General features: G+C 38.2%; 1 protein-coding gene across 1 annotated transcript; it reads right to left on the reverse strand.

Annotated features, from left to right (window-relative positions):
* Positions 1-12,867: 12,867 nt before the first annotated feature.
* ZMAT1 (zinc finger matrin-type 1) lies at positions 12,868-53,419 on the reverse strand. Its single transcript, XM_032618728.1, has 7 exons — positions 53,375-53,419; positions 38,875-38,981; positions 34,855-34,956; positions 34,603-34,777; positions 32,708-32,992; positions 16,342-16,441; positions 12,868-15,091 (listed from the first exon to the last, which is right to left on the reverse strand). Exons 2-7 carry the CDS (start codon positions 38,977-38,979, stop codon positions 13,777-13,779), a joined length of 2,082 nt encoding a protein of 693 aa, XP_032474619.1. The 5' UTR covers positions 38,980-38,981; positions 53,375-53,419; the 3' UTR covers positions 12,868-13,776.
* Positions 53,420-72,089: the final 18,670 nt, after the last annotated feature.

Raw genomic sequence — 72,089 nt, forward strand, 5'->3', positions numbered from 1 at the left:
CAATGTGAAATCGATAATTTAAATAGCCATCTAACTATTGAGGCAATTTAACTTGTAATTTAACAACTCTCCCAAAAGATCCAGACCCACATGATACCACTGAAAAATTCAATGTTTAAAGAAAAATTAACATCAATTCTACAAATCTCTATCCAGAAAATAAAAGAGGAGGGAATACTCCCCAATTCATTGTGTGAAGCAAGTGACCATATTAACCTAATACGAAAACCAGACAAAGGAAAGAGAGAAAGAGAGAAAGGAAGGAAGGAAGGAAGGAAGGAAGGAAGGAAGGAAGGAAGGAAGGAAGGAAGGAAAGAAGGAAGGAAGGAAGGAAGGAAGGAAGGAAGGAAGGAAGGAAAGGAAGGGAGGGAGGTCCGTATGTAAAACATCTCACACCATAGATCTTCAGAAATGAGCAAGGAGCAGTATATTTGTGGGAGTGGGCTAATGGAAGGGTTGAGGAAGTGGTGATGAGGCTACTTTTTCCTTTAATTGATTAATTATCAGGCAATTATGAAAGTATCACTGTATATTCTGTAAAAGCTTAAATAACAGACAAGCATAAATCATGAAATGTGAAAATGTCTGTAGGTGAATCTTTAATATAGATACTAAATAAATCTCTTAAACTTTTAATAGGTTGTGGAAAGCTATAACCCAAAGTAGTGTTTAGACTATATTAATTGGCTCTCTTTCAACTGAAATTTTAAAAATACAGTAGCTGATGCCAGTGGCATTAGGAGAACATCTGGATTGCCTGATATACACAGGAGCTTTTAAAAGCTCTCATTTCCTCACATATCTGTTTGTCCCAACTTCATCCTTCCCGGGCTTTTCAGTCTGTCTATTCCTTGTCCTGACTGTTGCTCTTTTTTTCCAGGCTGCTGCAGTCAGTACTTTTACCTTTGAATGTTATATTATTTTGCTAGGACTTTCATAACAAAATACCACAGACTGGGTGGCTTAAAAAACAGGAATTATTTTTTTCACAGTTCTGGAAGCTAGAAGTCTAAGATCAAGGTGTCGGCAGGCTTGATTTCTCCTGAGGCCTCTCTTCTTGGCTTGCAGACGGCTGTCTCCTCACTCTGTCCTCACATGATCTTTACTCTGTGTGCACATATCTTTGGTGTCTCTTTGTGTGTCCAAATTTTCTCTTCTTATAATGACGCCAGTCAGATTGGTTTAGGGTCCATCCTAAATGCCACATTTTAACTTACTCACCTCTTTAAAGACCCTATTTCCAAATACAGTCACATTCCGAAGCAGGGGTTGTTAGGACTTTGAACATATGAATTTTGAGGTGACACAATTCAGTTCATAGCACTCCACCCTCTAGATACCCAAATTTCATGTCCTTCTCACATGCAAATTACATTTACCCCTATCTCAACAGACTAAAAGTCTTAATCCATCTCAGTTTCAACTCTAAGTCCCACATCTCATCTAAATATCATCTAAATCAAGTGTAGGGGAGACTCGAGAGATGATTGATCTTGAAGCAAAATTCCTTTCCAGCTGTGAAACTGTGAAACCAGATAAGTTATCTGCTTCCAAAATATAATAGTGAGATAGGCATAGGATAGACAGTCCCATTCCAAAAAGAAGAAATTTGAAAGAGAAAAGGGGTCATGGGTCATAAGCAAGTCTGAAACCTAGGCAGAAAATTCCATTAGATTTTAAGGGTCAAGAATAATCCTCTTTGGCTCAATGCTCTGTCCTCCAGGCTCATAGGGATGGAAGCTCTACTTTCTGGGCCCACTGGGGTAACAACCCCACTCCTGAGGCTCCAGGTCTGGCTTGCTGAAACCAAGGAGGAGACAGCCCCATCTTTGGGGTCATTTCTACCTTTTCTTGAAGGATAACACATGTTCACAGTTGAATATATCTGTTGGCCTGTCCTGTAGAATCCCAGAGGTCCAACAGTCTTCCTTCACTTTGTCCCATCTCTGTCTTCTTCAGTTGAAGCTGGCAGTGTTTCTGCTGGTATAATCCCATCTCTGTTCCAGGCTTCTGCTGAGATGGCTGATTAGACCATGAGTCATACCCATAATCTCTTTATGGAGTGACTGTCTAATCACATACTTGGTGTGCTCTCCAGAGCATGCTTTCTCAGTTTTTGCAATATGGATAGACTGAGAATTCCTCAAATCTTTAAGTTCTGATGCCTTTTTGCTTAATTTCTTCTTCAATTTTTCTCTCTCTCACACATTTTGCTATAAGCAGCAAAGAGAAACTGGGCAATGCCATCAATGTTTTGCTTAAAATCTCCTCTGCTAAATATCTAAATTTGTCACTTACAATTTCTACTTTCCACAAAACACTAGAACACAATTTGACCAAGTTCTTTGCCACTTTGTAACAAGAATCACCTTTCCTTCAGTTTCCTATAACATGTTCCTTTTTTCTTTCTAAGTTCTCATCAGAATCTCCTTTAATGTCCACTTTTCTACCAACAGTCTCTTCATGGCAAACTAGACTTTTTCTGACATACACTTCAAAACTCTTCCAGCCTCTATCCATTCTCAGATACAAAGCCACTTCCACATTTTCAGGCATTTGTTAAAGCAGTACCTCTCTTCTCAGTACCAAAATCCATATTAGTGTTCTCCAGAGAAACAGAACCAACAGGATGTTTATTTATTTTAAGGAACTGAGTCACACAATTGTGGAGGTTTGGCAAGTAAAAATATGGAAGGAATTCCCTGGCAGTCCAACGGTTAGGACTCTGAGCTTCCACTACAGGGGCCACGGGTTTGATCCCTGGTCAGGGAACTAAGATCCCACAAGCCAAGCAGCACGGCCAAAAAAAAAAAAAAAAAAAAAAAAAATCAAAGGAAGAGGTCAGTCAGTTCTTCAACTGATTGGATGAGGCCCACCCACATTATGGAGGGTTATGTGCCTTACTCAAAGTTCACTGATTTCAATGTCAAATTCATCCAAATGATGGAAGAAATTTTCACATACTGAGGTATGGGGAAGTCATTCTAGCTTATACATGGTATAACTTAAACTTTATGCTAACCAGAACAGCCTGTTTTGTGGCCTATTAAACATACATTGTAGGGACTTCCCTGATGGTCCAGTGGTTAAGATTTCACCTTCCCATGCAGGGGGTACAGCTTCGATCTCTGGTCAGGGAGCCAAGATCCCACATGCCTCATGGTCAAAAAAACAAAAACATAAAACAGAAGCAATATTGTAACAAATTCAATATAGTCTTTTAAATAAAATGGTCCGTGGACTTCCCTGGTGGTGCAGTGGTTAAGAATCCGCCTGCCAATGCAGGGGACACGGGTTCGATCCCTGGTCCAGGAAGATCCCACATGCCACGGAGCAACTAAGCCCATGCACCACAACTACTGAGCCTGCGCTCTAGCGCCCGTGAGCCACAACTACTGAGCCTGAGTGCCTGAACTACTGAAGCCTGTGCACCTAGAGCCTGTGCTCCGCAACAAGAGAAGCCACCACAGTGAGAAGCCCGTGCACCACGACAAAGACCCTGCTCACTACAACTAGAGAAAGCCCATGAGCAGCAACAAAGACCCAATGCAGCCAAAAAAAAAAAAAAGTTCACATCAAAAAATCTTTAAAAAAATACATTGTACATCTGCTTTAACCATTAAAGAAAAGGGTGTATTGTCCAGAAGTAAAGAATGCCCATTTGGAAGATAGAGATAAATGCTTCCTTTTCTGGGACATCAATGTTAGTATTCCTTCAATGATAAGGCTCCTTTCCCAGACACCAATGCCATACTGACTTACTGTGTATGTGCTCATCCGTCTTTTTTGTAATCTTGAAGAAATGTACCTCTGTCATGTTTGATGTTCTTTGTTCTGACAAGACATAAAACTGTGCTGAAAACCATGCTTCGCTGAAGCAGTTCCTCAGAGCTATCTGAGAGGCTGTCTCCTGGGCAATAGTCCTCAGTTTGGCTCGAATAAAACTCCCCTCTATTATTATAGTTTAGTTTATTGATTATTTCCATCAACACAAAAAACACCTTCATAGAAACATCCAGAGTAATGTTTGACCAAATGTCTTAGAACCATGGCCCAGCCAAGTTGACCCATAAAATAAACCGTCACGAATGCTGTCAGCAAATGCTGCCTGGGAAGTCACTTCAGCCCTGGGAACTCTCCAAGTCAAGAAAACAAAGGGAAGCCCCTGAGGTGGCCTGTCACAGAGCTGCCATACTAGTCAAAGCATACAACCACTATTCTTTGAGAATAAGGTCTGTACTATTTTCTCTGGCACTTAGCAACCTACACCAGGAATCTTCATGGCTGCTGCTGATCTGGGGAATAGGGATGGTAAGAGAATTATTTTAAATGCCATAGCTCTCTCTTACTAAAATGTCACAGCTTCTTTCTTCATTAAACTTTCTCCTGGTTGTAAGATTTTGACTAGATTCTAGAGTTCCGTGAAAGTTGAGTCTGACAGTCTTTGCCAGCTTAGTTGCTTTTGTAGATGAACAGGGCCCTGGAGTTTGCTACTGTACCATTTTGAGTGACATCACTCCCCTAAATTAAACCACTTTCATGGACCCCTGAAAGTATCATGGGACCTAGGCATTGTGACTACTGTGCTTAATTGATAAGATGGCCCTGGGCCTGCCCAGAATCTTGGTACCTAGAAGCCATTCTGAGACAGCCCTTCCCCAGGGATAGTGACCTTCCTAGCTCAGGTCAGCTTCAGTGGTCAGAAAAATGGGGATTCAATTCCCAGCCCTGCCACTAACTCTATGATCTTGGGTAATGGACTTAACTACTCTGAGATTCACTTTTCCTCTTTTTTTCCATTTGGTTCTCAGAATTAAAGTAATAACTCAAAGAGATAGCAAATCTGAAATTGTCTAGCCCAATACTGATACTCAAATCTAGTTCCAGTTCCCTCTCCTCACATTCAAATCTTCCATGAGCCGTCTATTTTCTCTCTTGCCATTTTTCCACAGGTGAAATTAATGACTGGGAATGGCTAAATAAATTTTAAAGAGTGTTTGCATTCTCATAAAGGACAATCTTCAGCCCATAGGATTTTTTTTTTTTCACGGGCCTCTCCCGTTGCAGAGCACAGGCTCCGGACGCACAGGCTCAGCGGCCATGGCTCACGGGCCCAGCCGCTCCGCAGCATGTGGGATCTTCCCGGACCGGGGCACAAACCCATGTCCCCTGCATCGGCAGGCGGATTCTCAATGACTGCACCACCAGGGAAGCCCGCAGCCCATAGGATTTAAACTTTTCTGATGGAATTAAAAGTCTCATTTCTTTTGGGGGAAGTACAGTTTAGGAAGAGGAACGAGTCCCCTTATCTTGGCATATACTTTGGGCGTTGGCATGTGATTTTGATAAGGGAAGACCTTTGGTAGATGATGACACTCCACTCTTGCAGAGGACATGATGCTTGATAAATTAGACACACTATGATGGATATGCAGATATTAACTACCTGCAGGTAGGGAGTTGTGCGATTTGGGGCACATCACGTGAATCCTTACTTTGCTCATCTGTGAACTGAGGATAATGAAGGTGACATGTGAAAATACTTTACAAACTCAAACTTAACCAATGTAAGGCAGTATAATTATTCATTTATACATCCACTGTTATAAAATCTTAGCTGATAGTAAAAAAATGCCTACCCACAAAGCAATAGCCTGAAAACGGTATCAATGCAAGGAGTTCGTGACACGTTTATTCCTTCAGCTTTCTTGAAGGCAGACCTTCCCGATCAAATCTCTCCTAGTACAAAAAATGAAACCACAGAATTTTTCATTACCAGGTCTAATTCCACATATAATTTTTGTGAAATTTATTTGTTTGTTTATATCAGGCTTCATTTCAAAAAAATGTCAAGGCAGCTCACAAAGACAGAGGCTTGATGGTAAAAAAAATGTAAGTGATGAAATTGTAGATAAAGAAAAGTAGAAAAACATGAGTGAAGTTATGAGTGAAAAATGAGGGTTAGGTTGGTATTGAACCCCATATTCAATGCTTCAGAGCACCCTGTAAAACCTAGCCTAATAATCGTCCAACCGTTGAACACTGCCAGTATTCAGTACTTCTTGAGATAACCTAGTTTACTTTTGAACAACTATGACCACTAGAAAGGGCTTTTTCTTAGGATCACCACCATGTAATTTAGCACTTAGTCATGGTCTCCCTAATACTCTCTACTTGATATTCTAATTTAATTAACATTTATTGCAAGTTCAATATGCATCAGAAATTGTATTGATACGTTATCTCATTTAATCTTTAAATAACCTTGTGAGGTGAGTTTTTTAAATCTTCATTTTACAGATGAGGAAAAGTAAGGTTTCAGAGGTTGAATGACCTGCTTCTAGTTACCTTAAAGCAAATGAGTGTTAGAATGGTCTTCCAAACATAGGTCTTCTGAATCTGAATCCAATGCCTGCACTACTCCATGTCATTTCCCCATAATGCATATGTTTATTTTATCCCCCTGTTGCACTATAAACTACCTGGGCACTTGGTAGGTTGCTACCAATTATTGAGTAACAAATATTACACTGAAGTGAATTCAGGGAAAGCCTCAGGAATCATCTCCTGACTTCACTGGATATAAGATATAAGATACAGATATAAGATACAGAAATATGTAAGGATAGGATTTTCTTCTTTTTTAGGATGGGAATGAGCCCTGCTCCACCCAACCTATTAAGGGCTCTGTCAGCGTTGGAAAAGAAAAACATGATGTGGAGTATATACAAGCCAAATTAATGATTACTTTCTTGGTTACTTTATGCCGTATTTCAGGATAAATGAGAGCTTGATACGCCATGACTCTCTTTCTTGCTCTCCCCATAGCTGCCCTGGTATTTATAGATTCATCCATTTTATGGTGGCTGAAAATTTGAGGAACCAAATAAAGCTCTTGCTTGCTTAGATTATTTCTTAAATGAAGGCAAAAGAGTACTGCACACTTCTTGTTTGTCCACCTCTTGCTGGGGGGGTGGGTACCAGCTACACTTCCTCTTTCTAACAAACCTCCCTCCTTGTATATGTATCAGATGAGGTAAAACTGCCATACATCTCATCTTTTGAAAAGAAATACAACACAGTTAGATTTTCCTGACACATTGTTCTACCCTCGGTGAGACAATTAAAGATTTTATGAATTCTCCCTCCTGTGTCTTGCCACAATATACCTAAAAAGTATATAAAAACAAATGGAAGAAAACATAAATGGAGCAAACCTCTAGTGAGGTTATGCTAATAATTTTATTTTGTTTATAGATCTGTGGGGAATCCTTTTCTATCTTTCCAGAGTATGATTTGTCATTGCTTCTCCCAAACATCTGTTTTCCAAGTTCCTGTCTTAAATTGAGGCGCAGAGTGAAACTTTACTGACTCCAAGTCTCATGGGTCAATTGTTATGTACTTAAAGTTTTTAATTCTCTTTGGACTTGATTAAAAGGTCCCAAGAAACTTGGGTCTGTAATTAAATTAAGCTTTCTTTTAATCTGAAGGCTACCTCTTTCCTTTAATGACATCATGATGCTTATTTGACTTTCTTGCTATCAGTCACTGTGAAATTAGCCTGTCTGCAGCTGGGCTTTGCTTTCCCACTTTCCTGCATCTGAACTCGTATATTTCTCAGACACCTATGACCTAGCCCTGGCATTTCAGAGTCTTGTCAAGAGAACTTCACAGTCTCTCTTCATCTGTCTCTTACTCCCAGTTTTCTCTGATACCACCCTGCCCCTGATATCACACAGATCCTGTATCTGGTCTCCTCCCCTGTTTACCTTTCCAGCTTCACACTAACACTCTTTTTTTTATGACCATATTAGATTCATTTAAGACCATCCAGTCTAAGTTCCTCTCATTTTCTTTTTCTGGTTAGAAACCTCAATGACCCCTTTTACCTAACAGTTAATGAATAAAACCCTCTCTGTCAAAGTCTTCCAGGTCTGACCCTACTCTTCCTGTGCATATTCTCTTATACATTCTCTGATGGGTTGCTCCCTCTATCTTTACTCTCTATCTGTAACCACCCCTGCACTATGGGGCTCTTGCTGGAAATCCCTAGCCCTCTTACAGTATGGCCACAAATTATGTGGCCTTTGAGCTCAAGCCCACCAAGCCTTCTCCTAGTTCTTTCCTTCCCTTAGAGTGTACCTAGGCCCTTTTTTACCTTATCAGACCAACACTTTTTAGGCCAGGTTGTGATTTGATCATAGTTATCAGTCTGGTAGCCAGCAGGAGTGATGGGGATAGATACTAGGGTAGGGGGCTTGTTGTTTTGCAAGGCAGAGGGCTAAATATCATCTGGAAGCAAGGTGGGAATGCTTGCTATTAATTGGGAGAAATGGATAGGGTTGCTGGATTTAACCAAAAATAAATACAAGGACATCCAGTTAAATTTGAATTTCAGATAAACAATGACATTTTGTTTTAGTGTGTGTTCCAAATATTTCACTGGACATATTTATACTGAAAATTAGCTTTTTTGAAATTCAAATTTAACTGAGCATTCTGTTTTATCTGGCAATCCTAGAATTGGTCTACCTTTTCAAGTTCAGAGGGTTCAGGGGGAGGTGGGATTTCAAGATGAAGAGATGGAAGTCCCTTTCTCTGCTACCCAGGATGCCTTCTGACTTTCACATTTTGCCTTAATTTGGTAATTAATTCTCTCAGTCTTTTGTTTTCTTTCTCCAATGCATCAATGTCACTCAACAAGTCAGCAGATTCCATATAATTCAATATATAATGGCTATTTCTCTGAATCCTCTTAACTGCTTGAGATATTACACTTGCACGTGCATTCCTTTCTATTATCACCTGTGAAAATTTTAAAAATTGTACTGCTACAGCATGCCAGGAACAACTTACTACCAGTATTTTGCCAACTACCAATAACAGAATCTCATAGCCTGTTCCAAAATGGAGTCTATTCCCTAGGACTACTCCCAGTACCTCCTGTCTCAGGTAAGTTTCTGGGGGAAAATGACAATAAGAGGGAGATTTGTTTGTAGGTAATTTACAGGGGTATGTTCAAAAGAACAACACTTGTGAAGGAAGCAGGAGATTAGTAGAGAAACTGAACTGTGATACAGTTCCAACAAAGGACTCAGCTGATCCCATGGTCTTTCAGAGTTGCCCAAAATTGAAACAGGCGGCCTGGTTTTTGTATACCTACATTATCCCATCAATGTGGGCTGCCCCCAGAAGGCATTACCTTAGGAGAGTCAGTTCCCTTCAGACAAGGCCAATTCCCCAGAAGGGGAAGTGAGTGCCTCTGTCCTGATAAGGCCATACTGTAAGAGGGCAGTTCTGGGGAGCACAACACAGCACCCATTACAACAATTTGTATCTCCATTGCTGTCTGTTACCTATTCTATCAATCTGTATAATTTTCAAAAATTTATCTTTTTTCTATTATTTTCCTTACTATCTTTACCATAGTCTCTTCTCTCTTGTATTCCTTCCAATTTAAGTTTACTTTGTTGTCGTAATACTTCCTGGGATCTGCTTTCTCTAGACTCTTCCTTCATCCACTGCTATCTGAACTTTTCCTTCCCCTTCCCCACAATGTTTCTGCCCTGTTGAATTTGATTTCTGACACTAGTGGTTTTCATTTTATATGTGGGTTTGTTCTTCTGGAGTAAACTATATGCTGGATAGTTCTGAAGTCCTCAAGGGCTTAGTTCACCTGAGCACTTTTTGATCTCTTGCTGATTCTGTGCATTTTTTTCCACTCACCTGTAATTCAGAGCCTGTAATGACTTCTTTCAATGTTTCAGTTGCTCACAAACCTATTTTCTCAGTTTGATCAAGAAATAATGATGTCCCAGATGAGACTGGTAACAGTGAAGATGAGAATTGGACATTACAAGAGATATTTTGGTGATATGATCAAGGGGAATTGCTTATGGTCTAATGCAGGAGTGAAGAGGTGCTCAAAAATGGTTTTTGGCTTGAGCAACTGAATGAAGGTTTTATAGAAATGGGGGAAACTGGGAGATGAATGATTGGTAATGGCAGAAGCAGGCACTCTATTTGGATAAATTAAGTTTGAAGTACCTGGTAGATAGCTAAGTGGGTATATCAAAGAAGTAAGTCTTTGAGAGGAAAAGGTCTGCTTAGATGTCATTTCCTTTGGGAAGCCTTTCCTGAATACCCACTTACCATCCCATTAAGCTTATTACCCTTGCTACCCACAGCATCCTTCATCACTCCTATTGTAGCTTTTATCAAATTTATATTGCAGTTTCCTATTTATTGGTCCATTTTCTCTGTTAGAATGTGAGCTGTTTGTGGAACAGAACTTATGTTCTTCATGTTTTTCTCAGATTCCTTCCTGGCTCAGTGCTAACAGTCACCTCTTATTATTTGTTCAATGCATGCATATAAACCAAGCAGCCAATTCCATTTTTCTCCATAGCTCCAATTACTGAAAATTATTTTCTAAATTCAGCCAAAATTTGCTTCCCTCTACCTTCTATTCAAATGAGGATATACCTATGAAGCTAAGTGCTATTAATTTACTTGTCTGAATACTGACCTCGATAACTTGCCTTAGATCTATGTGATTATATATATATATATGCCTATTAGTCTTTCAAAACAAGCATGTAATAAAAATCCCAACATTGTTTTCACATGTAGTATCTTTTTTTGCCCCCCCACCACGTAATATCTTAAAAATTATGTCTCCTCAAACATGTTTTTGTATTGTCTTCCATAGCCAAATGTGGATTTAATATTTACGCTCTTAAATTCATCTTGCTAGATTCAGTACTCAACTCCAGAAGTGGAAATCATTTTGGATCCCTGCATATATATATATATATATATATATATTTTTTTTTTTTTTTTTTTTTGCGGTATGCAGGCCTCTCACTGTTGTGGCCTCTCCCGTTGCGGAGCACAGGCTCCAGACGCGCAGGCTCAGCGGCCATGGCTCATGGGCCCAGCTGCTCCGCGGCATGTGGGATCTTCCCGGACTGGGCACGAACCCATTTCCGCTGCATCGGCAGGCGGACTCTCAACCACTGCGCCACCAGGGAAGCCCCTTGCATATATATTTAAATATCTTGACATACTCTGACCTTCAAGTGCTCAGAGGCAGAAGTTGGAAGCAAAGCAAATGTGCTAAAATTGGATCCAAGTCCTTGTCCCCAGATTCAAGCAGAAAATAATACTTTCTGGTTAACAGAAAATTTATTTTATGGTGGGGTTAAGATAAAGCCCATTTTTGGCAAAAAAAAGGGTTTTGTCCTAAAAATTTTTTAAACCATTTACTAGAGGTCACTGATAACTTCTCCAAGAATGCAGTCAACACCACACCCTTATCCCTCCCCCAACTTGCCACACCACCAATTTAAATGATTTACCCAGTATTGACTAAAATTTTAATTTTTGATGTGTGCAGCTAATTTTAATAAATAATTCATTTATTTATTTTGGAAAGATCATAGTAATTTGGTATCTTAGTGAATATTCTTACGATATATAGTTTGAATTCCTAAGCTCCAGCTTTAAACGCAAAATGGACTTCTGCAAAAGAATTTACCAATTCTAAAAATGCTTACAATTCAATTGAACTCATCTTGTACTTCCTGTGGAAAAAAATGCTACTTTTTTTTACATGTTCAGAAAAGAGAATTTGCCATTTTTGTGGCCAATTAACACTCTATTTGCTCTACTCTGGTTCTTCTTTCCCCTCTCCTTTCACCAGTACACCAGATGGGTTTTTTAACAAGAGGGGAAGTGATATTGTAACACCAATAATGTTATACCAACAGTATTCTGGAAGAAAAGTTAATTTGAGGACCATCGAACTCCCCTTTGGACTATTCATTCAACCAGGTATAAGCCCAACAATCGTATTATGCTTCAGTTAATATTTACCATTTTATTCAAATCTCAATAAAAAACAACCACTAAATGCCTTGCCTAAGTGCAGATAAATCACCGTCTAAATTTATTTGCTTTTTGATAGGATTAACACATCAAGGGAATACTATAGCCTATTTTTCCTATTCCTGATGACTCCATGTTTGGATTTTGATGGTATTTCTACAAGGTCACACAGCAACTTGATGGTACAACTGAGACCAGAATCCTGGGATTTAGATTCCCAGGCTATGACTCTTTATACTATACCATGATGATGCTCAAATGCTTACAGGAGGTGTTTATCATAAAACATAAAAAATAAGGAGCACCAGAGTAAAAAGCATAATCAAGATGAAACAAGTTAAAGGTAATGCCTGGGCTTCCCTAGCAGTACAGTGGTTAAGAATCTGCCTGCCAATGCAGGGGACATGGGTTCGAGCCCTGGTCCGGGAAGATCCCACATGCCGTGGAGCAACTAAGCCCATGCGCCACAACTACTGAGCCTGCACTCTAGAGCCCATGAGCCACAACTACTGAGCCCACATGCCACAACTACTGAAGCCCACAGGCTTAGAGCCCATGCTCTGCAACAAGAGAAGCCACCGCAAGGAGAAGCCTGCGCACTGCAACAAAGAGTAGCCCCCACTCGCCACAACTAGAGAAAGCTGCACGCAGCAACGAAGACCCAATGCAGTCAAAAATAAATAATAAATAAATAAATTTTAAATAAATAAAGGTAATGCCTCCTCCTCACAGTCCTCTCCCACTTATAAATTCTTCCTTTTTCAGTTTCAAGTATTTAGCTGGTCATATTTTTCTAACTTAAAACTGAGCTCAACTCTGAATATCAGCTTTTCCTAAGCTAGATATAGGATAAATGAAACTATTAAAACTTTATAGTGTGATCTCCCCAGAGGTGCAAACTGTTTAATTATTTCCCCTCTCACTCCCAAAGTAAGATAATATCCAGCTGGGAAATGATCATTTACATAAAACAATACGTAGAAATTAAAACACTTTAATATAATATAAACATTTCCAGAATATAGACTGATTTTTATCAGTACTTTTTTAGAGCTCTTTAAAACCATATATCATCTTAGTTTACTATAGACTGTTTCATTTTCCACTTTCAGAAATAGAAAATACAAAAATACGCTGCAAATTAGATTTAACAAACAAACAAAAAATCAGTCTAAATCGCTTCACACGTTTTCCTTGGAGAAAACCAAGAAACATAAACAAACACACAATAACAACAATAAAATACCACCAACACTAACACAAACCCAAAGAAGGGATGGATTCTGTAATGCCTGGTGATTCATTTAAAATAAATTATCTCCCACAGGTGAGTAATTCACTATCACAGCAATTTGAAGAATAGAAGCAGAGACAGCCTCATTAAGGGAAATTACTTTATACACAGGAAACATGTAATTTTTCTTTCAATAAATGAGGAAAAATAACTTAAGGAAAAGGCATATTGAATACTCTTATTTCACTTGGCTTTTGTTAGCAGTTAAAGTAACTGTCCACTTAGGACAATTCAATAACATGAATTTAACAAAACCAAACTCTTCAACTTATTTCTTCAATTCAACCTAATGAACAAAACTGAAAAGTTCAAAATTCAAGAGAAGACTCATCCTAAAGCACTGACACCTTTGTCTTTTCTTCAACAGGCTTCCTTTTCTCTTATGTTCTTAGGTTCTTCTTTCTCAGAGACTAGGTTTAGGCTTGTCTTTTCTTTCAATTCAATTTCAATTTTTACACACAAAAAACTAAGCTTTCCTGAACTGACTGACACTGACTGTGTTCACCTCTCCTTTTCTTCATTGGATGTTCCTGTCTTTGTCTAAATTCCCCTATTCTTAACCGATTTCTCATTGGGTAAACAAAGCTAAAAGTTCAAAATCCAAGAATAGACTCATCCCAAAGCATTTCCTCTTCCGTCTTTTCTTCAACAGATTTCTTTTTCTCTTTCTTGTGCTTATGTTCTTCCTTCTCAGAGGGAACACCATGTCTTTTTTTCTTTTTTCGATGCTTAAGCTTTCCTGAACTGACTTTATCTCCCTCTCTTTTCCTTTTCTGGATGCTCTTGTCCTTGTCTAGATCTGTATCCCCATAACCCTTTTTCCTTTTATGCTTCGACTGCTCCTTCTCTGGCTTTTCTTCACCTTCCTCCAGGTGCCTTCTCTTCTGATGTTTCCGTGTATGACTTGCTTCATGGTCACTGGTATTGTTTTCTGAGGAGAGGTGCTTGTAAACTTCAGATTCTACACTGTATGGGCCAGAATTATTTTCCTGTTGACTAAGGCTCAGGGGTACTGGTTTTTCTGGGAAATAGTCTCTGGTGGGTTGACAGTAGGTCATAGAGTCTAATCTCTGTTTGCTGTCATGAGTTGGTAAGCAATGAGGTAACTGCTTTTCCGCTGCCTGTGAAATACTATATGATACTGGGTAATTCTGGAAAGTCTCAAATGGGAGCCTCTGCTCAAACATTCTATATCTGGGTCTGGAATCAACCATTTCTCTGTATTTATGGGTTTCCACAGAGCTCTTGCTTACATCTCTGAAACAAGTCTTTGGCTCTAGTCCTCTGGCTTTCTGCACTTTGATATAATCCTCAAGTTCATCTTGGAAAGAGTCATATGACCTCTTTGAATGAGCTGGTAACGAGTGATGTAATTGGCTTCCCACTGGTGAAGTACCATATGGTCGCTGGGAGTTCTGAGAAGTCTCAAATGAAAATCTTTGCTCACACATTCTTGGTCTGGGTCCAGAATCAACTTCTCTGTACCCATGGGTTTCCACAGAGCTCCTGCTTATCTTTCTGAAACAAGTCTTTGGATCTAGTCCTCTGGCTTTCTGCACTTTGATATAATCTTCCAGTTCTTCTTGGAAAGAGTCATATGTGTTCTTTGAGTGAGCTGGTAAGCAATGAGGTAACTGGTTTTCCACTGTTTGTGAAATATTGTATGATCCTGGGTATGTCCAGAAAGTCTCACATGGGAGTATTTGTTCAAACATTCTATGTCTGGATCTGGAATCAACTGCTTCTCTGTACCTGCAGGCTTCCAAAGAAGTCTCTTGCATCTTTCTGAAATAAGTCTTTGGTTCTGGTCCTCTGGTTTTCTGTACTTTGATGTAATCTGTACTTTCATCTTGGTAAGAGTCTGGTGGCTTCTTCGGATTCTTCACTAGATTGGTAACAATGGATTCTCTGCAAATAAGACAGTAGAAAGTTCTTGTTACTAGATTATTTTATTTGGAATGTTTGCTTTGCTTTCAAAAATATTAGTTTGAAAAAACAAATACAACAGAGGCCCAAACAAAATTTTAAAACCTACCTCAATATAAAAGCTAAAAATTGTGACTTTTTGTATGTCAAAGAGAAGCAGCAGGGATAGTCAGATATCTCCTAAGCACCTCACAATGTTTTACACATAAAAAAATTTTCAGGCCTGGGATGAATGGAAATATGGGTACAAAGAAGCAGACATATTTGACACTGCTATAGTACTTAAAAATATAAAGCATGTTGGGATGTGTGGGAAAGGACCAATAATATTTAATGCCCTAAAGATGGTCTGATCTGAATGTCACATTGCTTTAAAAAACTTTTGATTATTAGTTCCCTGTACAGATCTATAAATGTGACAGCTATTTATTCTGGAACCCTGAGATTTTAAAAAAGAGTCTAAATGAAGGTTAATTTGGTCAGTGAGACAACTTAGCTACTTAGTATACAGACTCAATAATATAAATATTTTCCACTAAAATAATGTAACCGAAATAGTATGCTTTGATTTTAAAAGCAACAAAAAAAATATACAATAGTTAAGTGCCCCACTGTCCCACTACCTGACTTATCCGATCCCCAATTGTCCACTCAATCCTCTCCTCCTTAAAATAACAAAACAGACTGGAATAAATGTGTATTGAGCTCCTACTATGTGCCAGTCAGGCACCTTGCACATATTTTTATATTTCATTATAACCACTTTATGTCAGAGCTGTCCAAAGTTACATACTTGGCAGAAAGATAGATCTGGTATTCCAATTCAGTTCTGTCTAACAACAAGACCTTCTTTCTTAACCACTATACCTCATTGGAAGGATGATGACTGGATCACTGAATCTCTGGAACTAGCCAACCTTCCAGGGATTACAGGGATTATTTGAATTTATATGGTTAGCCTGAGAATGATCCTTTAGCATCTTTCCAAAGAAGGACAATGCTGTCTAGTCAGGAGGAGTGCCAGTTAGCCAGCTACGTCAGTTACTATCATGGCTAGAGAACTCCCTGGGAGATGGAACTAACATACAATATGTTACAAATATCACCAACCATACCCAGGATCAACTCTTAGGGAAATAAATGCCTAGAAAGTTTGTAAAGTACATGCAAAGGTACTTGACAGAAGCCCTGGTCTTTGGTATCACAGGAGCATTTTGGCAAGAAATACTTACTTAATTTGATGTTCACTTCCTTGCATATGGGACCGGAACATTTCTAAAGATGTAAAGGTGATATTACAAATATGACAAACATAGGTTTTCATACTAAATGCTGAAAAAACAGAGAGTTCAAGTTAATACGGTCAATAGGAATACACTTCGAATCACATAGCTAGACAGGAATTTACTAGAGATCATCTACTTGAGCCTTCCCAATTTAAAGCTAAGGCCCAGAGAGGTCAAATGACTTGGTCAAAGTCACACAGCATTAGTAACAAAGATAGCCTCTCAGAGCCCATGTCTCTTAATTTAAAGTCCAAAATTTTTCACACTACACCACACTGCCTCTCTAGCCTTGGTCTCTTTCCTAAGAAACTGCTATCTGCCTGTTTATTGTTGCTACATGAAAGTACAACAGACACTTCAAATCTAGCATGCCCAATCAATCTTTGCCTCTTAATCCCTCAACCAACCTCTTTTTTGTTTGCCCCTAATTCTCTTTCTACCCAACTAAAACTTGAAACATCCCAAAATATTAAAAACAAATAAAAGAAAATTCTTACTCTCTTACCTGAAATCACTGTAGTGCATTACTTTACCAAAAGTTATTTCTACAGACAGATTTTAGAAATGAGAGAGGTTCAGTGAGCCCCACTCTCAGGATAAATTCTGAAAGCAAAATTCTAAAACAAAACTGCTAGTTACCACTTCATAAGAGTCAAGAACTATAGAATAGATATACTAGCTACCTCTCTATTCTGATTCATAGGTAGAACAGGAAGCAGGTGACAGATTAAGTTTTATTTTCTTAATCTTATCACCTTCCACTTTCTCTTTGGTCTGAAGAAGCAAATTAATAAATTTCATAAGCTAAATATAAAAACAATCCCACCCTAAGGAAGAGGCAATAAACTGATGGCTGCAGAGATTTTTAGGGTCAGGGAAGACCATCTTCTTTTAAATCAAACAGCAACTTAATCATTTAAAGGCCACTAAATTAATTATTACTAAGTGTATTGGCCTTGTCTAAGCAAAGATTATTCACAGAAACAGGAGATTATTGTCAAGTAGAAAGAAGAATTTGACTTTGAAGAACATGAGGACTACATTCACTATTGACATATACTCTGGTGGGCCCAGGAGAGCTCAGCCAGTTATGTCAAAGTCTAAATAAATAATTCTTCAAAACTATCCTCTCTTCCTGTGCTCTGATTTTGTGCTTGCCAAGTCACTTCTGATTATAATTTGGTTTCCCATATTACTGATACAAAAAAGAGGATACCCTAGATGATAGGTATTTTTTTAAAAACCTCAGAACTGGAAATATATATTCCTCCTCCTACCATAAATCAAGACCAGAATGACAGTGTATAGAACTACAATGTTTCCCAGCCTTCTCTGGCAAGAATCACCTGGAGGTCTCGAGAGGAAGGCCTCCCACTAGCAGCCGTGAGGCTGTTCTTGAGGAAGGCTGATTCCAGCACAGTCATGGCTGCAGCTAGAAGGATTCCTGGACCAAGCCACCGTGGTGTAGCAGCATTCTTTGAAAAACAACGACTGAGCCAGTGACCGTGTGGATGAAAGGCTCTTGGTGCTGCAGCAAGGAGTCAGTGCTGTGCCTCTGAGGCGGGAGAGACAACTTCAGGAAACTGCTCAACAAGAGACCTCCCAGCTCCACATAATATTAAATGGCAAAAATCTCCCAGTGATCTCAATCTCAATGCCAGCACCCAGCTTCACTCAATGACAAGCAAGCTACAGTGCTGGACACACTATGCCAAACAACTAGCAAAACAGGAACATAACCCCACCCATTAGCAGAGAGGCTGCCTAAAATCATAAGTCCACAGACACCCCAAAACACACCACCAGACGTGGACCTGCCCACCAGAGAGACAAGATCCAGCCTCATCCACCACAACACAGGCACTAGTCCCCTCCACCAGGAAGCCAACACAACCCACTGAACCAACCTTAGCCACTGGGGACAGACACCAAAAACGATGGTAATTACGAACCTGCAGCCTGCAAAAAGGAGACCCAAAACACAGTAAGATAAGCAAAATGAAGGAGCAAGATAAAAACCCACCAGACCTAACAAATGAAGAGGAAATAGGCAGTCTACCTGAAAAAGAATTCAGAATAATGATAGTAAAGATGATCCAAAATCTTGGAAATAGAATAGACAAAATGCAAGAAACATTTAACAAGGACCTAGAAGAACTAAAGATGAAACAAACAACGATGAGCAACACAATAAATGAAATGAAAAATATGCTAGATGGGATCAATAGCAGAATAACTGAGGCAGAAGAACGGATAAGTGACCTGGAAGATAAAATACTGGAAATAACTACTGCAGAGCAGAATAAAGAAAAAAGAATGAAAAGAACTGAGGACAGTCTCAGAGACCTCTGGGACAACATTAAATGCACCAACATTCGAATTATAGGGGTTCCAGAAGAAGAATAGAAAAAGAAAGGGACTGAGAAAATATTTGAAGAGGTTATAGTTGAAAACTTCCCTAATAGGGGAAAGGAAATAGTTAATCAAGTCCAGGAAGCACAGAGAGTCCCATACAGGAAAAATCCAAGGAGAAATACACCAAGACACATATTAATCAAGCTGTCAAAAATTAAATACAAAGAAAGCATACTAAAAGCAGCAAGGGAAAAAACAATGAATAACACAGAAGGGAATCCCCATAAGGTTAACTGCTGAACTTTCAGCAGAAACTCTGCAAGTCAGAAGGGAGTGGCAGGACATACTTAAAGTGATGAAGGAGAAAAACCTGCAACCAAGATTACTCTACCCAGCAAGGATCTCATTCAGATTTGATGGAGAAATTAAAATCTTTACAGACAAGCAAAAGCTGAGAGAGTTCAGCACCACAAAACCAGCTTTACAAAAAATGCTAAAGGAACTTCTCTAGGCAAGAAACACAAGAGAAGGAAAAAACCTACAATAACGAACCCAAAACAATTTAGAAAATGGGAATAGGAACATACATATCGATAATTACCTTAAATGTAAATGGACAAAATACTCCCACCAAAAGACACAGATTGGCTGAAATGGATACAAAAACAAGACCCATACATATGCTGTCTACAAGAGACACACTTCAGACCCAGAGACACATACAGACTGAAAGTAAGGGGATGGAAAAAGATATTCCATGCAAATGGAAACCAAAAGAAAGCTGGAGTAGCAATTCTCATATCAGACAAAATAGACTTTAAAACAAAGACTATTACAAGAGACAAAGAAGGACACTACATTATGATCAATGGATCAAGCCAAGAAGAAGATATAACAATTGTAAATATTTATGCACCCAACATAGGAGCACCTCAATACATAAGGCAAATACTAACAGCTATAAAAGGGGAAATCGACAGTAACACATTCATAGTAGGGGACTTTAACACCCCATTTTCACCAATGGAGAGATCATCCAAAATGAAAATAAATAAGGAAACACAAGCTTTAAATGATACATTAAATAATATGGACTTAATTGATATTTATAGGACATTCCATCCAAAAACAACAGAATACACATTTTTCTCAAGTACTCATGGAACATTCTCCAGGATAGATCATATCTTGGGTAACAAGTCAAGCCTTGGTAAATTTAAGAAAATTGAAATTGTATCAAGTATCTTTTCTGACCACAATGCTATGAGACTAGATATCAATTACAGGAAAAGATCTGTAAAAAATACAAACACATGGAAGCTAAACAATACACTACTTAATAACGAAGTGATCACTGAAGAAATCAAAGAGGAAATAAAATAATACCTAGAAACAAATGACAATGCAGACACGATTACCCAAAACCTATGGGATGCAGCAAAAGCAGTTCTAAGAGGGAAGCTTATAGCAATACACGCCCACCTTAAGAAACAGGAAACATCTCGAATAAACAACATAACCTTGCACTAAAGCAATTAGAGAAAGAAGAACAAAAAATCCCAAAGTTAGCAGAAGGAAAAAGATCATAAAAATCAGATCAGAAATAAATGAAAAAGAGATGAAGGAAATGATAGCAAAGATCAATAAAACTAAAAGCTGGTTCTTTGAGAAGATAAACAAAATAGATAAACCATTAGCCAGACTCTCCAAGAAAAAAAGGGAGAAGACTCAAATCAATAGAATTAGAAATGAAAAAGGATAAGTAACAACTGACACTGCAGAAATACAAAAGATCATGAGAGATTACTACAAGCAACACTATGCCAATAAAATGGACAAACTGGAAGAATTGGACAAACTCTTAGAAATGCACAACCTGCCAAGACTGAATCAGGAAGAAATAGGAAATATGAACAGACCAATCACAAGCACTGAAATTGAAACTGTGATTAAAAATCTTCCAACAAACAAAAGCCCAGGACCAGATGGCTTCACAGGCGAATTCTATCAAACATTTAGAGAAGAGCTAACACCTATCCTTCTCAAACTCTTCCAAAATATAGCAGAGGGAGGAACACTCCCAAATTCATTCTACAAGGCCACAAGTACCTTTATACCAAAACCAGACAAGGATGTCACAAAGAAAGAAAACTATAGGCCAATATCCCTGATGAACATAGATGCAAAAATCCTCAACAAAATACTTGCAAACAGAATCCAACAGCACATTAAAAGGATCATACACCATGATCAAGTAGGGTTTATTCCAGAAATGCAAGGATTCCTCAACATACGCAAATCAATCAATGTGATAAACCATATTAACAAATTGAAGGAGAAAAACCATATGGCCATCTCAATATATGCAGAGAAAGCTTTTGACAAAATTCAACACCCATTTATGATAAAAACCCTCCAGAAAGTAGGCATAGAGGGAACTTTCCTCAACATAATAAAGGCCATATATGACAAACCCACAGTCAACATCATCCTCAATGGTGAAAAACTGAAAGCGTTTCCATGAAGATCAGGAACAAGACAAGGTTGCCCACTCTCACCACTCTTATTCAACGTAGTTTTGGAAGTTTTAGCCACAGCAATCAGAGAAGTAAAGGAAATAAAAGGAATCCAAATCAGAAAAGAAGAAGTAAAGCTGTCACTGTTTGCAGATGACATGATACTATACATAGAGAATCCTAAAGATGCTACCAGAAAACTACTAGAGCTAATCAATGAATTTGGTAAAGCTGCAGGATAAAAAATTAATGCACAGAAATCTCTTACATTCTTATTCATAAATGATAAAAAATCTGAAAGAGAAATTAAGGAAACACTCCCATTTACCACTGCAACAAAAAGAAGAAAATACCTAGGAATAAACCTACCTGGAGAGACAAAAGACCTGTATGCAGAAAACTATAAGACACTGATGAAAGAAATTAAAGATGATACAAACAGATGGAGAGGTATACCATGTTCTTGATTTGGAAGAATCAATATTGTGAAAATGACTATACTAACCAAAGCAATCTACAGATTCAAGGCAATCCGTGTCATATTACCAATGGCATTTTTTACAGAACTAGAACAAAATATCTTAAAATTTCTATGGAGACACAAACGACCCTGAATAGCCAAAGCAGTCTTGAGGGAAAAAAATGGAGCTGGAGGAATCAGACTCCCTGACTTCAGACTAGACTACAAAGCTACAGTAATCAAGACAGTATGGTACTGGAACAAAAACAGAAATATAGATCAATGGAAAAGGATAGAAAGCCCAGAGATAAACCCATGCACTTATGGTCAACTAATCTATGACAAAGGAGGAAAGGATATACAATGGAGAAAAGACAGTCTCTTCAATAAGTGGTGCTGGGAAAACTGGACAGCTACATGTAAAAGAATGAAATTACAACACTCCCTAGCACCATACACAAAAATAAACTCAAAATGGATTTGAGACCTAAATGTAGGACCAGACACTATAAAACCCTTAGAGGAAAACACAGGAAGAACACTCTTTGACATAAATCACAGCAAGATATTTTTTGACCCACCTCCTAGAGTGATGGAAATAAAAACAAAAATAAACAAATGGGACCTAATGAAACTTAAAAGCTTTTGCACAGCAAAGGAAACTACAAACAGGACGAAAAGACAACCCTCAGAATGGGAGAAAGTATTTGCAAACGAATCAATCAACAAAGGATTAATCTGCAAAATATATAAACAGCTCATGCAGCTCAACATTTAAAAAAGAAACAACCCAATCCAAAAATGGGCAGAAAACGTAAATAGACATTTCTCCAAAGAAGACATACAGATGGCCAAGAGGCACATCAAAAGCTGCTCAACATCACTAATTATTAGAGAAATGCAAATCAAAACTACAATGAGGTATCATCTCACACCAGTTAGAATGGGCATCATCAGAAAACCTACAAACAACAAATGCTGGAGAGGGTGTGGAGAAAAGGGAACCTTCTTGCACTGTTGGTGGGAATGTAAACTGATACAGCCACTATGGAGAACAGTATGGAGGTTCCTTAAAAAACTAAAAATAGAATTACCATATGACCCAGCAATCCCGCTACTGGGCATATACCCGGAGAACATCATAATTCAAAAAGACACATGCACCCCAATGTTCATTGCAGCACTATTTGCAATAGCCAGGTCATTGAAGCAACCTAAATGCCCATCGACAGACGAATGCATAAAGAAGTTGTGGTACATATATACAATGGAATATTACTCAGCCATAAAAAGGAACGAAATTGTGTTATTTGTAGAGACGTGGATGGATCTAGAGACTGTGATACAGAGTGAAGTAAGTCATAAAGAGAAAAACAAATATCATATATTAATACATACATGTGGGAGCTAGAAAAATGGTACTAATGAACTGGTTTGCAGGGCAGAAATAGAGACACAGATATAGAGAATAAACGTATGGATGCCAAGGGGGGAAAGTGCTGGCGGGGAGGGGCTGGTGGTGGAATGAATTGGGAGATTGGGATTGACATGTATACACTGATGTGTATAAAACTGATGACTAATAAGAACCTGCAGTATAAAAAAATAAATAAAATAAAATTCAAATAAATAAATAAATAAAATTTTAGACTAATATCCAGCATGAACACAGACTAAATGTTATTAAATTTAAAAAAAAGTTGCAGGATGCAAAATTAATGCACAGAAATCTCTGGCATTCTATACACTAATGATGAAAAATCTGAAAGTGAAATCAAGAAAACACTCCCATTTACCATTGCAACAAAAAGAATAAAATACCTAGGAATAGACCTACCAAAGGAGACAAAACACCTGTATGCAGAAAATTATAAGACACTGATGAAAGAAATTAAAGATGATACAAATAGATGGAGAGATATACCATGTTCTTGGATTGGAAGAATCAACATTGTGAAAATGACTCTACTACCCAAAGTAATCTACAGATTCAATGCAATCCGTATCAAACTACCACTGGCATTTTTCACGGAACTAGAACAAAAAATTTCACAATTTGTATGGAAACACAAAAGACCCCGAATAGCCAAAACAATCTTGAGAAAGAAAAACCGGGCTGGAGGAATCAGGCTCCCTGACTTCAGACTATACTACAAAGCTACAGTAATCAAGACAGTATGGTACTGGCACAAAAACAGAAAAATAGATCAATGGAACAGGATAGAAAGCCCAGAGATAAACCCATGCACATATGGTCCCCTTATCTTTGATAAAGGAGGCAGGAATGTACAGTGGAGAAAGGACAGCCTCTTCAATAAATCGTGCTGGGAAAACCAGACAGGTACATGTAAAAGTATGAGATTAGATCACTCCCTAACACCATACACAAAAATAAGCTCAAAATGGATTAAAGACCTAAATGTAAGGCCAGAACCTATCAAACTCTTAGAGGAAAGCATAGGCAGAACACTCTATGACATAAATCACAGCAAGATCCTTTTTGACCCACCTCCTAGAGAAATGGAAATAAAAACAAAAATAAACAAATGGGACCTAATGAAACTGCAAAGCTTTTGCACAGCAAAGGAAACCATAAAAAAGACCAAAAGACAACCCTCAGAATGGGAGAAAATATTTGCAAATGAAGCAACTGACAAAGGATTAATTTCCAAAATTTACAAGCAGCTCATGCAGCTCAGTAACAAAAAAACAACCCAATCAAAAATGGGCAGAAGACCTAAATAGGCATTTCTCCAAGGAAGATATACAGACTGCCGACAAACACATGAAAGCATGCTGAACATCATTAATCGTTAGAGAAATGCAAATCAAAACTACAATGAGATATCATCTCACACCAGTCAGAATGGCCATCATCAAAAAATCTAGAAACAATAAATGCTGGAGAGGGTGTGGAGAAAAGGGAACACTCTTGCACTGCTGGTGGGAATGTGAATTGGTACAGCCACTATGGAGAACAGTATGGAGGTTCCTTAAAGTACTACAAATAGAACTACCATATGACCCAGCAATCCCACTACTGGGCATATACCCTGAGAAAACCAAAATTCAAAAAGAGTCATGTACCAAAATGTTCATTGCAGCTCTATTTACAATAGCCAGGACATGGAAACAACCTAAGTGCCCATCATCGGATGAATGGATAAAGAAGTTGTGGCACTTATACACAATGGAATATTACTCAGCCATAAAAAGAAATGAAATTGAGCTATTTGTAATGGGTGGATAGACTTAGAGTCTGTCATACAGAGTTAAGTAAGTCAGAAAGAGAAAGACAAATACCGTATGCTAACACATATATATGGAATTTAAGAAAAAAATGTCATGAAGAACCTAGGGGTAAGACAGGAATAAAGACACAGACCTACTAGAGTACGGACTTGAGGATATGGGGAGGTGGAAGGGTGATCTGTGACAAAGCGAGAGAGAGGCATGGACATATATACACTGCCAAACATAAGGTAGATAGTTAGTGGGAAGCAGCCGCATAGCACAGGGAGATCAGCTTGGTGCTTTGTGACCGCCTGGAGGGGTGGGATAGGGAGGGTGGGAGGGAGGGAGATGCAAGAGGGAAGAGATATGGGAACATAAGTATATGTATAACTGATTCACTTTGTTATAAAGCAGAAACTAACATACCAATGTAAAGCAATTATACTCCAATAAAGATGTTAAAAAAAAAAAAAAAGAATCACCCTAGTGTGAGTTTAAAATACAGATCCCTAGACCCCCTCCTCTGGAGAATATGATTCACTGGGACAGGGATTGTGTATTTTAACAATACCCCAGCTAATTATTGTCAGAGGATGTGTGGAGAAAACCACTAAGGGAATACCTTTCCAGTTCCTTGGTTATTTTTCTGCATCTTCCAATTTTGTTTTTGGTTTTCGGAGTCCCTGATTTGAGGCTGATCACCTCTGAAGACTCTGGACTTCCTGCAAAGCTGAGGACTAAATCCAGGACTCTGCATGCTCATAACAACCCTTTTCAGGAAATTATTACTAACCTTATTTAACAGGTGGGAAAATTAAGGCTCATATTCACTTGGCCAATACCATGTATTTTGAGGGCACCCAAGTTATGCAAGATAAGGAGGAATCCTTGTTTCCTCTAGACTAGTGGTTCTTAAGGTTAGTTACACATTGGAATCTTGTGGAGAAGTCTAAAAATATTCATGTTACAGCTCCACATAAGACTAATTTAATCAGAATCTCTAGGGGTAGAACCAGGCTTTCTTACTTTTTGAAAGCAGTCTAGGTGATTTTTCTGTGCAGACACTGTTGAGCACCACTGCCTAGATTATCAAGTCAGTGATCTTCAGTATGATTATAAACTCAGATTATATTTCAGAGGTTTTACATATTTGTTTAGTGCTTATAGAGTATATTGTACATAATGTTCTCCTCAGTTCCTCCTTAGTTTCGTCACAAATTATACCAGAAGATTATAATATAGGCAATACAGTAGTTTAGAGCAGCTGCAGGTCACATATGAAAGATCCAGAGGCAGTTCTGGAACTATGGTCTGCTTTCTATTACCTTAGCCCTTGTCTTTTTCACACACTGATATTCGTTATCTTTTTCTAGGATATAGACATCTCAGAAAATAATATATAAAAATGGTGTAAACCCTTTCTGTGAAGACATGAAGTCTATTTATTGGCCCCAAGATCAAAATTCCTGGTCTGATCCTACTGAAACCTGCCTCTACTATGCTCCTTACACTGTCCATTCTCCTATCTGAGTCTGCTCCTTGGGCCTGTCAAACTTTGCTCCCCTCAGCCCTGCTAGGATTCCGTTTCTGACTTCACCCAGAAACTCAAGCTTCTTTGCAACCTGTAACTTTCAGAATCATCCATAACCTAACACTTGTGGAGTCCACTTTTCTCCTAATCACAGCCGTACCTCATAACTCCCTGGACTAAGGTCTTTGTTTTCAAAGGATAGATTGAGGAACTGCATATCTTTATAGTCTAACATTTTGGTTCTCAATCTTGGCTCTATATCATAACCTCTTGGGGAGTTAAAAAAGAGAAAACAAAACACTAATGTGTGGGTCCCAGGGATTCTAATTTAATTGATTTTAGCGATGGCCTGAGCATTGGGATTTCTAAAAGCTGCCTGCATGATTCTAGTATGTAGTCAAGAATGAGAACCATTGATCTAATATCTTAAATCAACTGAGAGCTACATGCAAGCAAAAATGCAACTTAATGTGGCATTTAGCTTATGAAGAAAAATAGAAAATGTCCAGTTTACATGTTTTTAAATTACGGCAGGAAAACAAAATATTTCAAGAAAACTAACATTTGTTGATGACCCATTCTGTGATGGGTACTGTATATACTGCTTCATTTCATCCTCTTTCAATCCTGTGAAGTAGTCTTATTTTCGTTTTATACCTGAGGAATCTGAGGTGCAACTGGGCAACTGACTTCAAACATTTCTCCAAATCTATGTTTATCCCACTACACAACACTGCCTTTCAATAAACAATTATCAAATATTGAGAAAAAACATATACTCATTCTCATATAAAGCACTGAGAAGGATATTGCAGAATAAAATACAATCCTTTGTCTCAAGGGGGCCAATTCAGTTAAGGGACTATAATTAATGCAACTGTCAATGAACAGTAATACCTATGAAAAATCAGAGGAAGGGGAGAATACCAAGAGCTAGAGAAGTGAGGGAAGTTGTGATGGACTTTGGAGGAAAAGAAGGATTTGAATTGTAAGGAAAGCAGTTAGGGAATTCCAGGGGATGAAAACAATATCAATATTCTGAAGAGACAGAAATGAGCATGATGTGCTGAATTCAAATAACCTGTTCAACCAACACTAGACACCTCTGTGGCACCAAGCATCATGCTAGATGCTAGAGGTACAAGATTAATAAATTGGGCAGGCTGCTCACAAATCCAAGTGAGAAACAGACACATGAACAGAGGATTTCAATCTCATTTGGTAAAAGGTAAGACAAGTATGCTTAAGAGCTATGGGAATTCAATGAAGCAGAGGCACTTAGTACAATATGGGAGCCTGAAGAGGGCTACTGGAAGAGATGATGCCTTAGTTAAACTTGGAAAAATGAAAAATAGTTAACGGTTAAGAGTTGAGAAGAGTACTGTAGGCAGAGGAAATAGCATGAAAAGAACACAGAAGTGTTTACAGTAACTAGTTAAAATTTGGAATTGTTGCAGAATAAAATATAAGGGGATGAGATGGGAGAGGCAAAAGTATATCACATCAAAGAGACTTTTATATTATGCTAAGGAGCCTAGATTTTTATTCTGTGGGCTGGGAAACCTTGAAGTGGTTTAAGTAGTAAGTAACATGGTCAGCTGTGTGTTTTAGAGAAATCTCTCCTCTAACTGCAATATGGAGGGTAATTTTAAGAGGAGCAAGCCTGGAAGTAAGGAGACCACAGTTACATAAGGCAAGAGATGAGAGGGCATGGGCTAGAAAGGTCACAGTAGGGGTAGAGAGAAGCAGGGATATTGGTGAAATACTTACCATTAAAACAGACAAAATTTAATGACTGAGTGAATGTGGGATATAAGGGAGAAGGAGGAATCTAGAGAAGTCTAAAATACCTCTCAGCATAGTTTGGTGACTGAGTAGGTGGTGATCCTAACTGAAATTGGAACTTCATAAGGAAGTACTATTTTAGGAGGTGGGAGAATAAGCATTGGTGAGTTTGAATTTGGACACACAGAGTCTGATATATCTGTGAGCTTTTCATGTAAAGGTGTCCAATAGGCAGTTATATATGGGAATTTGAAAGGCAGAAGATAGGTTAATTTTGGAGAAGTCAGGGGATGGGGGTTAGTTAAGACAATCAGAGTGGGTGAGATGTCCTGAGGATAATGTATGGGTGGGCATAGCAACACCAACATAATGATAAAAACCCTGGAGAGCACCACTCTTTAAACTAGATGGTAGAGGAGGAGGGGGACTATGAAAAATCAAGAAGTAAAGGACAAAGTTGTAAGGATGAACAGGAGAGACTGATGTCAAAGGAGGAAAGTTTAGTGAATGGAGTAAAGATGGTCATTGGATTTAGAAATTTAGAAGTCACAATAACCCTGTGAGGGACAGTTTCAGTGGAACGGTACAGTGGTGGTGTGGAGGGCTGGGGGAATGTATGTCAACAAATGGTAATGAGTTGAGGAGTGAATATCAGTAAAGACAGTTAAGAGTATATTTGAAAAACAAAAACAACAACACAACAAAAAAAAAACCTGGCAAAGAAGAGAAGGGGAAAGTGTAGTAGTTAAAGGGAAACTCAAGGTTAAGGGATTATTTGGTTAAGGCAAGATACTTGTTTACCACATTTGATGGCCACATTTTTCTTGATGAAATAAGGAATAAGCTTGCCTGAATGTTGTGAGGAGGGGGAGTGTTGAACAGTAGAAGAGAGTCCTGGAGAGTGGTGTAGGCTTAAAAATCACTGCTGAAAGGAAAGTGAAGGAAAAGGAAAAGTATTAAGTAGGACTAAAAGGCCACAGAGATTGGATACTAAGACTCTGTAGAGGCACCCAATCTCTAGCCTTATATAATTCTCCATAGCATCACTCAGTGTTCTGAATATAAAAGTAGAACAAGTGGACAGTGGAATTGATCCTGGGTTGAAATCTTGCTACTAGGTAGTGAGAGAATAACAATGAGGTATAAGTAAAGCCTTCCAGAAGGTGGTTACAGCATTAAACTGTGAGATGATGGTAGTGAAAATGCAATGGAAGGATAAAGGAAGAAGAAATAGTTCTAAAAAGACCTGATAAGACTGTGGACGGATAGGAGATAGGGAAATTTAGTCAAAGATGCCCTCAAAGATTCAAGTGTAGGTGACTAATAAATAGTGGTACTACTGGCAAAGAAAGAAAACTTGGTAAACTTAAGGTGGTTTTAGGAAAGATTATTAATTCAGTTTTAGATATGCTGAGTTACAGGTGAAGGTGAGACATCTAAGTGCAATAATGGGGCTAGAAATTAGTAAAGTAAACAAAACAAATACAGTAAATTAAAAATACATACATATTTTATTTCCATATTGTTATGGTAGCCATTCCTGTGCTAATAAGATCTGGACTGAATGAGGGACATGAAGAGAGCAGTAAGAATGATGAAGAGAAAGGGAAAGAGATTAGATATAGTAGAAACATATATAAACCATAGCAGATAGAAAAGAAGGCAGAGACAGAAAGAAGGGAGAAAATGGGTGAAGAGTGAATATAGTTAAAGTGGCACAGGTTAAGCTGTTTTTGTCTTACCGCTTGATCACTTATAATATGGGCTTCTGCTGTAGCTGTTCTTTGCAATTCTCATTTGCTACTTTAAATTCTCCAGCTATTTTCTTAATCCTCAAATGTTTACTGTTATCAAAATGAAATAGTCAAAGCAGGGTTGAAAATCTGTTCTTTGAGCTTCATCTTCAGAGGCTAGTATAAAATGACTTCAATGACTGGATTAAATTATGCTGATGATCAGCACTCGCCTCCCCAGCCAGATAAAAATTTCACCAAAATCCTTCTCTCAATCTAATAACCTTGAAACTTCAGAGTACTAAAATGACCCTCCTTTCAGAAGTGACCAAAGTGCACACATTTCTCATGGCTGACACACTTCTCAGTTCCAATTTACCTAATGCCACAAACTAGAAGCCACTTATTTCAGATCACCCTCAGCGTAGCGATGGGAAAAATACCCTAACAAGTGGAAGTCTGTCATTTCTCCAAACATCTACGACTTTCAGAAGCCCTACCACTTCTATTTCTACACTTGCCTAAATCAATGTTCTTTAATATCCTAGATAAAAATACAGATCTCTATGTAACTTTTGGGGACATGCTGAATCACATTAAGCAGAAAACTTAATAGTACAAACACAGGGTTAGCACTCAATAAATAAAGGTTAATAGTTCACTGATTCATATATTAAACTAATCTCTATTGAGGTAGGCCTACTCTGTGCCAGTTTCTATCTCTAGTACTGGAAATATAGATGAGTTAGATGAAGTCCCTTCCCTCAAAGACCTTACATTCTAGTGGGAGATAAAGACACAGGGAGAGATAATTAGATATTCAGGTTAAGGAAGCACAGAATATAAGCCTTGAAGGAAGTGAAAAGGCTTGAAAGAAGTGAAATGAGTAGGAGTTGGTCAAGAGAAGAGGGACATGAAGATGTTCTAGGCAAAACAGCAGCATGAAGGGCACAGAGACAAGAAATGGGGTAATGGTTTCTGGAAACCATAAGCAGTTTGTAGATTCTGACCCACATAAATCATAGCAGGAAGTAGCAGGGAATAAGCCTGGAGAAGGAGATAGGGACAAGATGGTAGAGAGCTATGAAGCTTAGATTTTTATCCTTAGAAAATAGAGAAATAAGGACTTTTAAGCAGGGGGATGACATGAAAAGATGTACACTTTAGATGAAACACTCTAGTGGTTAAATTGAGGGTAGATCTGGGGAGACAAAACTGATGGCAAGGAGAGTAGTTAGAGGTTGTGGCAATATTCTAGAACAATGCTTCTCAAAATTTATTGTGAGCACAAATCACCTAGACATCTTGTTAAAATGCAGATTCTGATTCAGTAGGTCTGCAGTGAGGCCTGAGATTCTTTTTTCTAACAAGCTCCCAAGTGATGTTTATAATGCTGGCCACAAACCACACTTTGAGTAGCAAAACTCTAGAAAAGATGTTGAGGGCCTGAACTAGTGTGGGAAAAGCATGGCTGGAGAAAAGGTAACAGTAAGATTCAGGAGGTAAAACAGTCATGGCTTGGTGCCTCATTAGATATAGGAAGTGAAGTAGATGGTGCTGTGGGATTTACAATTAACTACAGGTTTCTACTTTGAATGACTGAGTGGATTTGAAATGGCTATGAGGTATACAGGTGAAGAGGTAGCTGCTCTTTGAATATATGAATCTAAAGCTTTGCAGAAAGGTCATAAGCATACAGATGACAAATGAAATCAGAGGAACAGATTAGATCATGTTATAGATTAAGGTCAAGAATGGAACCATGGGAACGTCTACATTTAGACAATGAATTTAAAAAAGAGCCCCCAAAGAAAACAGAAAATAAATAGAAACACAGGAAAAGAACAACAACATAAGGAGTTACTAATGACAAAGAATAAAGCTTCAAGGAGGGAGTAATGAACATTTTCACATTAAGCAAAAAGGTCTAGTAAGGAAAGAATTGAAAAATAATGGTGAGTAGAGGAAAAGTGGGTGGAGAAGAGAATATGAAAAGGGAATAAAAATACTAGTAGTGAGATGGTGCCTGTGGGGGAAAAATGAAAAAACATATGGTTAGAAGAGCAAGTGGATCACTCCAGTCAGGATCAGAATCTTTATTGCACCTGAATTCTTGCCTCTCTTTCTCAGCTCCTTTGTTCATCCTCTCTCCTTCCCACTGCTATCAATCTAAATCATATACTTCCTCTATAAAGCTTTTCTGAACCATGATGTTTGGCTCCTCTGGTTACCAAAAATATGTACACAAAAATCCATGTCTGCAGCCTCTTGCAATGAAGTATTATTAACCCAATTAGTTATACACTTGCCCCTTCAGGGAAAATAGTATATCTTCATTTGTATTCCCAAGAATAACTAGCCTAGCAACTAAGAGACACTTAAGTCATACTTAGTGACCGAATGATATAACTACATGATACTAATTTAAAATACTTCCTTATGTACCTATGATATAATATGAAACCGTGGTAATATCTATATTTTATTAGTGTCATCTAAACCTTTCTGGGTCTCATTTTCTAGAAAACCAACAGACAGACCTATATGGACTCTAAAGTCCTTATCGAAAATTCTATGATCCCATGAGTATTATAAACCTTGTATTCAGTAAAAGCAAAATAGTATATACATAAGCCAGATATGTTTAATAAAATATAAACTTTCTAAGAAAGAGATTTGGGATAATTTTACTATTTACCATTTGCATCTGATTTTGCTGGAAGAGGTTTCTCTCTTAACTTGTCTACAAACTTCTTCTTAGCTTCATTTCTTTTGTGTTTTTTCCCAACATAATGTTGTTGGGCCATTAATGGACCATTAAAGGAAGCAGGACAGAGCTTACAATACTTGTTTGGATTATTCAAATCCAAAGCACTGCTGGAAGAGGAAGGCGTAGTCTCGTCTTTAATCCCACCTGGAGGAGGCTTGACAACAAGGGGCTTCAGAAAAGTTGACTCAGCAGAAGTAGTAATAGGCACACCTGCTGAAATAGTCATAATGAAAAGTGATCAACATGTGTCCAGCTATTAGAGCTGCATTCTTATAAAGTATTAGGGAAAGTTAGAGTTTTTTTAAAGCCTACTATCTCTGGACTTTTTCCATATAGGGCTGTTGGATAAAGGTACTCAGGCTAAAAAGAATTTCCTTCTGTGAGAATAGAAATTTGAATACAAGTCTGTCACCAAGTTTCTCCAACAAAGATACAGGAAAGAATATTCAGCATTAGGCATGTATTTCAAATGAATTTTATTCATCTGAAAAATCAATGAAGGCATAAGAGATGTCTTAGGATGGTTCTTGAAATTAGTGAGAGTAAAAGAGATGGTACCAAATTCTAAGTTGGTGTCTTTCTTGAGTAGCAAAGTAAATCACCTATTCAGTCCAGATTTGTGGTGTCTGTATCAAAATAAAATTTATGCAGTTGTTTAAGGCTATAAAATTATGTTTCCACATTTACAGTTATTTCAGAGCTCTTTCATTTAGTCTCCTCTCTGAGCCCAAATTTATGAATTCTGGGAACTAAAGATAAGGCTTTACAAGATGCTTTCTCTTGTAGGGCACACTGATTCTGTCCCTCTTGACTGACAGGCAGAAAAACAAATATACAAAAATTAGAGAAACTAGAATAAATTTAAAAATAATTCTGGTTTCATTTATTAAGAAAACTATATGTTTTAATGCTGATGAGGCCTACACTATGAGTTGGAAATTAATGTTGGTAAAATTTCCATGCTAGACATGCTTTATTCCTAAAGTGTTGAAGCTAGTGAGAATGTGGTAAATTATTTATTCCAGAGAATTGATCATCTTATTTTTTGTTCTGGCACACATTTTCAAAATACAGGCACATTTTCAAAATACAGGCTGGGTTTTCCAGGGTGTACTCTGCCACTTCAGGCCAGAAGTGAGATCTGTGGGTCAGTTCTCTCATGCGCTGGCGGCCCAACATCACTGGAAGGAGGAAACAGCAACGTTTTACAGTTCTCTGTATCTTTGGCATCTAACATAAAATAAGTACTCAATAACTGCTGATTGATAATGCTAGTAGTACCTTTTCTTTATATTCATAGGAAGAAAGAAATGAGCAATCTGGTAGAAGAAGATTCCATACCTTTTTTTTTTTGGCTATAGTTATAGTCAGAAAATGCTGCAACATAACTATATTATGGTGAAGACATTGGTCTGAACACACACTATGAGATAATGTTTTGGAAAGTACTAAAGCAAAAAAAGAAGAATGAGATAGATGCCAAGGGGAAGAAGTAAGAAGGAGCTAAGACTTTATAATTTGATTAGAAACTGGAGAGTTCAGGTTGCTTATTGTTCTTTCTTTATAGCAACATAGCAAATAACTTGCTTTTATTTGGATTTAATAAACTGAAAAGGAGAGGTCACAACATTTCTTAAAATTCAGCTAGCAATTATGATCTCTATATTAAATTACAAGGATACAGAAAGAGATTAACCAGGCAGAAGAAGAACCAAGTTACTGTGGCAGAGTAAAAGTCTCTCCAATAAAAAATGGATGGCAGAGATGGGGAAAAATTATAGAGAGACCCTGTATTGAAGTTAAAGAGGTGAATGTGATCTTACCCATCTCTGGCTGAAATCCTGATGGAGATACCTGATCATGCTCCTCCATTAATTGCTTCAGTTTTTTAGCATGGAATTTCCCCACATAGTGAGACTGAGCAACAACTGAGGAGCTAAAAATCATGTTGCAGAGATCACAAAATTTGTTTCTGTCCACTACTTCACTCCTATGCATCTGAAATAAGCACAATCTTGTTAGAAAGATTCAATAACTCAAACTTTCGAATTAGAACATCAACAAAGGCCACTCACCTGAAAATTCCTAACATCCATCTTCATTTTCTTATCAGGCACTTCATTTTGTTCCCCATGCATTTGAAAATAAAACCTAACATTTTGAGCATGTTTTTCACTCTAAAAAAATATATATATATAATGTGACTTTGTTTATTCAATAACAGAGGTACCCCAAATTTACACCTCTTCAAATTTGAGGACAGTACCCGTGAATTGAAATATATTTAATGTGTACCAAGTTTACGAAAAGGCTTCACGTGCTTTCAAATCTCTAAATCTCAATTAAAATGAAAATAATGCTGTAATTTAGAGTCCAATAACTTCTAGGTTTTTGTTTTTGACAGAGACTCCTAGATTTTTTTGCCTAATATCAAACTTATTCTTCTTCCTTAGTTACACATCTTAGGCAATATACCCAGCTAAAAGACTGCATGTTCCAGCCTCCCTTTCAGCATGACGTAATCTTGTGACTCTATTCTGGCCAATAAGATGTAATCTGAAATGCTGGGTAGAACTTCTGGGAAGCCTCCTAAAAGGATGGAGGATGAACCCTTCTTCTAACCTTCTTCCCTCCTGCTTCTGGAATTAAGATTTAAAGGTCATCTGGGACTATGGGGGATCTTAAGGACAGAGGCTAGTTCATCAGAGTAGAAAGAGAGAAAATGCCTAGATCTCTGATAATGTTATGGAGCTGTCACATCAGCCCTGTACTGCTTACCTCTAAAATTCTTTTATGTGAGGAAATTAACTCTTCTAGGTTAGGCACATTAGAAAAATCTCTGAACAAATGTAGAACAAAATACGTAATAACGAAAATGTTGGTGTAAATAGAAGGGAAACTAACATTCCTGAACATATACTGTGAGGCAACTACTTACCCTCTCTCTACAGCATTTTAAATTGTGAAATATATACATATAGAAAAGCACAGGAAATAATATAGTTGAAGTACATACCCACTGCCCAGTTTTAACAGATACTATTAACATTTTTCTATATTTGTTTCAGATCTCCTTTTCAAAAGAGGTGAAATTTTACACATACAGTCCTATCTCCTCATGCCAACAATCCCTCCCCTCCTCAGTCTCTCCCGATAGGTAACCACTATCTTAAAGTTGGTCTATATCATTTCTTCTATGCTTCTCTTCTTTTACTAGATATGCATGTGCCCATAAACAGTATTATGTACTACTGTCATTTTTTTAATTTTATGAAAATGGAATCAGTCTATTCATATCCTTTTCAACTTTTTATAACTCAATATTATGTAAGATTTGCCCATATTGATACATATAGCTCTAGTTCATTCATATTACATGCTGCATAATATGCCACTCTATATGCTACCCATCAAGTTACCTACTGAAGGCAGTTATGTTTCTGTTTATTTTGCTATCACAAGCATTTCTGCACTGAACATATGTAAATATATCTCCTAATATAATGTCCAAGAGTTTCTTTAAAGTAGACACCTAGATATGGACTATTTGGCTTATAAGGTATGAGGATTTTCAGCTTTAATAGGTATTATAAAATTTATCTCCAAAGATGTTGAAGCAAGCAACTATATTCCAATAAAAATTAATTAAAAAAAAGATGTTGAAGCAGTTTACAACTCCAAATGTAGCATATATGAGTGATTTGTCTTCCTATATTCTCCTGAAGTGTTAAGTGCTATTAGATTTCAATTTTTGCGAGCATGATGGTTTTGATAAGATAGTTAGTTCATTATCACTTTAACTTGCATTTCCCATATGATCACTTCTGAAGTTAAGTATCTCTTCTATAGCCTGTTTATAACACTTTCCCATTTTTCTATTGGGTTGTTTCTTGTTCTAATTGATATATAGTTCTTTATATATTCTAGATACTAATCCTTTGTTAGTTATATCAGTTATAAATAGCACTCAATCTGTGGCTTGTCTTTTAACTTTATAATGAGTTTTTTGTCATATAAATTTTCCCTACCAGGTATCATGGCATATTTTAAAGCTATACTAATAAGGTGAAATTATTATAGAGGCAGGCAAACAAAGCAATACAATAGAACATAATATTATAAATATATATATATATATATAAATTAACTTATGATAGAGATGCCACTGCAAATCAGTGAGGCAAGGATGGACTGTTTAAATAAATATTGCTGGGATACCTGGTTATCTGTATGGAAAATAATGTTACCACCCTCCATATGTGAAAATCAATACCAGATGGATCAAACACTTTAACCTAAAAAATAAAGCTTTTAAAAGTATTAGAAGAAAACAGAAATATCTATATGACAAAAGAACAAAGAATGGTTTCTTAAACATGTAAGTATAAATACAAAAGGAAATATTAATAAGTGCAACCTCATTAAAATTCAAATCTTCTGCAGTACTGTCCTATTTTACATGAACAATAAATACTATGCTGAGATAGTCTGACACTATTAACCAAGCTGTATACTAAAGAGAAAAAAATCACCTTTTCAAGTAGGATATTTGCACAGAAGTGCTTTCAAATATATGGAAAGTCATGTATAGTTTTGATTTGATTATTTAACAAGCTTAAGTACCAAACTTACAGATGGCACTTAAATTTAAAAATATGCTACAACATTACATAACATAATGCCTTATAGCCATTAAACTATTACAGAAAAGTACAACGATGTAATGATAGGACAAAGTGTTCAGAATATGTTCTTATATGAAAAAGCAAGTGCAAAACAACATACAATTCTCTTTTGTAAAAATATGTCTGTGTGTTTAGAAAGCATACTGGAATCATATAAACTAAACAGAAGTTAATTAAATGATGCTTACTTACAAGCAACAGAATTATGATTGATTCATATTTTCTCATATTTTTGTATATTTTCTACACTGAATAGTACTTCATAAGCCCATAAAAGTAATTTTTCAAATTTAAATTCAAATGGTTCCAACCACAGTTATCACAGAGCCCCTTGATTATATGTCTCTCTTTATTAACTCTAAATCTTTGAGCTTTGGGGTCCCAGGATATGCTAGGCACAATCACATATCTGATTTCACTTAATTCTCACAAGTATAGTAAGAGAGATCTTATGCCCCCATTTTGCAGGCTCAAGAAACATGCTCAGAGAGGTAAAGTGATTTGCCCAGGGTTTCACAACAATGGTGGAGTTAAGACTTGAATCTACGTCCTCTCAATCCACAGCCAACACAATTTCACTATCTGTAATTACAGTAATTGAATCCCAATCAACATAAGGACTGAAATATAGTTGCCAATAAGATTAGCAATGGGCAAAACAAGATGAGGTGTTTAAAAAAGTAGAACTGGCATTATATTTCTTTTAATTAAATGTATCTAGTACTTTTGTTAACACAGATACCAGATATGAAAATAAATCCAATAGTTCATAATATGATGTAGAAATGGGAGACAACACTAAAAGAAAGGAAAGAACACTGGATATGAAATTAGAAGAAATCATTTTTAAGCTTAGTCATGCCAAGATTAGCTATGCAGAATCACTATCCCTCTGGGTTTGTTTTCTAATCAATAAACTAAAGAAGTAAGAACATTATACATTCCTCTTTTAACTCTAGAATTCTATGGTACTGTGCTTAAAAACATGTAGCTAAATCAAGTGCAAGACAAGTTCATTTTGTTTTTATCCTTCATTTACTGTAAAGGAAAACTCTGGAGTTCAATAATATCCCTTGATTCACATTAACTGTTTCCTACACAAGCTTTATAAAACTTCCCTTATATTTACTACAAGGACATGAAGGATATAGTGGCTTGATAGATACAAATGGAGGCAGAATGATGTGAAAAAAAGAAAACATGCTTTGGAGTCAAAAAGGCTAAGTTTAAACCCGAATTCTCCAAACTTAAGCTAGTAAGTTACTGTCCCTCTCTGAGCCAGGTTCCTCATCCATCAAAGGGAAATAACACACAGGATTCTCATAAGAATCAAAAACAGATAATATATGAAGTTTATCTGTTATATTTAAAAACCTATTTTAGATTCTATTCCCAGTATTTTTAACCTACCTCATAATGTGAAATCCTTTGTGATTCAAACTGCAGCACCACTCCACATATATTACAAAAATTATCTGTAAAAAGTTCAGTCTTTTCCTGTTCTTTCCAAGTCATATCTATGAATAAAATAAAGGGTAATGAGACTATATATCACATAAATGAATATTTAGAAGTATCATTTTCATTCTTCAACTACATATTGTTTCATATACCACCTCAAACCTGAGTGCTTGTGAGGCTACAGTAAAAGCTTTTTGCTTATTGAGTATGCAATTTAATATGAGCATAATAAATATGCCTCTAATGTAGGATATAGCAAGTGCTATTTATTTAACATGATAAGCCTAGGCAATACCATTCCAAATGAAAAGTTATGGGGGTACCAGTAACTTCATGAGCTTCGTAGACTGATTTGGGGCACCAATAATGAGCGGCAGGATTAAAAAACCAAGCCTTGGAATTTGTGTTTTATAGTAGACAATCCTTAAAAAGGCATTGTTACAAGACTGTCACTTATCTGGAGCTATGGTTCCAATGTTATCTAAAAATCACACAGAACCACAAAAAAATTTTGCCCACAGTAGGCAAACATTTTCCATTGTTCTACGAACATTAGCACATTCATCTGGCCAAACAAGTCTCACAGAAGCCCCCAAAGCTATAAAGTAATGTTCATATAATACCATCTAGAAGTGTTATTTCTAAATGTTTCTCACTGTAATAAATAACACATGCCAAAATTTTCTGAATTTACACTTGAGGTCCACACTTCTATCTAAACTTCTTAACAGCTGCAATGTATTCCCCCCAAATTTATTAGTGCATCTATAAATCACAAAACATCAAAATTTTGTTTGCTATTTGGCTATTTAAATGAATAAGCTGATACCACACATACTTTCACAGAGAAAGGCCAATGATATATTAAATGGATAAAAAGTTGTAGAACAATAAATACAATACATCCATTTCCAACACTAACAAAAATTAAATATACATCACATATAAAAAATATGGAAAGATATAAATTAAATTTAAAAGTAATTAACTTTGGGAAGTGGGGCTAGAAAAGGAAGAAAGGGAGAAAATTTAACATTTTATTTTCTGTACAACTGTTTTCTTTCAATTTTTGCAAGAATTATGTAGGACTTTCTATTTAAAAACCTTTAGAGGTATTTATTTTAAAAGTTGTGTTGGATATCTACAACTAAGCTTTGTTTTCAGTACCACTGTATGGATTAAAATGCTTACTTAAATTGCATGCTCAAGATAATAATAACTGTAACTAGGAACATGTCAAAAACAAGTTGATGGGGCTTCCCTGGTGGCGCAGTGGTTGAGAGTCCACCTGCCGATGCAGGGGACACGGGTTCGTGCCCCGGTCTGGGAAGATCCCACATGCCGCGGAGCGGCTGGGCCCGTGAGCCATGGCCGCTGAGCCTGCGCGTCCGGAGCCTGTGCTCCACAACGGGAGAGGCCACAACAGTGAGAGGCCCGCGTAACGAATAAAAAAAAAAAAAAAAAAAAAAAAAACAAGTTGATGAACACATAAAAATTTATCCCTATAATATATAGTATCCTCTCTGAATTATTTTTAGGTTGTTTTAAAATATATGATTTCTCTAACTTTGACTCTTAAAGTCAGCAAGGTAGAGAGTTTAACTAAAATGTATTTCAGGACTTGCCTTGTTTCAGAATTAACTACTATATGCAATCTGAGCATAGTGATAAGATATTGAGCTTCCTATTAAATTCTTTAATAATAAGTAAATATTATCATTTGGTGGCAATATAACTTGTTACAGAGGGAAAGTTTCCATTAAGAAGACAAAAGGAAACTACTAATTTAGAGGTTCAACAATTCCTAAAATGTAACTTATTTCTTTCCTAGATCAACCTTTAATTCCAGATTTCCCCACTTCTAATAGTCAAAATTTGACACTGACACTCAAGTTGGGAAATATGAAGGCTAAGTATTTTAACCTAGCCTTTCATTACTGGTAACCCAGATAAATTTCCATGAAGTCCATGAAGTTACTGGTACCCCTACAACTTTCCCTTTAGAATGGTATTGCCTAGACTTATTGCCTTTGACTCATTTTCTCAAACAAGATCTTGGTCTGTTTTTCTTTATTAAGTGGCATAATATTCCAGACTCAAAATCTCAGCCATTCTGCTCCCCAGCAAATCACTGTTTCATGTCAATTCTAGCTTATAACATTATCTGATATCCATCTCTTCCTTTTAATTCCCCATAACACTACCCAAGTTCAGGTCCTCAATGTCTTGCACATCATTTAGCTTTATTGGTATTTACTGAGGTTAGTTTCAAAGTACTATGGTACACATTTTGGAAAGAGATAAGAAAAAAGAAAGAGCACTTATTGAAGGCCCTCTATGTGTAAACAAGATAATAGCTTACCCCTTTAGTTCTTTAAATAAATCTGCAAGGTAAATGATATTTGCCACATTCTGAAGGTTAGGAAATTAGGATTCACTGAAATCGAAATAACTTGTCACATGTGTGGAGCGGAACTTTGTTTTACCTTGACTTTTTTCCATTATAAATACATGACTGTTCCACATGTTGGAAATGACACAGCAAGTGAATAACTCCTAATCTCAAGGAATTTACAACTTAGTAAGAAAGATGTGTATAGCAAGAAACATGGGGACTTCACTGGTGGTCCAGTGGTGAGGACTCTACACTCCCAATGCAGGGGCCTGGGTTCAATCCCTGGTGGGGGAACTAGATCCCACATTCCGCAACTAAGAGTTCGCATACCACAACTGAAAAATCCTGCATGCCGCAACTAAAAATTCTGCATGCAGCAACGAAGATCCCGCAGGCCACAACTAAAGATCCCCGTGCCGCAACTAAGACCTGGTGCAGTTAAATTAATTAATTAATTATTTTTAAAAAGAACTATGATTCCAAGATCAAAATGTCATAAGTGATATAAGACATAAGGTACAGTGGGTTCCTGCTGAGGAGTTTGGGAAAAGCTTTCTAGAGGTGAACAGGTATTGAACTAAGCTTTAAAAGATGAATAAAATTCAGATAAAAAGAGTGGAAAAAAGGTACCTGGGGATACACAAGAATATGAAAGACAATAATTGAAAGTTTGGAATGAGGCCAAATCATAATTGGCTTCATCAGGGCATTTGGACTTAATTCTGCATTCAACAAAGGAAAAGAAGTGATTAAAAAGGGATATGAGAGGAGCTTCAAGATGATGGAAGAGTAAGATGCGGAGATCACCTTCCTCCCCACAAATACATCAGAAATACATCTACATGTGGAACAACTCCTACAGAACACCTACTGAACGCTGGCAGAACACCTCAGACCTCCCAAAAGGCAAGAAACTGCCCACGTACCTGGGTAGGGCAAGAGAAAAAAGAAGAAACAGAGATAAAAGAATAGGCACGGGACCTGCACCACTGGGAGGGAGCTGTGAAGGAGGAAAGTTTTCCAAACACAAGGAAGGTCCTTCCCGGACAGAGACTGCAGGCGGTGGAGGGGGGCAGCTTCGGAGCCACGGAGGAGAGTGCATCAACAGGGGAGCAGAGATGAGCATGAGACGCTAAGGCTGCTGCTGCAGCAATCAAGAAGCCTGTATGCAAGCACAGGTCACTATCCACACCTCCCCTACCGGGAGCCTGTGCAGCCCGCCACTGCCAGGGTCCCGGGATCCAGGAACAACTTTCCCAGGAGAACACACAGCGTGCCTCAGGCTGTTGCAAGGTTACGGGGGTGTCTGCCGCTGCAGGCTCAGCCCACATCTGTACCCCTACCTCCCCCCGGCCTGAGTGAGCCAGAGCCCCCGAATCAGCTGCTCCTTTAACCCTGTCCTGTCTGAGTGAAGAACAGAAGCCTTCAGGCGACCTACACACAGATGCGGGGCCAAATCCAAACCTGAACCCTGGGAGCTGTGCGAACAAAGAAGAGAAAGGGAAATCTCTCCCAGCAGCCTCAGGAGCAGCGCATTAAATCTCCACAATCAACTTGATGTACCCTGCATCTGTGGAATACCTGAATAGACAACGAATCATCCCAAATTGAGGAGGTGGACTTTGGGAGCAATGATATGTATATTTTTCTCTTTTTGTGAGTGTTTATGTGTATGCTTCTGTGTGTGATTATTGTCTGTACAGCTTTGCTTTCACCATTTACCCTAGGGTTCTGTCTGTCCGTCTTTTTTTTTTATTACTTAAAATTTTTTTCTTAATAATTATTTTCTTAATTTATTTTATTTCAGGTTTTAATTTTTTATTTATTTTACGTTATTTTATTTTATCTTCTCCTTTCTCTCTTCCTTTTCTCCCTTTTATTCTGAGCTGCGTGGAGGACAGGCTCTTGGTGCTCCAGCCAGGCGTCAGTGCTGGGCCACTGAGGTGGGACAGCCAAGTTCAAGACACTGGTCCAAAAGAGACCTCCCAGCTTCACATAATATCAAACGGCAAAAATCTCCCAGAGATCTCCATCTCAACGACAAAACCCAACTCCACTCAATGACTAGCAAGCTACAGTGCTGGACAACCTGTGCCAAACAACTAGCAAGACAGGAACACAACCCCATCCATTAGCACAGAAGCTGCCTAAAATCATAATAAGGCCACAGACACCCCAAAACACACCACCAGATGTGGAACTTCCCACCAGACAGAGAAGATCCAGCCTCATCCACCAGAACACAGGCACGAGTCCCCTCCACCAGGAAGCCTACACAACCCACTGAGTCAACCTTAGCCACTGGGGACAGATGCCAAAAACAATGGAAACTACGACCTGCAGCCTACGAAAAGGACACCCCAAACACAGTAAGTTAAGCAAAATGAAAAGACAGAGAAACACACAGCAGATGAAGGAGCAATGCAAAACCCCACCAGACCTAACAAATGAAGAGGAAACAGGCAGTCTACCTGAAAAGGAATTCAGAAAAATGATAGCAAAGATGATCCAAAATATCGGAAATAGAATGGAGAATATACAAGAAACATTTAACAAGGACCTAGAAGAACTAAAGAGCAAACAAACAGTGATGAACAACAAAATAAATGAAATTAAAAATTCTCTAGAAGGGAACAATAGCAGAATAACTGAGGCAGAAGCACGGATAAGTGACCTGGAAGATAAAATAGTGGAAATAACTACTGCAGAGCAGAATAAAGAAAAAAAAATGAAAAGAATTGAGGACAGTCTCAGAGATCTCTGGGACAACATTAAGCGCACCAACATTCGAATTATAGGGGTCCCAGAAGAAGAAGAGGAAAACAAAGGTACTGAGAAAATATTTGAAGAGATTACAGTTGAAAACTTCCCTATTATGGGAAAGGAAATAGTTAATTAAGTCCAGGAAGTGCAGAGAGTCACATACAGGATAAACCCAAGGAGTAACACACCAAGACACATATTAATCAAACTATCAAAAATTAAATACAAAGAAAAAATATAAAAAGCAGCAAGGGAAAAACAACAAATAACACATAAGGGAATCCCCAAAAGGTTAAAAGCTGATCTTTCAGCAGAAACTCTGCAAGCCAGAAGGGAGAGTCAGGACATATATAAAGTGATGAAGGAGAAAAGCCTACAACCAAGATTACTCTACCCAGCAAGGATCTCATTCAGAATGAAGGAGAAATTAAAACCTTTACAGACAAGCAAAAGCTAAGAGAATTCAGCACCACCAAACCAGCTTTACAACAAATGCTAAAGGAACTCCTCTAGGCAGGAAACAAAACAGAAGGAAAAGACCTACAATAATAAACACAAAACAATTAAGAAAGTGGTAATAGGAACTTACATATCACTGGTTACCTTAAATGTAAATAGATTAAATGCTGCAACCAAAACACACAGATTGGCTGAATGGATACAAAAACAAGACCCATATATATGCTGTCTAAAAGTGACCCACTTCAGACCTAGGGACACATACAGACTGAAAGTGAGGGGATGGAAAAGGATATTCCATGCAAATGGAAATCAAAAGAAAGCTGGAGTAGCAATTCTCAAATTAGACAAAATAGACTTTAAAACAAAGACTGTTACAAGAGACAAAGAAGTACACTACATTATGATCAAGGGATCAATCTAAGAAGAAGATATAACAATTGTAAATATTTATGCACCCAACATAGGAGCACCTCAATACATAAGGCAAATACTAACAGCTGTAAAAGGGGAAATCGACAGTAACACAATCATAATAGGGGACTTTAACACCCCTCTTTCACCAATGGACAGATCATCCAAAATGAAAATAAATAAGGAAACACAAGCTTTAAATGATACATTAAACAAGATGGACTTAATTGATATCTATAGGACATTCCATCCCAAAAAAACAGAATACACATTCTTCTCAAGTGCTCATGGAACATTCTACAGGACAGATCATATCTTGGGTCACAAAGCAAGCCTTGATAAATTTAGGAAAATTGAAATTGTATCAAGTACCTTTTCCGACCACAACGGTATGAAACTAGATATCAATTTCAGGAAAAAATCTGTAAGAAAAACAAACACATGGAGGCTAAACAACACACTACTTAATAAACAAGAGATCACTGAAGATATCAAAGAAGAAATCAAATAATACCTAGAAACAGATGACAATGAAAACACGACGACCCAAAACTTATGGGATGCAGCAAAAGCAGTTCTAAGAGGGAAGTTTATAGCAATACAATCCTACCTTAAGAAACAAGAAACATCTCAAATAAAAAACGTAACCTTACACCTAAAGCAATTAGAGAAAGTAGAACAAAAAAACCCCAAAGTTAGCAGAAGGAAAGAAATCATAAAGATCAGATCCGAAATATATTAAAAAAGAACTGAAGGAAACAATAGCAAAGATCAATAAAACTAAAAGCCAGTTCTTTGAGGAGATAAAAAAGTGGAGAAACCATTAGCCACACTTATCAAGAGAAAAAGGGAGAAGAGTCAAATCAATAGAATTAGAAATGAAAAAGGAGAAGTAACAACTGACACTGCAGAAATACAGAGGATCATGCGAGATTACTACAAGCAACTCTATGCCAATAAAATGGACATACTGGAAGAAATGGATAAATTCTTTGAAATGCACAACCTTCCGAGACTGAAGGAGGAAGAAATAGAAAATATGATCAGACCAATCACAAGCACTGAAATTGAAACTGTGATTAAAAATCTTCCAACAGGGGCTTCCCTGGTGGCGCTGTGGTTGAGAGTCTGCCGGCCGATGCAGGGGACATGGGTTCGTGCCCCAATCCGGGAAAATCCCACATGCCATGAAGTGGCTAGGCCCATGAGCCACGGGCACTAAGCCTGTGTGTCCGGAGCCTGTGCTCCGCAACGGGAGAGGCCACAAGAGTGAGAGGCCCACGTACCGCCAAAAAAAAAAAAAAAATCTTCCAACAAAAAAAAGCCCAAGACCAGATGGCTTCACAGGCAAATTCTATCAAACATTTAGAAAAGAGCTAACACCTATCCTTCTCAAACTCTTCCAAAATATAGCAGATGGAGGAACACTCCCAAACTCATTCTATGAGGCCACCATCACTGTGATACCAAAACCAGACAAAGATGTCAAAAAGAAAGAAAGCCACAGGCCAATATCACTGATGAACATAGATGCAAAAATCCTCAACAGAATACTAGCAAACAGAATCCAACAGCACATTGAAAGGATCATACACCATGATCAACTGGGGTTTATCCCAAGAATGGAAGGATTCGTCAATATACGCAAATCAATCGTGATACACCATATCAACAAATTGAAGGAGAAAAACCATATGGCCATCTCAATAGATGCAGAGAAAACTTTTGACATAATTCAACACCCGTTTATGATAAAAACCCTCCAGAAAGTTGGCATAGTGGGAACATTTCTCAACATAATAAAGGCCATATATGACAAACCCACAGCCAACATCATCCTCAATGCTGAAAAACTGAAAGCATTTCCACTAAGATCAGGAACAAGACAAGGTTGCCCACTCTCACCACTCTTACTCAACATAGTTTTGGAAGTTTTAGCCACAGCAATCAGAGAAGAAAAGGAAATAAAAGGAACCCAAATTGCAGAAGAAGAAGTAAAGCTGTCACTGTTTGCAGATGACATGATACTATAAATAGAGAATCCTAAAGATGCTACCAGAAAACTCTGAGAGCTAATCAATTAATTTGGTAAAGTACTAGGATAGAAAATTAATGCACAGAAATCTCTGCATTCCTATACACTAATGATGAAAAATCTTAAAGAGAAATTAAGAAAACACTCCAATTTACCATTGCAACAGAAAGAATAAAATATCTAGGAATAAAGCTACCTAAGGAGACAAAAGACCTATATGCAGAAAATTATAAGACACTGATGAAAAAAAATAAAGTTGATATAAATAGATGGAGAGATATACCATGTTCTTGGATTGGAAAAATCAACATTATGCAAATGACTCTACTACCCAAAGAAATCTACAGATTCAATGCAATTCCTATCAAACTACCACTGGCATTTTTCACAGAACTAGAACAAAAAATTTCACAATTTGTATGGAAACATAAAAGACCCAGAATAGCCAAAGCAATCTTGAGAAAGAAAAACCGGGCTGGAGGAATCAGGCTCCCTGACTTCAGCCTATTCTACAAAGCTACAGTAATCAAGACAGTGTGCTACTGGCACAGAAACAGAAATACAGATCAAAGGAACAGGATAGAAAGCCCAGAGGTAAACCCACGCACATATGGTCACCTTATCTTTGATAAAGGAGGCAAGAACATACAGTGGAGAAAAGACAGCCTCTTCTACAAGTGGGGCTGGGAAAACTGGACAGCTACATGTAAAAGAATGAAATTAGAACACTTCCTAACACCAAACACAAAAATAAGCTCAAAATGGATTAAAGACCTAAATGTAAGGCCAGAAACTATCAAACTCTTAGAGGAAAACATAGGCAGAACACTCTATGACATAAATCACAGCAAGATCCTTTTTGACCCACGTCCTAGAGAAATGGAAATAAAAACAAAAATAAACAAATTGGAGCTAATGAAACTTAAAAGCTTTTGCACAGCAAAGGAAACCATAAAGAAGATGAAAAGACAACCGTCAGAATGGGAGAAAATATTTGCAAATGGAGCAACTGACAAAGGATTAATCTCCAAAATTTACAAGCAGCTCATGCAGCTCAATATCAAAAAATCAAACAACCCAGTCCAAAAATGGGCAGAAGACCTAAATAGACATTTCTTCGAAGAAGATATACAGATTGCCAACAAACACATGAAAGAATGCTCATCTTCATTAATCATTAGAGAAATGCACATCAAAACTACAATGAGATATCATCTCACACTGGTCAGAATGTCCATCATTAAAAAATGTACAAACAATAAATGCTGGAGAGGGTGTGGAGAAAAGGGAACCCTCTTGCACTTTGGTGGGAGTGTAAATTCATACAGCCACTATGGAGAACAGTATGGAGGTTCCTTAAAAAACTAAAAATAGAACTACCATAAGACCCAGGAATCCTACTACTGAGCATATACCCTGAGAAAACCAAAATTCAAAAAGAGTCATGTACCAAAATGTTCACTGCAGCACTATTTACAATAGCCAGGTCATGGAAGCAACCTAAATGCCCATCGACAGACAAACAGATAAAGAAGTTGTGGTACATATATACAATGGAATATTTCTCAGCCATAAGAAAGAACGAAACTGAGTCATTTGTTGAGACGTGGATGGACCTAGCGACTGTCATACAGAGTAAAGTAAGTCAGAAAAACAAATATTGTATATTAACGCCTGTATGTGAAAATGGTACAGATGAACCAGTTTGCAGGGCAGAAGTTGCGACACAGATGCAGAGAACAGACGTGTGGACACCAAGGGGGGAAAACCATGGTGGGGTGGGGATGGTTGTGTGCTGAATTGGGTGATTGTGATTGACATGTATACACTGATGTGTATAAAACTGATGACTAATAAGAACCTGCAGTATAAAAAAAACAAAGAAAAACAACTAATACTAAACTTTCTTTGGGTTATTTGTATGGAAATACATTAATATAAATGTTTCAGACATTACATGAAATTTCTAAAAATCTTGTATGTTCTGGTATAATGTTATATGTCATAATTCTAGTTATTACTTTAAAATGTATATTTCAGAAATAACTAAATATCCTTGTCAATTGCATTAATATGAACTTTCATCAAATCTTTAACCATGGTCATTTTTAAGTCTTTTGTCATTTACAGACAGTTCTGGGTGTACTCTGATGCTTTCACAAAAATGTTCCTATAAAAGGGTTTCATCTTCAAGGTGTTCATGGAAAAGACTCTGACAAATACAGGTTTCTGGTAACTGAGTATACTGCTGAACTGAATGAATAAGCATTTTCAAAACTCTAATGGAAAACTGGTGAATTCATAAAAGTGCTAACAAAAGGTCAAGATGAAAAAAAATTAATTACATGGGACTCAGTGAACTGATGAGGATGATTATAATTTTTGTGACCTTTTGTTTGAATAAAAGAAAAATCCCACAGGGACTCAAGAGACAAAAAATATAGAAATCAATTTTCACTGCAAAGTAAAGGAGCTGTTACAGTGGAGGATTACTGGACTGAATGGCAATATTATGAAATAGTATGAGTGTGTTTCGTGTTTGGTAATTGCAATCATTGTTGCTTTTGTTGTGGTCATCCAGTTACAATGTTTGGTGTCAGTTTATTTATCTCTTTTTTTTTTTTTTTTTTTATTTATCTCTTGTAAAAATAAAATACAGTGAAAAATAAAACCTATGATTTTGATTTTAAAATTTTAATTATTTTGCTCTTTTTATAAAATCTTCAGTTTATGAGCGAATGAATGTATGTTTCATAGTAGTTTAAAATACTTCATGTGACATTGGAAGATTGTCTCAATTTGGAAAGCAAAGCAATTATGCCAGTAGGTACTCAATCAATGACAAATGTTGTTTATTAGATAACTGCTAAGAATATATTTTATAAATTAACCCATATAATGCTTTATCAGTATTATGGTCTATCTGATGATTGTTAAATATGCCAACAACTTCAAGTGTTAAATAAATTGCTTCAGTCTGGAAAAAAATTAATTCTAACAGTTGGCTAATTATTCTTCCTTAGTACTAACATTAGATATATAATATAATGTGTTTTAGTGTGCCTATAGTATTTGAAACACCATGGGCAAAGTACAGATTTACAGTAAACGATGGTGGAGCCTTGATAGTTTAGGACTCTGGCTAGTTACCCTTAAAACTGCTTTTTCCCCAATTATTTTTTTATTTTATAATTTTACTATCAAGCACTACTATTGGGCTCTATAATATAGCTGTGTCTAGTGCGCCTGTATATTCTGGGCACTGAACCAAGTGCCTGGCACAGGTGCATGTGAGCCTGTGCACACGCGCACACACACAGGTGTTCAATAAATGATTCCTGAACAAACGAAGGAAAGGCTATTAACTAGGTTTTCTTATGCTGCACTTGAACTTACTGAATAACATCAAGACAAAGGAAAGTCTTGTTAGGTAATGGCTGTGCAAACAGATCATTAACTAAATTAAATGCCAGCATGTCCTCCAATCTAAAAGAGAATCCATTTAATAATTTCTTTTTCTTAAAAGGAAGAGGGAAATAAACAAGAGGGCTTTTGTTTATTTTTGTTTTGATTTTTACTATGATCACATGGCAACATCAATACTGGATGAATATTCAGTTTTGAGCCATTAAACATTTTTGAAAAACTTCACTGAATGAAATGTGAAGGGTCCCTCAAACTCTCATGAGTCCCCTTGCCATGAATTTGGGGTAGGTATGTGCTTTTTTCATGTGTGTTCACTTGGCATTTCTTTTATTTGTTGATTGTTTTTATGCTGATTGCCCAATTTCCCACTTGTAACCTTTCAGAGTTTCTAATCTTCCTTGCTTGGCAATCTCTAATCTCCACTGATATTTGCTCATTACCAACCCCAAGACAGATGAAATCCTCCGGAATGTTGACTACAGTTGAAAATGGATCAGCAAATGCTTTATCAAACAACTTTTAATGGTCCTATCTGGAGTGGATTTATAATAATCTGAATCTTGACAATTCTTTGCCACCTGTTAGAGCCATCTCTTAACTAAGACTTAAAAAAATAAACAAGCAAAAGACATTGGCACACCACCAAGAAACATTTTTCTCTCTTCTCTTTTAGCCACTATCATAATTGGTAACCACTTATGGCATTTATAAATATCTAAACAAAAATATTTTGAGACCTAATAGTGTTTTGGACAGTGTACTATATCAAATATGCAAAATTTGTTAGGTGAAAATTTAAGAGTTTTGGTTTGGACTGAACAGTTAATGAAGGATATTTACCCAAAATGAAATGGTAAGAGATAATTTTTAGGTAGCAATTATATTTGGTTTCTCATATCTTAGTAAATTGTCTCAACACTTACAACACAGATTTCATTACTCACTGAATGTCAGGTCATAACTCTCGATGAAGGTTTCTATGGCTTATGAATCACTGTTCCAGTGTACAGCCATGGAAATGCCATCGAAAGATTATCAATGCAGAACTGCAAAATCATGGTTCATGCTTTCAGATCTGAAATCAACCTCGAGTTTGGCTACTCCATTACCTCTATTTAAAAAATGTCAAGACCCAAATCCAGGAAGCTTGGGATCTGTTCAGGGTCAGAAAAATCTAGCGGATAAACTAACAACAGAAGCTAGATTCACTACGCCAGACCCCTATTCAAGGGCTCTCCTCATTTTTACCAGCTAGTAGTAGTACAGACAGGGTATTGCTGCTACTTTCTGAATTTATTATCTCTTAAAGCCATTAATACTTGCATATCAAAGATAATGCAACCAAGCCAGTCACAGAGCCAGGCAAAAAGGCATTTTTCCATAAGATGCTGGTCCTAAACCTTACTGTGAAAAGGCCATGAGAGCCAAACTGAATTGTGATCTTCACCCCTGAAAAACTGTTCTCTCCTTCCTGCTGGTTATAGACAGAAACTTTGGTATAAAAACAAAAAATCCAGGAGATTTCATACTTTCATCCCAGAACAACTGTACAAATGCAGCCTGACTGAATGCACTAAATAATAGTCTTTCAAAAGTTGCTTTCAGTAAGAGAGTTAATAAATTAAAAAAACATCATGTTACAGTGTATTTCTAACTTCCATATTTAGTAAGTGCCATTTATGTAATGTGCATATGACAAATATTGTAAGGGATTTTTTTTTACTGCTTTGCCATTCCTCCAAAGTGAAAGGAGTCAAAGGTTATGGGATATACAATTTAAGAATGTGAAGAGAAAATTATTTTTATGGGAAAATTTTAATGCAGTGTCCTCCTAAGAAAAAGTAACTTACATTATTTTACTCTATTTTGGCGTCCACAATCTTTCACTTTGGAGGCAAATTAGCAGCATACAGTGACACAGAATATACTGGAAATAATTATGAACTTTACTATGGCAAAATGCTTTACTGAGATCTTCTGCGGTGGACTTGGTCTCAACCACCTAAGAAGCATTTCCAATACTGCTTTAAAACACATTTCAATGGCAAATTTTACAGTTTGCTATTAGTAGGCTGTTTACAAGTATATAATATACTTTGTGTGAACTAAATACCACTTCTACTGAAATAGTCAAGAAATATCTTTTTATGTTAGGAGTAATACCTGTTGGTAGGTACAAAAGCACTTATTAAAACCAAAACCACCTTAAAGATGGGCATGAAAACCTTGCTTTATAAGGTCACACCCTCAAATAGCCAAAGAAAATTCTAAAATCTGTGCTTCTCCCTCTCTTCTTTCCTCAGCACAACCCCCTCCACCAGACCCTACGATCCTAAAATCCAACCGATCCTACCTTAAAGCTCAATATACACTCTAACCTCCCCAAATGTCTAATGTTGTCTCTCCTTACGTACACTACTGCAAGTTTCTGTGCTGCGAGATGCTGAATTTCCCCAAAGGGAGATTTCCTCCCTCTCGTTTCTTTGGCCTTTTCTCTCTCATCTCTGCCCCTTCTCTCCGTCAGTCCCCCTTCCCTTACCCTGACCTTCTAGTTCCACTGCACTTTTCTACCTTGCCTCCTCCGCTTTCACCAAATCACACCTCAGCTTCCTACAGAGAATACTAAAGCGCCCTGACTGGGAGAGAAATTATGTGGTATTTTTTTCCCTTCGAACTCCTGCCTTGTGAATACCTGCAGTTCCTTTTCCTGGGGGCCATCCTTCTCGGGGCAGGGGGAGGTAGGGAAGCCCTTCTCTGCTTCGTCCGTCTGGTACATTCGGGGCTACAATGGCGGGGCGGGGCGGGGCGGGGCGGGAAGGGGCGAGGTTGGCCTTTACTGCGCCACAGCAGGTGGGGGGTGGGGCGCTAACGAACCGCGCCCAGTCCGATCTCGGACTGACTGAACTGAGGCAGCGAAGGAGACGGGGCCGCCCCCACACCCCGGGACGGGAACTCACCTTCTCTGAGGCAAGGGCGGGTGTCTACTTTAAAACTACTGTCCCCCCTCCCCGCCGCCGCCATAGTGGAGCCGCCAAAGCCGCCGCCGCCGTCGCCGCAGCCACCGGCAGGCGGGCAGGCAGGGGTGGAGGTGGCGGAGGAGACAGTCACAACCGCTGCCGCCGCCGCCGCCGCCGCCGCGCAGGCGGTGTAGGAGGAGGAGGAGGCGGCAGAGACGGTAGCTTCCTGAGGGGAAGACTCCGCCGCCAGCGGTGTGGCTGTACTCCGTGCCGCCGCCATCGCAGCGAGGCGCGGACAATTGCACTTCGTCTCTTTCCAGTTAAGTTCCTTTGTCTCCGCCTCCTTCTTAGCCCCGCCCCTTGCCCCTCTTCTCTCTTTGGCTCAAGCCTCGTTCTCACTCCTTCTCTCCACCAATAGGAACGCTTCAGATCCGCGGGCCACCCCTCCCCTCCCCCCATGGCTCGGCGTCACCCGCCTCCCTTTGGAGGGGAAGCAACGGTGACCAAGGGCAAAGGGCAAAAAGCGCGGGATGTAAAAGCACGTGGGCCTCACACAGTGAAGCTTCTTCCGTTGGAGGAGCTAATCTAAATCCAATTTAAGGTAAAAAAAATGTCTGGAAACCAATTTATTTCACCCCATATGTTCTCCTGCCTTTCTTACAGCCCTCAGTGAACAGAAATAAGCAGAAGCCTTGGTCATGAAGTGTTTCATCATGGGCCCTAAGGTCCTGCTTAACTATGGATCTACCCATCTAAATTACAATAAAAACCTGGGAATCCAGTACCCAACCAAAAAACTAGAATATTACTTATAATCTGAATCTCCTCACCATCTTTTCCTCAACTTCCAAAGAAACCAATATCTTGATTTATGTTATTATTTCCATACCCCTTTTACATACATTCTAGCCATAGATGTGTGCCTAAACCATGTTGTTTTGTTTTCAAATTTAACAAAAATTTATATATTTTTCTAGGTAGCGTTTTGGGGCTTGTTTCTTTCACTAAAATTTTGTTTCTGAGATTCATCCATATAGCTGTAGTTCACTCACTGTCAATGCTGTACAATATCCAACCATTTCTCTGTTGATGGGTATGTATCATGGTGCATCTGTGCAAAAGTTTCTCTTGGGTATGCTCTCCTTTCCAGTCTCACTTCCATTGCCCTATTTCAAGTACTCATCATCTCTTGCCAGAACTATGACATCTGTCCCACTGGTCTCCTTTTCTCTGATCTCAAACCCTCCAATCTATTTCCATTTTGCTGCCATTTATCAATAGCTCACCTTTGCTTGTTAGACAGTCAAAGGACACACCTTTGCACTATTAGTCTCCCCTCTTACTTCCTTATCTCATCCCCTTCCACTGCCCCCACCTCCCCACACTTCTTTTACTTTATTATTTAGCTGTATTAAATCTTCTTACAGATTCCTATAAAAACTGTTATTTCATGATGTAATGCTATTGTATATATTGCTCTTTCTTCCTGAAATGCCCCTTTCCCCACATTAGGCACCTTCCTACTGAATCCTTATACACCCCTGGAAACACAAATAATACATCACTTCTTCCAGGTAACATGTCCTGTCCCTGCTTAGACTTAATTCCACCCTCCTCTGTGCTACACCTATATCTTGTGCACATTTTTATTGTGTGCCTCTCTTGTCCATAGCCTGGGACCATTTTGAGACAAAAGACAGTTTGTTTTATTTCTGACTTCTCATGGTCCAGCACAGTAAAGTCCTAGGGCAAAGGTCAAAAACCAGTGGTCCCCAAGCCTAGGTCCCTAAGTCCTTAGGTCTGGTCCACAGATATGTTTTAACTGCACAATTATTTATTTACTTGCCTGTCAACATTTGAAAGGGGCATTTCATACAAAAGAAAAAAGTCTCTTAAAAGCATTTGAAGATTTGGCAGTATTGGTTGTGTATTCCTGACTGGCAACAACTGGCTGGAGCTGAATAGCAAATTCAGAGACTTGGAGTGCTAGGCTCTTAAGGACATTTTCTATGTTGTTTTTGTGGTTCAATAATTTACCCAAGATTACCTGAGTCATTAGGTGGTTTCTCTGATGTGCTTTCCTGTCCTTCTCTAAGTTAGTGCAGCATTCACTCATCAAAGAAACTACTGGAAAGATCATGCACAAGAAATATTCCACTGAAATAGCCAGTAGGACAAGGTAAGCATAAAAAGGAGTATTACTTTATTCCTTCCAATATGCGAGGGGGAATCCCTCAAAAGCATTGTTTCTGAAAATACGAATCACAGTCTGCTGTATAAGAACTATTCAGTCAGAATGTCCTGGGAGTGTGCATCACTCAGGATTCAGTCAGCAAAAGAGAAACTGCACTAGGTATTTCGAACAGAAATGATTTAATATAGGGAATCAGGTATTTTTTAAAAATTAGAAAGGTTAGAGGACTAAAACTCAGAGGACTTTTCCGAATACTGTCAGCTAGTATTGGATAGCCTTTCCATACCCTTCTGTGCTCTCCCCTGTGTTGCAGAAGCTGGAAGCCTATGAATTACATTTCCCAGACTTTTTGGCCAGCAGGATTCTGAATATGGTTTAGGTCTCACCAATGGTAAACATTTTAGAATAGAATGGAGATAAAAGCCATTCTTTACATGCACTCCAACAGGTACAAAACATGAGTTTTTGTGGTGGCCTTAATATTCTTCTGCAAGGTTTGCACCCAAAGGCTTTGGAGGACCTGTAAGATTAGCAATGGTTTTCTGGAGCCCGCTGACCTCTGTGTGACAGTTACAATTTCCTGTCTTTGGACTATAGCAGTCAACAAATATTTATTAAATTATAGAGTTACTTCTTCCTTCTTAGGCACTATGGAAAATTCTGTGTCTGCTGTTCAATCAAACAGTAAAAAGAGGGGAGAGGATAATGCATGAAGTAAAAGAAAGTAGTTAATTTTCTGCACATTCCCCAACTCCATTTGGTGACATGCCATAAAACAAAAATGCCACCAAATCTGAGTTATACACTGTGACAATATGCACCTACTTTCCTGTCTTCCTCTTATACTTCTCATTGCTCTCTGACAGTAATGCTATTAAGTGAATGACAAAGTAATTTCTTTCACAAGACGGAGGAGGTGGAATGGGGCAGAGAGTAACAATTGATGAAAGCCTGCTATGGGCTAGTCTTTTCCCATAATTTCCCAGTCATCTCACAACAGTGATATTACACTGGGCTCATTAACCCTGTTTAAAGAATGCACTCAGCCTCATGGATGTAACTAACTTTTCCATGGTTTTCAATTTAGTGATTGAAATGGTTTGTTTATATCACTGGACCAGAGGGAGGAGGACAGTATTGGTTGAAATGAGTTTTAACTACCAACTCCCCAAATCATAGAGAGAAGACAGGGGTGGGGGGTTGTGGAAGTGGGTCTAAGGTGGAGGTCAAAAATAAATAAAGGAGTGTATCTTTGAATATTTGAGAAATCAATAAGAAAAAGCATACCAATTGCTATTTTGCTATTTCTACAGTGAAACATAATATGCATTGTTTGGAATAATGTGGGGAAATTAAAAATTCATTATTACCAAATACGGTACACTTAAAGATATCAGAAAATGGAAAAAATAATTAGAACATAATTTAGTGGCATATAGCTAGTGTGGTTGACATAATAGGGAGGGTGGGAGGGAGGGAGACGCAAGAGGGAAGAGATATGGGGATATATGTATATGTATAGCTGATTCACTTTGTTAAAAAGCAGAAACTAACACACCATTGTAAAGCAATTATACTCCAATAAAGATGTTAAAAAAAAGAATCTAAGTAGAACAGTGATGTTCAAATTTTATCAACAAATAAATCAAAGCTGAAAAACAATGGCAATCAAATATCCGGTTGTTCAACAACAGTAAAATTAAAGAAAAGCAAACAGACACATTGATATGTACAAATAAGAAAGACATAAAATAGCATGTATAATGTGACAAAGTTTTAAACAAAAAATATATACATATGAACATACAGATATAACAACTGAATTATGTACAAACACATAAAATGTATCTGCAGAATACTAAGAGTATTTCATATTTCTCCATTGTTGAAGCAGTAATATAGATAAAATTATGACAGCATAAGATATATCTCATTAGGAATTGATGTTATAGAAGTGTATTTTTATTAATATGAAAATTGTCAAATATCTATACAGTTAAATGAAAAGGAAGTTATACAGAGACTTCACAGAAAGTATATCTGTGTATGCCTAATGTCTTGGTCTCATGGTATACACTTAAGTATATTCTCATTCTTGTTCTCTGCTCCCCACCCCCATCACACAGACACATAGACAGACAGACAGACAGACACCCCCCCACACACACACACAGAGAACTCTCTTGTCAGTCTAGAGAGCGTCTGAGGGGAATATCCTACCATGTGATTTAGCATCCAGATCTCTACCAGAATCACTCTTAATGCTCCATATGCTCCATAAACATACAGAAAATTCTCACTGGTTGGGAACTACAGGGAAGTGTTTTCCTAAACCTAAGTTTATTGTCTATGATGGGTTAAGGGAAGAACAGTTTAGGTATTGGTCACTTTATCACCCAATGGAGTTTGGAGTCAGGGACAAATTTCAGCACCCCACCTTCACTTGTTTCATATGCTTTCCTGACTTCTGACTTTTACATTTTATGTTATCCATCCTCTTTACATCGCCATGCAGCTCTTGCTTTAAGAGACATCAACTGCCCTCTTAGGTCCTATTTAGAGTTGTTCTTTCAGCTAGAGACTACTCAGCATTAAAGTGACAATGAAGTTAAATAAAAGTAATTGCCTAAGTAATAGTATGAGCTAGAAATTTTTTTTAAATTTAGAACTAATCTTACTACCCAGCCAATAATTATTTTCTGTATGTAAATAATGTCAGAATAAATGTCACTGTAGCCATTTTTTGTTGTTGCAAAAGGTGGTATTTCACGTGAGCATTTAAAAAATATTTAGCTCTATTATAGAGAGATTTTATGATACAGGAAGTGTCTGAGAATTTAGTTTGCTGATATCTGGTGTGCGTGTGTGTGCGTGTGTGTGTGTGTGTGTGTGTGTGTGTACTGAACAGACCAGATCCACATCTTTGAAATTCTCTTCAACAGAGCCACTCACAAGTCTTTTCTTCAAGAAAGATTTTCTTTTAAAATAGCTCCATTCTAGAAGTGTTTGGGTGAGGGTCTGAATATTTTTACAGGGTCTTGTAAAACTACTCAAAAGCACCACAGGACATTTACTTCACTATAATAATGAGTTGGCATTTATTGGGTGCTGAACATGATGACAGGGAATGTGACCTACTTCAGGTCCTACAAAGACTGATGGGTCTGACTATGGGATACACACCGGCTGGCTCTCACTTTAGCACTCAATCTAACAGACCTACTCCCTTCAGTAATTTGTCTTGTCAGCCTCCAGGGACAGCATAGATGTGAGGTCCGTGGAAGTAAGGATCTTGCAACTCTATAGCAAGTTTATATGGTGATAGTTCACAGAGTCCTTCCCCAAAGGCACCTATAGCCTTTTACTTAACTAATTGTACATTGGGGAACAATTACCCAGGCATATTTAGGCTCTTGGACATGGAGTTCTAGTTGACATTGATGCCTGAAGACCTAAAGCATATTCATGGCTCTCTGTTTGAGAGGGAGCATATGAATTATACCATGTCTGACTCACTGTGGTTCTAATAAGTCTATGAAACAATCTGCTTGGCATCTCCCTGATCCACAAATATATAATTAGAGTAAATGTACATGGCAGGTGGCAGAACCTCCACATCGTTTCCTTAGCCTGTGAGGAAAAAGCTATTATTCTGGGGAAATCCAAGTGGAAGCCTCTGAAATTGCTACTACTCTGGCCAAGACAGTAAATTTTAAAAAAATCTTGTGGGGAGTGGCAGAAATTTGTCCCACTCTTAAAGACTTAGAGGATGCAGTGGTAATAATGCCCATCATTTTCCCACTTAATTTATCAGTCTGGACCATAAAAAGTCCAGAGGGACCATGGAGGAGGAGAGTAAGTCACCACAAACTGAAACAAGTATTAGCCTCAATTGCAGCTGCCATATTGGTTGTGGTATCTTTGCTAGAGCAGATTAACATGGCTTTAAGTACACAGGACATGGCCACTAATCTAACAAATGAGTTCTTTCCCATCTTTACCATGAAGAACGTCCAGGCACAGTTCACATTCACATGATTTGGACAACCTAATTAATGTAAGCCTTTGTCCCAGAGATATGTTAACATTCCAATTCTATTATAACATAGTTTGAAGAGATATGGAACATGTAGATATTCTGCAGAATATTGCTTTGGTCCACTATATAGATGATATCATGTTAATTGGATCAGATAAGAAAGAACTGGTAGGTACATTTGAGTCCTTAGTAAAACAGATAATGTTCCAGAGGGTGGGAGATAAAACCATCACAGATTCACATCAGTGAAGTTTTTAGGGGTCTAGTGGTGTTGGGCACACAGGGACAATCTTATGAACGTACAGGATGTATTATAGCATTTTTAGCCATCCACCATCAAGTAGGATAGATAAGACACCAGATAGACCTCTTCAGATTTGGAGGCAGCATATTCCAACTTGGAAATACTGTTCTGACACATTTACTTAGTGGTATGCAAGAATACCAACTTTGAGGTGGGCTTAATTGAGAAAAGGCTCTGTAGTAGGTCCAAGTTGGGGTGCATGCAGCCTTGCTGCTTGGGCCATATGACCCAACAGATCCTATGATATTAAAGGTAGGTACATGTAGAGGGAATAGATGATGTGTACTTTATGGAAAGCCTCAGCAGGATATTTACAACATAATCTCTGATGTCCTGGAGAAAGGGCATGCCATGTGCAATGAAGAATTAGATACCATTCAAAAAAGACCCCCCAGCACATTATTTGGCCTTGGTAGAGACAAAGCACCTGATCCTTTGACACTAAGTGAATATACAGCTAGAATTTCCCATCATGAGCTGAATACAGTCAGACCCACAAAATCATAAACTCGAATGGGTCCAGCAATGATTCATTGTAAATTGGAAGTGATATGGCTGGGATTGGGCATGGGCAGGTCCCCAAAGCACAATTAAACTACTGATGTGGGTGACCCAGCCTCCCAAGTTAGCAAAACTGTTGCATCAGAGACTCAAGTCTCAAGTCACACTTGTGGCCACGGGAGATTCCTTATGACTCGCTTGGAGAAAGAAACATTCATGTGTGGGTTGGCCCAGTATGCAGGTACAAGCTGAACATGGAATGCTGCTGCACTAAGCTTCACTCAGAGGTAGCCTTGAAAGACATACCCTTTAAGGGTAAAGTTTCCCAATGTGCAGCACTATAGGGAGAGCATCTGGTCATTCACCTTGGTTCAAAGAGAACTGGCCCAAGATAAGAATATATATGAATTCACAGGCAGTGGAGAATAACTTGTCAAGTTGGTCAGGGTCCTGGAAGGAGAAAGATAGAATATCCAGTACAAGAAAATCTGGAGAGGAGTTATGTGGATGGACTAATGGGAGTAGGCAAAAAGTGAACATCTTTGTATTGCATATTAATACCCACTAAAGAGCACCTACCACAGAAGAGGTACTAAACAATCAAGCAGACAGAATAAGCTAGCCAGTTGACCTTAGACAGTTCCTGTTAGAAGCCTACCATAGTGCTAGCAAAATGGTTACTTGAAGGGAGCATTAATATAATTAATGAATTATATTAATCAATTAATATAATTAATATTCATTAATGAAAATGATGTAGGTTATGTATGGGCCCAACAGTATGTATCTCCTGAATCCATTTCTCTGTTTAGCAGTCTCACTATTATGCTCTGTCACTCTGTCCATCTTTTCCTTTTGGAGATCAGTGGAAAATTTTCTCCTATATCATACTATACAATAATTTCAGGAGTTAGGAAAACACATGAAAGAAAAGAAAATGATAAAAAATATTCTTTTCTTTACCAACTCCATTAGGTAATTTATCCTATAACCACTGAATGTTGAAAACAATGTGAACTGGGACTCGAATGCATAACTGTCTGACTCCAAATAAATATTTAATACCACTAAATTCTATGACAGTTTGTTACACAGCAATAGATAACTGGAACAGTAGGTATTAAAGTGACTTCTTTATGTGAGGGAGAAAGCAGAGTGAGGCCAGTTTCTGAGTGTGCCCAATGTGACAAACCTTCTTAGGTTTTCTCATTTTCTCCTCCCAGTGATCATGCAAGGAAGGTTCCATTGCTCCCATTTTGAAGATGGGCAATGCCTGAGTTACAGGAGGTAAATTACATTTTCTGGGATAGGCGCGCGTGCGCGCACACACACACACACACACACACACACACACACACACATCTGGAGACTATACATCCAAATATTGCTATTGGTTTATTTTGTGATGTGGCAAGATGAGAGGCAACAATATAAAAATTTCCTCTTATATTGATATATTTTCCAATGCTTGCCTCAAATATATTAATTTGGTCATCAGGAAAAGAACTTGATATACATTTTTAAAATGTAAGAAATGGAGTTTTAAATTGAATCAAAAAATTATTTTGTGTAAATGTATTTCTCTTACATTCAAAGGTGTTAAATATGTATCATTGACAGAAAAAAATGAGGTTATAAACACCTTTTACCTGCATCTTTTGTTCAGTCATATATCACAGTATATTTATAGTGTTAATATATAGTATATATTTTTTTCAATAATATAATATATAATACTATATATTCTCTTAGTATGTCATTAGCTTCTGAACACTCCTTACACCTTTCTCTTCCTCTCCCTCTCTCTCTCTGTCTCTCTCTCTTTCCCCAGGGTCTCACACAAACACACACATACACAAACACACACACCTTTCTTGTTAGCTGAGAAAAGATCTAAAGAATACTTTTTGTCATGTGATTTAGTGTTTGAGTGCTCTGCCTGATTTCCTGTACCACATATAACCCCTTCATGCCCCTTCAACTCCTTGTTACCTGTTACATGATGTCCAAGCTATAATATTGGGCGTCTTCACCAGATGGCACTGACCTGTGACTAAAAACAATATATATAGCAATCTATTTTAAATATAGATTGTGAAAAAGTATAGAAAAAACCCTAATAGCCATATTCAGTGTTAACCTTTTTCTTCACTCTTAAATTATTATTATGAATGCAAATAATACAATTTTGCATTTATATTATCACATGGTACTTTTAGGGCCGGTGGATGTAAAAGGCCTGCAGACAGAGTCCCCAGTGTGCAGGGACTTAGGGACCTTAGCAAAGTGGCCTGGATACAGACTGAAGCAGCAGATGCCAGGATGTCAACTACCCATAACCAGAGCTAACCAGTTTCACTTTAGCCACCGAGAAACTTCTCAGACCATCCATTTTCCAGCAGAGGGTCTATGTGGGTCTGTTCATATAACAGTGCCAGAAGGAGGGTACTGGATTGGACAAAATGCAATAAACTTCCCCAGTCTCCAACCACTAACCTTTATTCTTTTTCTGGTTGGCTGGGAGGAATACAAGTAATGATATATTCAGCAAACATATATTGAGAATATGTTAAATGCCAGGATCAAACTGCTTAAGTTATGTGCATTCTCTCTTTTACTCTTCACTACACTTTTATATGGTGTGTACTTCCACTTCTAGTTCACAGATGGGGAAATAAATGTTTAGGGAAAATACATAACTCTGGTCAATTATCATGCAACCAGCAAGAAGTTTGAAGTCAGGTTTTTATTAAATATGTCTGTATATTGGATCTCTTTTTGAACAGGCCATTTTATTCCTGAACAATTTGTCATCCCCCTTCTAGCCATAAATGGGCACTTCTCACTTATAGGTCTAGGTATACAATATCCAAATGTAACAGCACCTTCAAATTAATGACATATCCCCATTCTATTACCCCATTTCTATCCTGGCACAAATCATGCTGAATTGGTGCCTGGATGAAGGGCAAATAATAGAATGAGACTCACCAAAAATTTAGTCTGCCTCCACCCCAAAAGGTTATTCTGTATGCCGCAAGGAAGCTTTCCACAAAAGTCTGCTGTCCTTTCCCAATATGATGGTTTTAAAGTTTGGTCAACTAGAGGTTCCTCTTTCCAAGGAATAGAAGTCTCCACACCTGATACTACTTACAACTGTGTGGCTCTTCCAGTGAAGAAAGATCTTAACTTAGTTCTCTGGGCCAGTATTGCTAAATAGCATACCAGCTGTGGATCCACCTCATTACAGTGATACCAAATGAGGAGCCACTACAGGATCTGGGATGACAATGCCTATGACTCTCAACATAATAAACAGGCAGCCCCAGCACACCTGGGACTATATGCCAAAGGCCCAAAGTTGTGGAACATTCTAGTTCTGCTTGTTCTTGCTGTGCCTTATTTGGCTCATGGTTTGGATGTGGGATTCCACCACTTCAGCTCAATGCCAAACTGCTTGGGCTCCTTTTTCTCCTACTTGTTTGAAGTGTTCAATCAGTTCACAGTTTCCCCATAAGAAGTTACTCTGTAACACCTGGAGAGCAAAAGGCAACTATTCAGCCACTTTTGTAATATTTTTCCAAATGTAAAACTTTGCTTTAAAGTCTTAAAGGTAGCTCAGGATTCATGTCAGGAGCTTCTGGTCCCCCTGCCCCACTAGGCTCCTTACAGGTATCACCCACAAGCCAGTAATGGACAAGAACACAGACAACAAACCATCACCTCAGAAATGATGGCCTCCGCCCAGCAGCCCAGCACTTTCAAGATGATGACCTCTGCCCAGTAGATGAACACATCTCAAATGATGATCTCAGCACAACTTGGCAGTCCTAACCTTGACACTGACACTGCAAGATGTCCTGCCAACACAGTCCAATGCCAAAACCCACCAAATAAAGTTTCTGACCAGGCTCACCTTCTCTGTTTCCAGACTCAACCCTTGGCTCTTCCACCCCACCTATATACCCAACTAGATCCCCTATAATTTCCCTAACTGCCCTCTCTTCTCTCTCCTCCTACCTTATCCTTCAATTTCAATCTATGCAGGCCTCTGTTCCCTACCTAGATGATGCCAGTACCACCATGGTTATTGTCAAATGCTTAAATGAAGATCCTACCCATCCTGCTTACCTACATCTCTATGATTTCATATCCTCTCTTATAACACATAAGAATACCTTGCAAGGAACTAAAGCCTATTGGCAGGCCCCATTATCTATCCTGCTGCATCAAAGAACTCCTTGCAGATTATTTAGATTTGTGCTGGGCCCACTCTTTTCCATCTCCATGCACTGCCTTCTTGGTGTAAACTAGCACCCTCTAAGTTAGCTGATTTATTCCTACTGGTGCCACACCATTTAATTTCTCCTCTTGAGTACCTAAAACCTGAATTGGGATCCTCACCTCCACTATCTCTTCACAAAGGCCTAAAAGTCTACCTACTATTATGCATAGCAGTTGGGACCTGGCTGTGATTACTGTACCTATAATTGTTCCCACATCATTTTCCATTGTGACCCCCATAACTGCAGTAGCTATGATTTCCCCTTGTCCAACAACCCACACTTCACTCTCCACTATCTCGCAGTCATCATTCCCACTTCCTCCTTTCTTTGACTTGCTGGAAAATATTTATGCAACATGTTACCTAAGAGCTAAACCTCTAATAATGCTGGACCTGCTACCTGGTGCTCCAGCCTGGACAACCACTTATACAACTAACCCCTGTCCCCTTGGAGGTGTTTGATGTCCATATTGACTACTCATCATTTTCTCCTCATCTGGCGCCCCTGCATTTCTTCCCAGCATTCCCTTGCCCTCATTAAATTTCCCTTCATTGGGCTTCCCTGGTGGCTCAGTGCTTGGGGGTCCGCCTGCTGGTGCATGGGATGCGGGTTCATGCCCCGGTCCGGGAGGATCCCGCATGCCGTGGAGCGGCTGGGCCCGTGAGCCATGGCGGCTTAGCCTGTGCGTCTGGAGCCTGTGCTCTGCAGCGCAAGGGGCCACAACAGCGAGAGGCCCACGTACCGAAAAAAAAAAAAATTTCCTTCATGGACCGTATATCCTTCCTGTCTCCCACCATCAATCAATATTATACACAGCCATGTCCCTCCATTAAGACTATTTGATCCTCACATGTCTGCACTGATCTAAATTTTCCCATCAGAAATCCCACTCTCCAAGCCCCCTTGGGCTACTGGTTCTCCTGTGGTACCACTCCTGTTCAGTAGGGTAGCATATTCTACTCCTCCATTCCTCCCCTTCTGCCTTATGCACCTTGACCTTTGTTTTATGCATATTTAGTCTCTGGTCTCATTATATCTAATTAGAAAATCAACTTCTCTTATCTAGCCTTCCCACAAAAAGTAGCAGCAAATTATCTTTTTACCTATTATATTGGGCCTCTTCAAAACCTTTGGTATAACAGGCACAAATTTAGGTATTTTCAATTTATTAACACAAACTCAATCCATATAGGCCACCCAGACAATGGCATCACTCCTAGAAGACCGTGTATATCAAGCATATCAAGCCTTAGAAGCCCTTAATGTGGCATAAATCTCTCTAGCTCCTATAGTAACTGATTAAAAGTTAGCATTGGACTACTTACTGCCATATCAAGGTGAAGTTTGTGCCTTAAATATGGGCCAATAGTACAGGAAAGATCTTTGGAATATTCCAACAGATAGAGAAAACCAAGTAATAAATATTACAAAAGTACTCTAAGAGATTCCTTGGGCCCTGGTTGATTTCTTCTCCTGGATTTCTCCTTCTGCCTGCAGTGAAGGTGATGGCTGTACTATCTTTCAGGGAGTTATAATAATTGCTGATCTGATTATTTTGAGTTGGTTTTGCAAATTTGATCTCTCTCAAGCATACGTTTATCTACAGGAAATGTAGTAGGTTGCTGTGCTAACTCAGACCTCAGGAAAAAATTTGTATCCTAACTGATGTTTGATTTAGTACCAGCGACCTCTAGGCCACATTTCCTATTTGTGTCTGTTGCCTCCTTCAGCATCCTAATAAGGCTCACCCTGCCCACACACATACTCCACAAGCTCTTGCACCCTCTTGATGCCTCTTTTAAACTTTATGCTAATAGCTGTCTCTTAAATTTCATGCCAGTTGGGACTCCATATTTTTTAATTGAAGTGTAGTTGATTTACAATATTATATTAGTTTTTAGCTGTACAACATAGTGAGTGATTTGGTATTTTTACAGATTATACACCATTTAAAGTTATTATGAAATATTGCTATATTCCCTGTGCTGTACATTATATCCCTGTATCTTATTTATTTTATACCTAGTAGTTTGTACTTCTTAATCTCCTTCCCCTATCTTGCCCATCCCTCCATCCTTCTCCCCTCTGGTAATGACTAGTTATAAAATGCCCATGCACTTGCCTCTCTCTCTATCTCTCTCTCCCTCTCTCACCCCAGACTTTTTCCCAAAACAACCATCTTCCTAGCATCTTGCCTCAGAATTTCCCCACTTGTGTGAGTAACACATCTTTCTTTGATAGTACCAAAGAATTACTGTCTTGATTTTTAGTATCTGAACCTAATATTTGCAGGCAAGGAGGTTTTATTTTTTAAATATTTATCTATTTATTTACTGAGGTAACATTGGTTTATAACATTACATAGTTTCATGTGTACAACATTATATTTCTACCTCTGTATACACTACAGTGTGCTCACCACCAAAAATTTAGTTTCCATCCATCAGCATATAGTTGATGCCCTATACTCATTTTGCCCTCCCCACCCCTTCCCCTCTGGTAACCACTACTCTGTTCTCTGTATCTATTTTTTTTTTTTGGTTTGTTCATTTATTTTTTTTTGTTTGTGTTTTATAGATGTCACAGTCGAGATGGTATAACAAGATGGTTTATTACCCTCCACAACAGCCAAAACAATCAGGATAGGCTGTTCTTCCTCCAACTGGTTTGAGTCTGCCTAAGCAAGCAGGCACACATGCCCAGCTGAATCCTACAAGAGGCCTCTGCTCCCACCCACTGTCCCCAGGCTTCATTCTATATCATTCAATACAACATATCTGAAAAGGGAGACCACCACCATTTCACATGCACATCTATTTAAGCAATAGGGCAGAGGATGAAGAAATGGAGATGGGAACTCTGAGAAACAATGAATACGTTATAATCTGAAAAATCTGTCTTTCTTGGAGAGGAAAACCAAATTGGGGGGGAATTCTGTCCTTTTGGAGAGAAAAGACAAAAACAGGGGAAAGACTTTTGCTGTGATATAAGCACATTCATACATTTAATTCAACACACACTTACTAAATATCCTCTATGTTCCAGGAATTGTACTAGATGTTTGAGAAAGAAAGGTGAATAAGAGAGCATACTCCTTGACCTTAGGGAGTTTATAGTCTGATGGAGTAGGCAGACAAGTAATCAGGCTTAAGATACATGTAAAGAGTGCTACGAGGATATTCCAGGATGAAAGGAGAGAGATCCCTGTTGGGTAATTAACTGAATATAGGGGATTCAGTGAGGCTTCACAGAGAAGTGACTTCTAAACTGGGGTTTAAGGATGAAAAAGAGTGGAACAGTTTGAGGGTATTTTAGACATAATATTTCAGAATTCAAAACAGATGAGCATGCATGATGTCAGGGAGACATGGGAAATTATAGTCCATTCAAAGGTCAGTGGGTGATTGGATTCAGCTGAAGTATAGGGTGTACATAGAGAAGAAGCTAAAGAAGGAAATGTCAGGAGTCAAATCATTAAGAGTCTTGGGTGGTATGCCAAGGGGTCTGGATTTTATTCTTTGGTTGGTGTGAGTTACTGTAGAGTTTAAAGCAGGGAAGTGATAGAATCAGGTTTGTTTTTGAGATATAGCATTTTGATAGCACTGTGGAGGACAATTTAATTAGGAGACGGGAAAGGCTGGTTAAAAGAATTTACCAGTGATCTGTATCCAGTGATACAGTTTTATTGATGCAAAAATAGCTAAAATTAAGGCACTGACAATAGGAATAAGGAAGAGTGAACAAATCCAAGTGATAATTAGGAGGTAGGAATTGGCAGCCAAGTGGATGAAGGAGAATGATAAGAAGTGATCAAAAATGACTTCCAACTTTCTGACTTGGACCACGTGGCTGTTTGTTAAGGTAGAAAATACCAGAGGGAAAGAAAGAGAAAGAGAAAGAAACAGTTTTGGTGGAAGAAGAGGAAAGAAAAAAAGGGGAAGACTTTAATTTTGTATGCCCAGTTTGATGAGCTCTGAAGAGTGTCTTAGAAGCAACTGAGTGTGTGGGTCTACAATTTAGGAACAAGATCAGGAGGCTGAGATTTGTGAATCATCAGCCTATAGGTGGCCATTAAGGCTAAGGGCCTGACTGGGCTCATGTAACAAGCTTGTATAAAGTGAAATGAGAATGAGCTAACAATAAAGCCCACCACAGGAAAGGCTAATATATCAGGGGCAGTTAGAGAAATAAAGCCAACAAGGGCAATTGAGATGCACTAGGCACATTTCATGAGAATCACAAGAAAGTGGTGTCACAGAATCAAGGGTAGGAAGTATCAATTGATGAAGAGTTCAAATAAGATAAAGATTAAAAAGTATCTGCTGGAATTAGCGTTGGTAAAGCCATTTTACTGGAGGGATGGGAGGCCTGCAGTCCACAGTAGGTTCAAGAAGGAATGGGAAGTAAAAATGTGGAGATAACTATAAGAGACAATTCTTCTTTAAAAAAAATACTTGGTTGTGAAAACAATGACCAAAGAATCTCCATCTTCTTTATTTACTGCAATGAAAAAGCCAGTGGATAGTGAAATGTCAAGGGAAGGAGAAAGGACAATTTAAGGAGGAAGGTCCTAATGTCACAGGAGGGCAGGGGAGTTTCAGAACACAGATGTATGATTTAGTTTTGAAAAAGGAGGTCTCGCATTCCACTAAACTTCTAGGGAAGATTGTAAGGATGAGTGGAGATACAGATATTGTCGTAAGGGTAGGAGGATGAACTGTAGGGAATCACATGTTCTGGACTCTGTTTTCTCTGACAAGTAGATGACGTCATTTGATGAAAACAGAGGACTCAAGGACAGTAGTGAATGTCTGAAATAACTACTGAGTTAAAGGGGAGAGAGAGCCAATGAGGGACACATAGAAGCATTTCTTTTTTTTTTTTAAATCAATCCATTGAAGCATTTCTGGTTAGCACTGAAGGCCAAGTTGAGACTGTAGAACTGGAGCTTGTAGAGGCACATGTGCTTGGAGATGTGCTATTAAGGAAAGTAACTAAGGAAAGCTATGATTACCACCCTCAAGTGAAGTAGGAAAAAAATGGACAGTTAAATAAAATTGGTTCAAATGCTGCCAAACAAGCGGGTAGAATGGTCAAGAAGGATAGAGGGTTTAGTGCATTGACAAGAAAGTGGTTAAAGTTATGAACTGGCAAGATAAGGAAAGATATGTAGACGGGAGATTGCTGATAGAGAAAATAGAATGTCAAATACTTGAGGTCTCTATGAGATCATACACTAACTTTAGTGGAAAGAAAGGAAAGATAGGTGAAAAGGTAGGAAGTGGTAATTAGAAAGTAGTACTAGAGTTTAAAATGTCGGAAGTATAGAAGTTGTGAATTATGACTGTGTCCAGGATGTGGCCATGAGAGGGTATGCCTGGTATGGAAGAAAGGGGAAGACAACTGGAATTGAGTAAACCAAGAATCCGTGAAGTTAGGGAGTTAGTTGACTTGTATAAGCAGATATTGAAGGCAGTGAAGATGAGATGGATAGGATAGATAGTAAGGACATGAACATAAGGAAAATGACCAAGGGCTAGCAGACAGTAGTGATCAAGAAGGGTAGCTGATTATATAAAATCAGATGGCATGAGTGGAAGTTTTTATATGCGGGTATAAAAATAATGCGTTCGAAGTGGCAACTGGGTCTCAGAGACATCTCTAGGAATGTAGTATCAGGGCTTGAAAGAACTATCAACTTTCCCATAGAAGCTGCAAGAAAAGGAAATGTCCTCAAATGAGAGCCGAGTTTCAATTGCAAGAATTCTTCCAAGAGATGGAGATTACATGCAATAGACAGGGTTCAGAGGACGGGAAGTATTCTGGGTATAAAAGTATGAGAAACTGGAAAAGCTAACATTACGGGCAGAGGTAACAGATATGGGGTATGCTGGGACCACCTGACTTCAAAATCAGGAACAAGTGTGGTCTCAGGGGGTGTAAAATAAAAAAGCAGATAGAAGAGGGCTTTGCTGAAATTTTTGGAGATCTCAGAAGAATTTCTAGTTTAGAGTATCATACTGAGTCAACTGATCCCAAGACCCTCACTACTAGCAGAGACACAAAAGCAGTCTGCCAGAAAATGGGGAGATGTTGTCTACAATTTTAAAAATATACTTACTCAGTTGTACAGTGGACCTGAGTAGATGATTCCTTCTGGAAAAAAGACCAGCAGCTCCTTAAGGAGTGAAAAGAATTGGGGAGGGGTGCAGTGGAAGAAATTATATGGAAGTAATATATTTTTAAAACATTTTTATTGGAGTAGTATAATTGCTTTACAATGGTGTGTTAGTCTCTGCAGTATAACAAAGTGAATCAGCTATACATACACATATATCCCCATATCTCTTCCCTCTTGCATATCCCTCCCTCCCACCCTCCCTATCCCACCCCTCTAGGTGGTCACAAAGCACCGAGCTGATCTCCCTGTGCTATGCGGCCGCTTCCCACTAGCTATTGATTTCACATTTGGTAGTGTATATATGTCCACGCCACTCTCTCACTTTGTCCCAGCTTACCTTTCTCCCTCCCCGTTTCCTCAAGTTCATTCTCTAGTAGGTCTGGGTCTTTATTCCTGTCCTGCCCCTAGGTTCTTCATAACCATTTTTTTTTTTAGATCCCATATATATGTGTTACGGAATTTGTTTTTCTCTTTCTAAATTAATTCATTCGTATGACAGACTGTAGGTCCATCCACCTCACTACAAATAACTCAGTTTCATTCCTTTTATGGCTGAGTAATATTCCACTGTATATATGTGCCTCATCTTCTTTATCCATTCATCTGTCGATGGACACTTAGGTTGCTTCCATGTCCTGGGTATTGTAAATAGAGCTGCAATGAACATTTTGGTACATAACACTTTTTGAATTATGGTTTGCTCAGGGTATATGCCCACTAGTGAGATTGCTGGGTCGTATGGTAGTTCTATTTTTAGTTTTTTAAGGAACCTCAATACTGTTCTCCATAGTGGCTGTATCAATTTAGTTTCCAACCAAAAGTGCAAGAGGGTGCACTTTTCTCCACACCCCCTCCAGCATTTATTGTTTGCAGATTTTTTCATGATGGCCATTCTGACTGGTGTGAGGTGATATCTCATTGTAGTTTTTATTTGCATTTCTCAAATGATTAGTGATGTTGAACATCCTTTCATGTGTTTGTTTGCAATATGTGTAGCTTCTTTGGAGAAATGTCTGTTTACGTCTTCTGCTCATTTTTGGATTGGGTTCTTCGGTTTTTTGATATTGAGCTGCATGAGCAGCTTGTAAATTTTGGAGATTAATCCTTTGTCAGTTTGCTTCATTTGCAAATATTTTCTCCCATTCTGAGGGTTGTCTTTTCGTTTTGTTTGTGTTTCCTTTGCTGTGCAAAAGCTTTTAAGTTTCGTTAG

This window comes from Phocoena sinus, chromosome X, assembly GCF_008692025.1.
Source record: "Phocoena sinus isolate mPhoSin1 chromosome X, mPhoSin1.pri, whole genome shotgun sequence".
NCBI classification, from domain to species: domain Eukaryota; kingdom Metazoa; phylum Chordata; class Mammalia; order Artiodactyla; family Phocoenidae; genus Phocoena; species Phocoena sinus.

Bases quoted from the DNA above. Each gene is read 5' to 3' on its own strand.
- ZMAT1 (XM_032618728.1), bottom strand. From the start codon at position 38,979: ATGACTTGGAAAGAACAGGAAAAGACTGAACTTTTTACAGATAATTTT. The intron at 34,778-34,854 runs GTGAGTGGCCTT...TGCTTATTTCAG, and splicing joins TGGATGTTAGGAATTTTCAG to ATGCATAGGAGTGAAGTAGT. The intron at 16,442-32,707 runs GTAAATAGTAAA...CTGTTTTTTCAG, and splicing joins AGCAAAATCAGATGCAAATG to CATTTAGTATGAAAACCTAT.